Source organism: Euleptes europaea, chromosome 3 (genome assembly GCF_029931775.1).
Source record: "Euleptes europaea isolate rEulEur1 chromosome 3, rEulEur1.hap1, whole genome shotgun sequence".
Taxonomy (NCBI): domain Eukaryota; kingdom Metazoa; phylum Chordata; class Lepidosauria; order Squamata; family Sphaerodactylidae; genus Euleptes; species Euleptes europaea.
Genome location: NC_079314.1, coordinates 67,170,961 through 67,243,049, shown reverse-complemented (window position 1 = coordinate 67,243,049; position 72,089 = coordinate 67,170,961). Strand labels below are relative to the sequence as shown.

The window sequence follows — 72,089 nt, the reverse complement described above, 5'->3', positions numbered from 1 at the left end:
GAGACCTCCAAGGAATACCAGGGTCCTGACGTGGAGGCAGGCAATGGCAAACCACCCCTGAACATCTCTTGCCTTGAAAACCTCACAGGGTCGTCATAAGTTGGCTGTGACATGATGGCAAAAGAAAAAGCTGCAACAAGGAATGTTACCTAATCTTTAAAACAACAACAATGAGGGACATGGTGTTATGCAGGGGGGAAAAACTCATGCCAGTCTAGAGTGGATCCCAGACTCCTCCAAGCTTTTCTCTCCTTCTCTCTGTGACTTCATGTTTATGCTCAGAAATAAGGATGGTGATTATACAGATGAGACTGTTTTAGTATCTCCTTTTGTTACTTTAAAATGCTCCCTTTCCCCTCCCTTCTGTTCAAAAGGTTATGCATTGGCCTCAATAAAGGTGATTTAAAAAAAATACAAATTTGCCCAGAGAAAAACATTTAAAGGGCAAAGTAATCTTCAGTTGACTCTGTGCTACATGATAGTCTTTCAATCCAATTTATTTAATGCTGTGAACCAAAAACATCAAGAAAATTAATGAGGCCTCTGATCTAGAGAGGAACGTGGTCTAAAGCCCAGGATTTGTGAAAGAATTTAAACATCCTAAATCTAAATCAAAGTAATAATATTATATTTTAAGTGTTTGAATGCAACACTGTTTATTTCATCTGCTGATACCCTACAGTAACTGTTTTCCAAGCCTCTAACCCTGTTTTAGTTTTTCCTTGTACAGGGGAAAATGTGATTTTCTATGTATAGTTTCAGTACTGTAATAGCCATTGCTGACTTGTTGGTAGCATATAATTTTAAAATGAATTAAAATTTACTACCGTATATACTCAAGTATAAGCCGAGTTTTTAAGCCATGATTTTTGGCTTAAAAAACTCACCTCGGCTTATACTCGGGTCAATACGGTAATTCGCCTGCCAGGCCCTCTCCCAGCGCGCTCCCACCGGCCAGCTGATGGGCGGGCTGTCCCGCCTTCTCCCCCCCACCCCACCCCGCCTGCTGGGCGGCAGCGGTTTCTTCCCACCCACCCACCCCCACCTCCCCACCCTCCCCCACCTCACCCGGGCCAGACCTCCCGCTTGCCAGCTGACCCTGCGGGGCCTCCTGCGCACAGGGAGGGGGCCGCCGCCACCGCCTGCCTGCGCGCCTGGAGCCCGGTCAGGTAAGCCTGCGGGGGGGAGGGGGTGCATTTCCCCCTCAGCTTATACGTGAGTGCCTAATTTTCCCCCAATTTGGGGTGAAATTAGGCACCTCGGCTTATACTCGGGTCAGCTTATACCCGAGTATATACGGTATCTCCATTTTTGCAATGTGAATCAAAGAAGTTAAGTTAAGACAAAATTAATTTTGATGACATGGACACAAATATTTCCAACATTTAGCACATTTTTATGATCAATACAGTGTTAATTGCCTTTTAGCATATCTCCTTTCATCCTCTCTGAGATCTTTTCCACACTTCCCTGTTTCACCTAAAGTTTCATGATGCGTTGGTTGTAACACCACAACCATTTCCCTTGTGATTAAATACATTGGTAATAGCTGCATGCTGGTATCCATTTGACAACATATGTAAGTATTGTGCAATCCAGTGAAACAAGTACAGTTGTAGTAAGTTCTCTCCATTTCTTAAATGGTATGTTGGGACCCTGTTTAAAAATCCTTGCTTGATATAAAGCAGTGGTCCCCAAGTTTTTTAATTTGTAGGCATTTTTGGGCCTGGCCTAAATGGCCCAGACTAGCCTGATCTTGTCAGGTCTCAGAACCCAAGCAGCGTTGGCCCTGGTTAGTACTTGGATGGGAGACCACCACAGAATACCAGTATCGGTATGCAGAGGAAGGCAATGGCAAACCACCTCTGTTAGTCTCTTGCCTTGAAAGCCATACTGGGTTGCCATAAGTTGGCTGCGACTTGATGACACTTTTCACACACAGGCATTTTTGAAATTTTCAGAACTGGTAATGGGAGCCACAACAAATAGCTGTTATGGGATGTGGGACCAATCACAAAGCGCTGGAAAGTTCCACAGAATATTGGGAGGTTCTAAGTCAAGCATCCTCCTACAATGAAAGCAGCTGTTTTCAGATTAGCAAAACCAGTATCTCCTGGGTTCTTCTAAAGCACCTACTATTCCAGTGAAGTAGAAGAAAGCCAATTGGCTCTTTGCTTTGGGCAAGAAGCAAGGAGGGGACCACAAAACAAATTGTTGGGTACTATGTTGGGGACCACTGCCTAGGCCTTAAGCAACAAGCCTGTGCTTGAAACACAACTGAGGAAACCCAAAGGAAGGTCATTCAGTTCTCATGAAGGTACAGGAGCAAGGGTCCAGTGCAGCTCTGGATGTCACCACTCCATTTAGGCTGCCCAAAGGCTGCTTCTTTCTTTGACTAACTCAGAAGAAGTATTAAGAAGGAAGAAAATGACCCAAAAAAGTTTCACGTTGACACTATTCCTCATTCCTGGTTACTGAGATGTCAAAGGAGAGCTTATAGTTATGTTATTTGCCCAATGCTAAGCTCTGAATCAGTGAGAACTGAATAAAATTTTATGATCTGTTTATTAAGCTGGTACCAAAATAAATTTCAATTGAGATAAATGTAAAGTTCTGCATTTGGGTAGGAAAAAATCAAATGCACAATTATAGGATAGGGGAGACTTGTCTTGGCAGTAGTGTGTGTGAAAAAGATCTAGCGGTCTTAGTAGACCATACACTGGTAAGCAGTGTGATGCAGTAGCTAAAAAGGCAAATGCGATCTTGAGCTGAATCAAGTATCGTGTCCAGATCATGAAGTGACGGTATCACTTTACTCTGCTCTAGTTAGACCTCACCTAGAGTATTGTTTTCTGTTTTGGGCACCACAATTTAAGAAGGATGTAGACAAGCTGGAACGTGTCCAGAGGAGGGCAATAAAGATGGTGAGGGGTCTGGAAACCAAGTCCTATGAAGAAAGGTTGAAGAAGCTTGGTATGTTTAGCCTGGAGAGGAGACGACTGAGAGGTGATATGATAACCATCTTCAAGTACTTGAAGGGCTGTTATATAGAGTATGGTGCCGAGTTGTTTTCTGTTGCCCCAGAAGGTCAGACCAGAACCAACAGGTTGAAATTAAATCAAAAGAGTTTCCAGCTAAACATTAGAACTTTCTGACAGTGGAACAAACTTCCTTGGGAAGCGGTGGGCTTTCCTTCTTTGGAGGTTTTTAAGCAGAGGCTAGATTGCCATCTGTCAGCAATGCTGATTCTGTGAACTGTCAGATCATGAAAGTGAGGGCAGGAAGGGTTGCATCAGTGTATGGTTCTCTTTGCCCTTCCTTGCACTCCCAGGGAAATGCCAATTGCCACTTTGGGGTCAGGAAGTAATTTTCCTACAGGCCAGACTGGCCACGGATCATGGAGGTTTGTAGGGGTTTTTTGCCATCTTCAGGGCATGGAGTAGAGGGTTGGGGGGGGAGTTACTTGTGAATATCCTGCATTGTGCAGGGAGTTGGACTAGATGACCCTAATGGTCCCTCCCAGTGCTATGATTCTGTGATTCAGACAACAATTGTTTCTAAACATGTGCAATGAGTTTTTCTCTCATCACAGCCAGAGTTGTGGAGGCTATTAAAAAAACATCATGTTTCCTATTCTTTTTCTTGTTAAGGGGGGAACCACTTATAATATGTTAATGATCCTATATCATATGCTTCTTTTGTCAATCTGCATTTCTTTACACACATAGGAAGTATTAATTAATCAACTAAAACCTTTATTAGCCACCTTTCTTCCTTATGGAACTCAAGGCAGCTACAACATCAATAAAATCATAAAACCCCAAGAAAACAACAGTTATGAAATTTAATGTGACTTTTTAATGAATACATTACTCATATTTTGAATCTATCAGCAGCCTAATAACAGAAGTACTCAGTTCCTTGCAGTGCAGTCCTAAGCAAAATTACACCCTTCTATACCCATTGACTAAACTCTGTTTAGGATGCACTGTTGATTTCTAGGAAAACATAGGTCAGGACTCAGATCTAAACCTGGAATCAGCACCTTCTGATCTGGAATTCCTTCTCGTGATGTGTGGAAACTCCCTCCACTTACTCAGTGGCATGAGAAATATACCTTGAAGACATTCAGGGGAACTTTCATATATTCTAACTTTATATGTCTTCATGGTTAAGCTTTGTCATTGAAAACAAGTGCCAGGGTTGATTTCAGGTACAAATTGAGCTCTGGAAATACTATGTTATTTGAAGTGTATTCCTGTAGTTATGTTTTTAAAGGGGTAACAGCCTTGGTAACAAACTCATAGAGCCCACTCTGTCCTATATGTTCTGTCTCTTAGTTGCTGCAGTTGGTCCCTCAGATGAGTCCCAGATATCCTGTCATTTTGTGTTTTTTCCTAACTGACTCTTCCTCTCTGTAGTGTCCCCATTCCACCAGAATTTATTCTTAAGTTTTTCCCCCCTGTTGTACTAGCATCAAATACACTGTCACTCTCTCCAAATGTTTGTAACCAAAAGAGAATAGGAAAGAGGGAGGGGAAATGCAAATACATACAGAAAGGCAGAGTCAGGAACAAAAGAGGGTGAAATGAAAGAGAAAGAAAAAATGGAAATATCTGGGAAAATAAGCAAGAAAAGTCAGGAAGCATTAAAAAATGGAGGTGCCTTGAAAATAATTATGGAAGGGAACATGTCCCCCAATTTAGCAATGAGATGATCTCCCTCTTCTTCCTCTTCCCCTTCCATTATAATTGTGGGGACTACAGTTTGTCCTCTGTGACAAAAAGGTTATTATCCCTGTAAAATACAGAGATGGGTCTTTCTATACATTGTTACAGTAGACTATGAATTAATGGAGGCTCTTCATAAAATGGTTGCTTAGAAGGTACGTTGTTGCCTGTAATAAGGAACTCATGATGCTGTCTGGAATAAGGTCCAGGGCACAAACGTAATATGCATACATTTGATTTTCCTGAAGGCTTTGTGCCTCTTGGCCTGCCTTGAAGTGTTCTGGGTCCAGCTGAGACTTTATCTCCATCCGGGAGTCCTCTTGAAGGTTGCCTGCTGAATTGCACCTTTCAGAAGTCTAGTAATGGGATGTGAGTCTTGGTTGGTTCACCCGGACAGGTGAAGGACAAGATTAATACTGGCAAATAGGAACAAAGTCCTGAGAATCCTGTGAATTGAAGGATGACACAACAAAAGGCTTGTCCTACATGGCAGCTGCTGTTAGAGTTGTGAGGAGGAGATGGATGGCTTGGAGAATGGAACCGGAAGGAGAAAAGAACTGGAAGGAGGGGTGTGTGGCCTGTGCTTTGCCAAGCAGCCTGCTAGAACAGTGGTCGGCAAACTCATTAGTCAAGAGAGCCAAATATCAACAGTACAACCATTGAGATTTCTTTTGAGAGCCAAATTTCTTAAACTATATAGGTAGGTACACTGTTTATTAACTGAATAAACTTTAAAGTTTTAAGTCTTAATTAAACTATAGGTACACTGAATAAAACTTGATATCATACTTAATAATCTTATTTATTGATAAAAATTAAATTGTAAGTAAGGTATCCATAAAATTAAATCATGACAATGACTGACAAACACTTAATGTGAACAATGGCCTTGCATCTCCTTGGAAAGTTTGGGTAAATCAGGTTTGTATGTTGTTGTTTTTAATTTTAGGCATGATTCCAGGTTCTCATCAATAAGACGACTTCTCAATTTACTCTTGATAAGGTTCATGCTTGAAAAAGATTGTTTGCATGAATATGTAGAACCAAAAAGGGAAAGAACAGCAAACGCTAGTAGAGGAAGGGAGGGGGGAGGAATGGAGAAAGGAAGGAAGGAACTGGGAAAGGAAAGGAAGAAAGAAGGGGGAAGGATGGAGAAAGAAAGAGGAAGGAAGGAAGGAAGGAACTAGGAAAGGAAAGAAGAAAGGAACTGGGGAAGAAAGGATGAAAGGGAGGAAGGATGGAAGGAAGAGTGGGGGAGGGACAGAAAGGAAGGAACTGGGAAAGGAAAGAGAAGGAAGGAACTGGGGAAGAAAGGATGAAAGGGAGGAAGGAAGGAAGAGTGGGGGAGGGACAGAGAGAAAGAAAGGAAGGAGGGGGAAAGGAAAGAGTAGGAAGGAACTGGGGAAGAAAGGATGAAAGGGAGGAAGGAAGGAACTGGGGAAGAAAGGATGGAAGGAAGGAAGGAAGAGTGGGGGAGGGACAGAGGAAGGAAGGGGAAAGGAAAGAAGGAAGGAACTGGGGAAGAAAGGATGAAAGGGAGGAAGGATGGAAGGAAGGAAGAGTGAGGGAGGGACAGAAAGAAAGGAAGGAACTGGGAAAGGAAAGTGAAGGAAGGAACTGGGGAAGAAAGGCAGCCTGGAGCTGGACTTTTGGGAGCCGCCTGAGGAGGACGAGGAGGAGGAAGGCGGCGAGGAGGAGAGTTTACCCCTTCCAAGTGGGCCGGTGATTAAGGCGCGAAATCTGCCCCCCGCCCTGGAAGTTCCCCCGCAAGATCCTGGCCGGGCAAGACACAGCCTGCGCGGGGGGCGGGAAGGCGATGCGTCGGACCAGCTCCAAACTCTCAGTCTGAGGCACGGGGAGGGCGAAGCGTGCTCAGTCCTGGCCCAGGAAGCATCGTCGCCTTCCCCGCCCGGGGCCAGGCGGAGCCAACAGGAGAAGGAGGAGGAGGAGGTGGGGGGTGAGAGGTCGCCCAGCTCCGGTCGCCCATAGAGACAGAGGAGGGAAGGCGGCAGCGGCCGAAACGAGGACCGGACAGCCACTCCTCACGGTGCAGAGGAGGGAGGGAGGAGCCCCCTCTCTGCCAAACCAAGGCGCGCAGCCGGGCGGCAAGAAAAGATGGGTGGTGGTGGCAGCTGAGGGGTTCTTGTCATTCTCCGGCCGCCGCCACAATGGTGGGAGGCGGGGACGGCGCTGGGGCAAGAAGGAGGAAGGGCCACTCCTTCCTCTCTCGAGACCCTCCCGCTGCTTCAGCTGGCCTAGGGCGCTGCTTCTGCACGTGGGAAGAGCCGCACTCAGGGGCCCAAAGAGCCACTTGCGGTTCGGGAGCCGCGCTTTTGTGATCCCTGTGCTAGAAGAAAGAGCACTCGCTATGTTCCCAGGCCCACCTTATGCTGAAAGGCTGAGTGAGGGGAAGTCAGTTTCAGTCTCCTTTATTGGCATGATGTGAGGGGAAGTCACTTCAAGGGCTGAGGAGAACAGTAGCTACTAGAGACAGAGTTTTGACACCCTCAGTTTAATAAAAGAAGCACAATCATCTAATATTTACTGTAGTTGTTTTGTACCTACCTACACTGTTTAAGTAGAGTTCGGTATAAGACAATAAATGCCTTTGACTAAGTTGTTAGTCCCATACTGCGAGTATCATGTTATGATGATTGAAAGGAAGCAGCATTCATCTTCCTTTTACATTTTTAATCTTTATTTTTATAAGTCCTTTTCATATTCTTATTTAATTTATTCATTTAAAAAATATTTTGGTTTTATCCCATCTGGCACAAACAGTTCTTTTGGTCTCTTCCCTGTTTTTCATTACGTTAAGTCCCAGGGCTTTCTAACCAACAGTAAATTTTCTGTTCTTCCAGTTGTGTCACTTGCGATAACTTCCTCTTTCACATTTATTTGTCTGAAAGGGAAACTTTGAGCTTTTCCACTAAAATCAATATTTTATATTCACAATTCCATGCTCGCTATTTTATTATTTATGTCTTGGCCTCTTTCTGGTCATAGTGCTCTTCAATTCAAGGAGTAGCCAAAGAGGAGGATGGGGGTGGCGGGCAACACAAAAGGGACACATATCACATCTCAAGTCTTTACATAAAGGAAGCAATTTACGTGAAACTCTAGCTCTAGTCACGAAGGCTTCACTACAGTGCATAAATGAGTTTCTGGCGAGATTATCCTATCTATAAACAGAACACTGAATCCAATTTCGACCTGCAAGCAAATGATCTTGAGTTCCACAACTGAAATGAGCATCTTCCAAAGCATAGCTAGAAATCTACCTACAGCCTAGTGGGAAAGTACCATATGCAAAGAGGAGTGACTGTTTTTTGAATACACAACACTGCTATGCTGCTTTCAGTTCCTGGCCTACATTTTTAATTGTTCTATGGCCAACCACTGAGAAAGCCCTGATCTCTGGTTGCAACCTGTTTCATCGTTGAAGGGGAAACAACAAGGAAGTTTGTTGTGGGGTGGGTTGCCCGAGTCACAGCTAGTAGCTGCCCCACATCACTCCATGGCTAAGAGCGGATATACATGTGAAACTGTCACGCCTCCATTGCCTACTGGTCAATCCTGCTGTGTTGATACCCTCCTTTCCCAAGGCTATCAGGTACCCTACTCCTCTCCTGCTCATGTCTTCAAGGCTCTGTGGCACAATCCTTTCCTCTCCATAGTATACTTACACATTCAGTGGGAACCTTAGAGACCTGCCCACATGGACTCTCATTGCTACCCCAGTCTGGTCACTTCTCCCAGAGACTTTTCAAGGTGCTGGTGGTCCTTCTCTGTCAGAATGGTAGGCACATCCATCCTTATACTGACAACTGTCTGGTTCATCTGCTTCCAGATTATGGTATTCAAAGACATTGTCACCTTAATTTATAGCCTAATAGCATGGGGGGGGGGAATTATCAAGAAAACTCTCTGAATTCTTCTCATTGGACTTCTTGTAAGTTGTATTTGGCAGGCTCCCTAGAGGGACAGCATGGAAATCTTCCAGATAGATAATAAATGTTATTCTATGGTCTGGTGGGCTTCTACCATAAATAATCTCTACCTGCCCACAGATAGAATATAAGATGACAAGTCAACCTCGTAGATCATCAGAGGATATAAGGTGGCCTGTGATTTCTTTGAAGACCGTCAAGGTATAATGGCAGCCTGCTATGCCTTCATGCTTGGATGACCTTGGCAGTGATGTGTCCTGCCTTAACAACAGGAGATCAGATGGAGATCTTCCCAGGCTCTATATTTTGTCTGCTTGTCAGCAGAACAGGAGATGATGATCCAAATGAGACAACCTCTCCAAGGGAACCTTCATATGTAGGTTCTAATGTAGATCACTACAGTTGCCAGCCTCTTGACCAGGTCAGGAGTTAATTTGTTTGGGCCAACACACCCAAGGGATCACAGGTCCTTGACCAGATGCAGAATGTCATCCTACTGGAGATCAGGCCTCTGCCTGGTTCTCTCCTTTTTCCTTGGCAGAACATTCCCATTGGCTGATCAGAACAGGCAATATTATGGGCAAGGCACTTTAAAGTAAAGTAGGGAGGGACCAAGTTGCCATCACACCAAGGAGAAACCTCTAATTCTGACTTGGCCAAAAAAAGAGCCTACTGTCTTTATGCGCAGACATACCTATTGCTAATAAAACCTACAGGCAGCTGGTGAACAGACAGACCATAATTCATAATGAGGAATGCTCAAGCCAAGGATTCTTGAGTAAGTATCCAGGAGGCTCAGCTCTTCTTGCTGGTTCTATTGCCTCTAATCTCAATTGGCCTGGTAGAATGGTTACTTTTCTGATCTTATACCCCTGTAGAAATACAGACTAATGAACTCACATTTTGGAGACCCAAGGGATGTATATATTTTATGCCCCTCTGCCTGTTCCCCTCATTCTAAATCTGATGAAGAAACTTGGGTCTGAGGAAGCTCCCCTGATCTCCAGGGTCCAAGGAAGTTCGCCTGATCTGCAAGGTCCATCTCAGCTGTTAAGACCATTGTGTTCTAGCCTGGTTGAGATGTTAATAGTGGATCATCCCAGTATCTCTGGACATGCTGGCATAAACCACATGCCTCTAGCCTATGTATTACTGATGGATGGAAAGTTGAGTGGCATAATTTCCTTAACTTAGGCTACTTCACTCCAATAAGCCACTATGCTGTCCTGTAAGACTAACTGCTCCTTTAGGATTCTGATGTCTTCTCTCAGACCTATGCTTTGTGGTACAGGTGGATACCCTTTGGTTCCTTACCTCTTATATACTCCAAGTTCTCTCCTCCCTGCAGGAGGCATCTGATTAAGCTAACAGCTGTGCTCAATGCAGACAGATGGTGAGTTGGTTGCCCATCCTGCATTCCATAAACAAGGTATCAGATAACTATTCATCTCCCATTTCATTTAAAAGTAATCCAAATAAATTATCTGGCCTTCCACAGATTATGTCATGAAGACTGCATATGATCCTGTCAGCTCCGGTGGTTCTGCCATTCAAATGCCATAGCAAAGTCCTTCTATACTATTGTCTTACATCTAGGAGGCCATATAGGCAAGACAAGCCCTTATATACTCCATTAGTACAGGTCATCCTTGCAACAGACTGATATTCCTACAATGTTAATTCTGGTTCTTGTAGCTCTTAAGGAAATTTCTTCCTTTCTCTCTTTGTATTACACCAGCAGGAAGGAGGGACTCATGTTTTTTTTTTTGCAAAAGATGCAAAGGTTGTCCCTCAGGAGAACAGTTTCATTTAGGAAATCTGGTTTTCTCGTCAGATCCTTCAGCTTCTCCATGATGGGTGAGAAGATGGAAGGATCTGAAGTGAAACCCAGATTTACTAAATGAACCTGGCCAATAAAATCCATAGGACAGCTGGCTGAGCAGACACTTAACTGTCAAACTGACAGACACACTGTCAGACACTAACCTCCAGCTCTGAAAGCAGCACAGCCTTTTCAGTCTGTAGGGAAGCAACTTCTGTAGTCTTTTTCAGCAGTGCCTCAGTTGAGGAAATTGGTAGAACTGCCACATGGGCATCTTCATCTAACATTGTTTGACTTAATTATAATACACGTTCACTGGCTTTTTGCAGCCTTGGCAGACCCTCCCACTAGCCACTTAGACTAAATATGTCAGCTTGTCACTCCCTGAGATGGGTACAACTGCTTGTGTACATCCCATGCTAAGAAGCCCTCCTCTGAGTGAGAAAGGAACATTGGATGTACCATGAAAGTTTCTTCTACTCTGATAAAGGGAATCTTATCCCTCCCTGGATTAAGGGGGGAAACTATTTGGGGTGACTATATTCTCTTTAAATTGTTAATTATCTTCCTGTCTTGTTTATTTATTTGATCATTTCCTGTTTGAGCCAAGCCAGTGTCTGTGAAACTCAAAGTTGCCAATCTCTGATGTGTCAATCAAAGCTACCTTCTGTATCCTATATAAATTAAGTAACTTTGCTTGCAGATTTTGCATTGTTGTGTTCTATTGAATTTCTGACACAAGAATATAAAGAAGATGGCTTGAAATGTGTTGAATCCATTGCAGAATTTCCACTTTTGTTAGAGCATGTGCTTAGGTGGAAACACTGACCCAAACTTATTGTATCTCCACTTGGCATTTCCACTTGCACAAGTGTCCAATATCTGGGTACTATTAATATATAAGGAGGAAAGGTGTTGCACAAAATCTTGTGCAAGTAGAACTGCACCAAGTCAATTTATGTTTCCTCTTGTGCATCATTGGATCCAATCCATAGTCTGGATTTTCCTACGTGGAAATAACGTTTGTGCCATAAAGTGCATGGAAGTTGGATAGTTTGGCCCATATCTTTTTAGTCATGGCACATGTACATCCCTCACAAAGGATAGGATCCACTTTTTCATTTAGTCTCTCCCAGTTTTCCTTCTGACTACAGCCCTTGTCCCATCATGACTTTTGACCATGCAGGTCCCATAACCCCAAGCATAGCCTTTTTGGGTGGCCAAAGGGGACCCCTCCTCTTTTTTTCACCAGCGCAATAGCTGGTTAAATCCCACCCAAAGACAAAAATGCAAACATCACACTCAGTGATTTCACATAACTTCCTATATTTTCTCATATATGTAAGTCTGTGAAAGCTGTAAAATTTATTCAATACAATAAAAAGATACACAATGAAGTGTTTTTCTGTGATGGAAAACTGCCATGCCTGTACAAGTCCACAGTTTGTTTTCTCCTCCTCCACCCAGAGCTGTTTTTTACTCCATAGCTTCAAGTGTGCACAAGGGTAGATAGAGTTTGAAGGTGTATCTCGTTTTAAGAATTATCTCTTATTTAAATGGCTGTCTTTTATTCCACAAGGTTATTTTTACTTCCATTCAAAAGCTCTTTCGCAAATCTGCAATGCCTTCCTTTCATCAGTCTGTTTGCTGATGTTAATGTTAGTGGTTTTTGATATGCGGTTTTAATCATTGAATAGGCGACTCTGAATGGAATTGAGTAGAAATGCCTTCTGGGAAGCATTTCTGTGAACATTTGTCTCTTCCAGTGTCTTTTGTCTATAAGCGGGTAGTATTGGGGTATAGATAGGTAGATAGAGAAATGGTTTATATAGAACTGTATGGAATTCTTTACCATCTTTATTTTTATAATTGCAATAATCCTGAAGTTCCAATTACTAGTATTCCCATGTAGCAGATGGAAAACTAATACTGAGAAAGATTAACTAGCCCAAGGCTGTGCATTCTTGAATTCCTGGTGCTATGTGTATTTCTTTCCCTCTTGCTTTGGGTTTGTTATCCTTGTTCCCTTTCACTTGCAGCAGATACCAGCGTGGTGGAGTGGTTAAGAGGAGTGGTTAAGAGGAGTGGTTAGGAGCGGTGGACTCTAATCTGGGGAACTGGGTTTGATTCCCCACTCCTCCACATGAGTGGCGGACATTAATTTGGTGAACTCCGCTCCTACACACAAAGCCAGCTGGGTGACCTTAGGCTAGTCACAGCTCTCTCAGAGCTCTCTCAGCCCCACCTACCTCAGTAGAATTTAACTTGTTTCTGTGGAGGTCACTGAGGGCACCTCAGTTTTCCTTCACTCTCCATATCATCATTTGTATTTCTTGTTCATTCTGTGTCAGATTAGTGATTACAATTCCTGGTGATCACAGTTCCTTACAATAATTCCAGGGGGAAAACATTACTTACAAATTAAACTACCAAGCTTGCTGGACATTGTACTGCTAACAGCATCCATTAATGCCATTAATTCTATGAAATAACTAATGTTTAGAAATGGGAAATCTTCCACCCTATATCTTGGGGTGGGTGGGTTGGAAAAGGTATTACATGACTGTTGATCATGGATTTGTAGAAGGTTACATTATAATACAGATTATACACAACAGAACATACCTGAATAGAAAATACAGGAAAACAGGTTTTAGTTTGTTATTTGAAACTCTATCAGCCTTTCTATACTGATTGCAGAAAGTTATAAATTTAGACCCTTCAGTTCAGTAGTCCAAGATAAGTTCCTGATTCCAAAATACTAATGATGGTTTTTTAAAAATTCTTGGTGGCCTTTAATTTTCTTCTAACACCCCACCCCCCAATCTTCCCCTTTTCAGTTTGTCCCTCACGTTGTGGCTATTGGAAATCCTCAAGGACCAAGCAAACTTCAGAAAGGGTTTCTTAAACCGAGATGCCATTCAAAACAGGACTAGAATTAACTGAGCTGCAGAACATGACGGTCCCGGAGGATGACAACGTCAGCAATGATTCTAATGATTTCACAGAAGTAGAAAATGGCCAGATGAATAGGTGAGTACTTTTCCATTGCTCAAGCTTTACCATGTGAAAACACACTGGGTTAAAAACAGCATTTCTGATTTGAAACATGACTGATACATTATTCATGACTGAGTCATGCCCCATTTAAAGATGTAATTTGGATTTCATACTTGTCCTCTGTTGGGCATCAGTGGTTATAGTGCAAGATGCATAGACTACTAATTTAAAAGCCAATATGCTACAAATTTACAAACATACCATGTAACCAAAAAGTCGGCATTTAAAAATGACTGGTCATTCAAAACACAAAGTCCAAATCAAATAATAACGTTAGACATGTGGAAAATATTTTGACCACAGAAAATTTCCACTGATGTAAGGGGAGAGATTTGTGCCAGTTTCCCTCTTCCCCTGTCGTGCTATTTCTAGGGGTCTTTGTCCCCTCCCCCTGGAACAATATTTCTGGGGGAATTTTGGGCTGCAGCAGGAGAGGAGAGCTGGAGATGTCCTGCTCCACTGGCAGCAGTTCCTTCTTTCAGATGAGATTTTGAACAGGATCCAACCCGTGATGTGAACGTTGATGCCTGAGGCATCTGAGGATGGGGTGGGGGAAACCCAGACATGCTTGGCTATCTAGCCACAGAGGGCTGGAGTGTTTGAATGCACTGCAATTACAAGTGTGGTGACAATGCGTTGGAAAACACAAATTCATCTGCAAGTGGGGCCACAATCTTCCAGCAGAAGGCTGTTCAGGAGAGCCATTTGTATCTGGGGAAGGCCCCTTTGGTCAGAGGAAAGTGCCACCTAGTGGAATGGATCTGTGGGATCCAGCTCTGCATTGCTTCTGAACTAGAAAAGATCTAAAATAGTTCTGCTAAAAAAATTTTTAGGGCTTTACTAGAAGTAAGACCAGGAGATTTGTTGATTTGTGCAGATAGCAGCCATGGTAATTCAAAATGAAGCAGCAGGAGGGGGCTAACCTATTTTTTCCCTTTACCATTTTTTACAGTCTCAGTTCCACCCCAGTTGTTTTTTTGACCAATGGAAAAAATACAAGAGCTGTAATGTTTCTTCTGTAAGGCAAATAGCAGAGGAGGGAGAAACTGAGATTAAGAAAACAGTGTGTGGGGGAGCGTGGTGTAATGGTTAATAGCTGTGGACTCTAATCTGGAAAACCAGGTTTGATTCCCTACTTCTCTACATGAGCAGCAGACTCTAATCTGATGAACCGGGTTGGTTTCCCCACTCCTCCACATGAAGCCTGCTGGGTGACCTTGAACCAGTCACAGTTCTCTCAGAACTCTCAACCCCACCTACCTCACAAGGTTTCAGTTTTGTGGAGAGGAAGGGAAGGTGATTGTAAGGCAGTCTGAGACTCCTTAGAGGTAGAGAAAAGCGGGGTATAAAAACCAACTCTTCTTCTTTCCCATACATGCCAAATGTGGGAACCCCACAGATGCTCCATTCACAGATATTCTGTTGTCCTATTGAAAGTCCTTCAGTTCAATGCATATAGAGAAGAATACAGCCAGGATTTATGTTGCACAGAATTTTAATTAAATTTATTTTTCATTAATACCTTACTTTTTCTCCCCAGTGGGGATCCAAAGTAGCTTAACATCATTCTCCCATTTTAACAGGTAGGTTAGGCTAAGAGTGAGTGATCTGCTGAAAGCTTGGCAGGAGATTGGAACTGAGGTCACCCAGATTCTTGTCTGATACTCAGAGCACTACACCACACCTGTTATACCTCCTGAAGCTGGTTATGCGGCGTTTTAATACCTTTAGTCTGCAACAGATTCATTAAACCCATTTTATACTACATTAAACCCATTTCATACTACACCAAGGCCAACTCCATTCCCTGCCTGATACCAAACTCTGCACACTCTTTTGGAGATCACCTTCTGTTCTGCAGCAGTAGTACATTAGAACCTCTGCATTCATGAAGAACATATCATACAGCCAGCCTAGGGTGGTGCCTCTTCAGAATATAAACATATGAAGCTATCGTATAGCCACTAAGACCATTGGACCATACAGCTTAGGACTGTCTGCTCTGATTGGCAGTGGCTTTCTGAGGTCTCACGCAGTAATAGGTCTTTCACAAACTAGTGGTTGAACTTGGGACCTTCTGCCTATGCTCTAATTCTGTCATGGTCCCTCCCCTGTTTTATTAGAAGAGGGGGCTGTATGTTTGAATGTTCCACCATGGCAAAAATTCTCTGCCTATAAAAAGTCAGAACATCAGAAAGAAGGGATAAAGCCAAGCCTTTTCTTTAATAAGCTAGTTTTCCGCACATAACCAGGCTATTAAAAAATAGAGAGGGGGCATTCAGCATCCATTCCTCCACCTGCAGGCTGGTGTGGGGTCCCAGGAGGTGTCATGCTATTTATTGCATTTGCGGCAAGCAAACTAAAAGCTAAATAGGTCAAATCTGTATTTGGTTCATCCTGAGTCAGAATAAAAAGCTCTCTTTTCAATACAGTCTACACTGTGTGTACATCTTGTGGTTTTACTGACTTTATTAATTGTGATGTACGATCTTTGTTTTTTAATTGCTAGAGTAAGGTCGTTACTGTAATCTCGGATAGAAAGTGTGCAGCTAACATCAGCGATATGAATACTTCTGTTTGTCTTAGTAGGGGGAGGGATTAAAGGCTTGGAAATGAAAATGTGTCTCATGCCATGAAAATGTACCTCATCATGCTATGGAATGTCCATAGCATTAGCAGTCTGAAGAATTCACTATTTTAAAAAGACTACGTTGGATCCCATGACTCGTTTCGGCTAAGTTGTATCCAGTGACTTCTTTCCACAAAAGGCCCTGAGCAGCCAACCCATCTATGCATTGACTCAGATTGGGGTGGAGGAAGCACAGGTATGTCTCCCTGTGAATGTAAAGTCACCTGCACAGTCTGGATGTGTGGAGAAAGTTCCTGTGCGTACACTCCCCTCCCCGTGATCAGCAGTGTTGCTTTCCTAATGTTGCAGATCACAGGGAGGGGGCATTTCTTCCATGCATTTGCACCATGCAGACAATCTCTCAGAGGTGGGGGGTGGGTCCAGCACACTTGCACTTGCTCTCCCTCCCCATGTGCTGAGTCAACACATAGACAGCTTGTGCCTACTGTGGTGTTTGACCCAGTCAGACTTAAGACTTGTCCCATTGGTTTCAATGAAGAAGCATTTGCTCTGACTAAAATAAAGCTTCCAAGTGCTTTGGTTTATTTTCCCTCTCTGTTTACTCAAACAAGGGGCTACCCAAAGAAATCTCGCCAAATCAGAAATTACTCAGGGAAGCCCTTTCTTGTATAACTGCAATGTGGGAGCTGGGTTCTTACAGTGGTGTAGTTGTGATCTGGTCCCACATATCTATTTCAGATGAGCATTTCTTTTGACCACATTTCTGTAGTCTTTTCTTGGGTGCCGTGTCCTGCCACATCTACATTATTTACATATATTCATTCTAGCTTCTTGTTCTGTATTGAGACAATATGCACTAATATGGAACTAGTGTAAAACTAAACTGAATAACAATTACAGGTCAAAAATAACATAAATGCTTTTTCTTGTTAAAATAAAAATTGTGCTGTGGTGTTTCTTTTCAGCAAGTTCATTTCTGACCGTGAAAGCAGAAGAAGCTTAACCAACAGCCATTTGGAGAAGAAGAAATGTGATGAATATGTAGGTTCTCCTCTTTTTATTTATTTATTCATGACCTACTTTTTTCTCCATTGGGGACCCAAAGTAGCTTAAAGAATACAAATGTACAGTCTTAATGGGCATACAATAGGGCAAAATGAATTTGTTGGCCTGATGCATTAACTGCCCCAGGTGATAGACCAAGAGCCGTTTTACTCTTGCTAAAGGCTCAGGTCTCTGGCTATGCCCTGGCTTTAATACCTGCATCAGGAAGGGAACCTAAAGGTCAGCCCAGATCTTACAGAGTTGGCAGATGTGTTCTCAAGATTCCCCTCTCTTCCTTCTCCTAAAGACAGTCTCCTTAATCTAGCTTTCATGTGGGAGCTGCAAGGCACCCTAGGGTCTTCTTTACAGGCAGGACATGCGGCATCCGCTTCAATTAGAAGGATATCATGCTTCACTTCTGCCACTGCTTTTTATCACCACAAAATAAAACCACATCAGAGTTAAAATGACATCAGAGAACAAACAGCAGGGAAAATGACCACCAACATATCCATAGAATATTTAAGTTACATTCTCCAAGGTCCTGCAGTATTCCACACTTGGAATACTGTGTGCAGTTCTGATCACCACACCTAAAAAAGGATATTGCAGAGCTTGAGAAGGTGCAGAAAAGAGCAACCAAAATAATCAGGGGGATAGAGCAACTGCCCTATGAGGAGCGGTTAAAACGCTTAGGGCTATTTAGCTTGGAAAGAAGGCGGTTAAGGGGAGACATGATAGAGGTGTATAAAATTATGCATGGTATGGAGAGAGTGCACAGGGAGAAGCTTTTCTCCCTCTCTCATAATACTAAAACGGTGGGTCATCTGCTGGAGCTGGAGGGTGAAAGATTCAAAACTGATAAAAGGAAGTATTTCTTCACACAACGCATAGTTAAATTGTAGAATAGTAGAACTCCCTGGTGATGGCTTCCAACTTGGAGGGCTTTAAGAGGGGAGTGGACATGTTCATGGAGGAGAGGGCTATCCATGGCTAGTCATGATGCATACCTATCCTCTCTAGTATCAAGAGGAGCATGCCTATTGTATTAGGTGCTGTGGGACAAGCAGGATAATGCTGCTGCAATTGTCTTGTTTGGGGGCTTCCTGGGGGCACCTGGTTGGCCACTGTGTGAACAGACTGCTGGAATTGATGGACTTTGGTCTGATCCAGCAGGGCTTTTCTTATGTTCTTACTTTAAATATGTCTTCATCTGTCTTGGAAATGAAACAAATCCAGAAGACAGATGAACCTCCTGGGGGGAGTGAGATGTACAACTTCAGGGCGGCCACTAAAAAGACCCTGATGCTGTCAACGGCAAGCCTAAATCTACCTGAAATGGTACCTTGGACAGAAAGTCAGTGTCAGATATTCATGAGTGGGAGGATCTGCATTTTTTAAAAAAAAAATCTGTGCACCTTTTTAAAAAGTGTGAACAGCCTAAAATCAAGCCAGCAGCAGCACGTCAGCCAATTCTCATGCAATAGGCAGTAGCAACAGTGAACGAAGAAAGTTTAAAAGAAGAAGCTCCTGTTCATAGAAAAGCTCTATGTGCACACAGAGCTTTGAGTTGTGCAATGGAGGCACAGATGAATGCTGTAAAAAAAGAAAGAAAGCCTGTCCAATTAAGTTGAACAAGAAAGGTTTAAATTCACCTGGAGTTCAACAGCAAAGTCTGTGCCAGTCCTTTCACTGTGTTTTTTTTTCCCCCTCAGCTGCCTAATACATAAAACCCAGTACACCCACAAGTGGTCCTTGTGAAGGTCCTTTTAAAAATATTAACAAGTGTCTGGCCTGTCCATAGGGGAATAAATCTTAAATCATTATCGATATTTGCCCTTTTCTGTTAGCATGCAGTTATGTTATTCTTCTACACTGTTACTGTGTTCTTGACTGTGATTGTGTTTTTTTAATTCTCCTACACTGCTATTATGTTCTTGACCATATTTCTGCTCCTCTCACTGAACTCCTGTGGGCAAATAATCAAATATCAGACTCCAAATGGATCTTGTGGATTGAACAAGTGAATGGAAAATAAGCGTTGGAATGCTTCTCAAAATGAGCATCAGATATAAAAACTGTCATTTAAAATAATATGGTGTAAGCTTATAAGAAGGATGATTTTTGTCAAATCTTTACAGATTCCAGGCACAACGTCATTGGGAATGTCTGTCTTCAATCTCAGCAATGCTATCATGGGCAGTGGGATATTAGGACTTGCCTTTGCCTTGGCCAACACAGGGATTGTGCTCTTTTTGTAAGTAGTCTTTGTGGATGGTGTCTCTTTCACTTTGACTAAAGCCCTGTTCACAAATTACAGTGAATGCATGTTCTATCTTTGTATAGTATACACTGGATTTTCCTTTACATTAGCGTCCAGCAATTCTCATGTTACATTCAATGCATGTACAGCTGAACTTGTGATTTACACCCCACATTATCCAGGTACTGAACTCCAGTTTCATTTGTAAAGTGAACACACACTGGCTCTTTCTTACGGAAAGATGCAGAATGTGTGCGCATTCATTGCAACTTGTCAGCCTTTGTCTTTCAAATGCTGAATTATTATAATTGTGAACAGCAATATAAGAAAGGTGATTAGCACATATGTCTGTTGAACAAATGGTTAGAAACATGCTATTAAATGACATGGTTCTGATCTAATCCCTGGCCATCTACCCTTAGAAAATGAGATTCATGTGATAATACTTTAAAGTACTCCATTTAAAAATAGGGCACTTCAAAGAATGAAATCCATAAAGTGGATTATCTAACTCTGAGCTAGTAGTTGTTTCAGGCTTGTGAATCCTAAGAAAAATAAGAGCTTCTACTTTATTTTACTTCTAAGAAAGTATGGTTAGGATACAAGCCTTTCACAGTTTGCAACACTGACATATGGAGTTGTATCCTACTACATTATTTAACCATTGTGTTTGATGGGACTTGTTTATTAAAACATATGGTTAATATAAACCTGTTGGAAGATTCTGTAGAATGCAGTGCACGAAAAACTGTAGCTTCCAGGGGTCAGAAAAGGGCCAAACTGAGGGATTCTCAGATTTTTGTAAGGGGATTTTGTCTTAGTGCAGGACCTACTAGTCGGTATTCCAGTTTGACCAGTAAATTACACATCTATTAGCCTTGACTGCTGTATTGTCCTCAGCATCCATTACTGACATTTTGGTTGCCCACCCATAAGAGTGCCAGAAGAGCTGGTATGTCCCAATTTGTTGTTTAAGAATCCCTGTCTAAACTGAAATATGTGGATTCTTCATCCATAGTCCTCTCCTTAACAGCAGAAGGTCACATTGCATGAAGGCACATTTATGATTAAATTTCTCTGTGTGTATTCAAAGCACTGATTGTTTCAGTATTTTGGAAGTGCTAAAGAGTGAAAAAGAACATGGCAGTGACTTCACAGTCTAAAAAAAAACTGTGAGGCACAGTTTTTTAGTGTCCCAGAAAAGGAGGTCTCTTGTAAACCAGACACATTTTATAGATTAAAAGTGGACCAGTGCCACACAAACACATGCAAAAATGCTTAAAAATAGCTGAAACTCCAGAAAGAGGTATTTCATATTTTTAATGGATGAGATTTTTAAAGCTGTTTACATTCCACATCACATGAATGTGATTGTACAGGGAGAAATAGAGGCTCTGCAATCTTCTGCACATTTATTTGTGAAGTTAAGTCCATTTGAACCTGGTGTAACTCACTGCTGAGTAAACTTATGTAATAGGAAGAGACAACATGGGGACCAACCACACTGAAATGCATCACTGTGCTTTTGTTCAATTTCCATTTTTACCAGTAGAACTTGTGCAGGAGAAACTTCTGGCCCATGCCTTACATGTAAAGCAAGTTAAACAATTGCACCAGTACAAGCTTGGCCTTGAATGGGGTACTCAATACATAGATTTGTTGCTAAGTATCTAATGAGAACTCTGAGTATCATGAAGGAACAACTGTGTGCTTCAGCCTCAAGGATAACCCTTCATACCCCTATGGAGGCTGGTGTGTGTGTGTTTTGTTTTGTTGTTTTACAATGTAACTAAAAATTGTTATTTCTCAAGTCTAGCTGTGGTTACACTGTTTGAATATTGCAGTGGATCCTGGATCTTACATGACCATAGTGGAAACGGAATGAAACTTTAAAAAACGCTTCTTAATCTGAGCTGTTAGCACTTCTGGAATCACAGAATAAGTCTGCACGATGTCCAGATCTAAAGGAGAATTTGGGGAGGGATTCTGAACTTAGTGCACTAAAGTACTGTGAATTCTTGGGCCTCTTTAAGATGTAGTGCGCTTCCCCCACCCCACCTCTCCCAGCTACTTTGAAGTTGTTTTCTGTTCTGAAGAAGTGTTCTTTAAAAAAAAAAAACAGGTTCTGTGTGGGTGAGCAACACTAATCCAAAACTAGTTTTGGTGGTAAGCCACTTGGATTGGGGCTGAGCTGAATCAAGTGCAAAACACCAGGAAGTTTATCCACTGCTTCTCTCCTAATTAAACTACTTAATTTCTCTGCTTCCCCCCCCATCATCTTCTTCTTGTCATTGCCTAAACGTAGATGGTGGGAGTGGGGGGCTTCCCGACGTTCTCCGGCATCATTTACTCCTGTTTTCTCTTTACCACACTCTTTCAGTCATGCCTGCCCAAAACCACTCAGCTGAGGGGAAGTGGGGAGAGCAAAGGCTGTTAGCAAGAAAAGTCGATGAAGGCTTTGGGTTTTTTTTTTTTAATAGTGGATTTTTACAGGCACTCTTTGTTTGCCTAGTTTAATATATGAAACCAGAGAACAGTTTTGGGCACTGCAGAATACACTCAGCTTCCCTGCATATGTTTTGAATTTGTAGAAAGCCAGTGGTGTTAATGTTTTCATACCACTCCATGGGATGGTACTGGCACTAGTCTGTCTGTCTGAGCCGCAATCCCTACAACAAGCAGTCTTTTCATGCCACTTTACTGGAAGCCATGGAAAAAGCCAGGTTTACACACAGCAATCTGTAAAAGCTTTAAGGGCAGGGAAGGACAGCAGATTAGAAAATTGTTCCTTTTTTCTTTTTCTTTTTTCCTTCTACAAGACCATCCATCATTTGCCAACTCTATGCACTTTGTTCCTGTCTCTTTTGCAGAAACTATTAATTGGGGCTGGCTAAGAGGCGTCTGTGATTAAATGCCGACCACTAGAGGTTTCTTCCTACTCAAACACTGGCTAAAGCCACTGCTGCTTGAACTGAAGCAAGTTCAGCAGTAGTTATAACTAGATTATTTTAAGAACTGCTGTGTGATCCTGCTCAACCATTAAGGAATGCCAAACAAATTCTCGAGATATACAGTATCTCAGTCTGGTTTTTCCCTCTATGCCAAATTGGTTGCAAGTGAGACTCAGTACTCATTATATACTCTTGGATCCACATTTTATGTGCAAAGGATGTTTTCTTTCTTCAAGGAGTCCCACAGGAATGATGTTTTTCCAAACAGCCCTTACAGCACCTGACAGATGTGCCAAGGACATTATTAATTTCCTTGTCAAAAACAAAGGACAATAGAATGAGTGGGGATTGTTACAGCAGCATAGAGTTCCTGATTGTGTTAAGAGTGTAAAATAGTTTCTTAATGACTCTGTTCAAACAAACTAAAAAGTCAATGTGCTGGTAATTGACTTTCATAGGCCTTTTATACACAGGTTGTTTCCATTGCATATGCTGCTCTCTCCATGCACTGTATTTGCAGTCGAATTCTCAAATCATTCTGCACAGGGGACTGAATCTGACCAACACTTGCTGTGAAACTGACCAAATAAGCAGCCTCATAGACCAAATAAGCAGCCTCTCCAGCTTCCAGGGGAGGGTTTGGATGAGGGGGAAAGACAAATGGGAGGGAGAAGTGAGAATGGGCATGGGGAGAGAGCCCCAAATTGACAAGTATGCACAGGACGAGCTTTCAATTTGGGATTGAAGCAGACATTAAACTCAGGGAAAAACAGCATCCACAAAACTTGGGGGAAACGCAAGGGGAGAGCAAGGTGACTTCTAAAGGTTGGAAAATACATGCATAATGAAAACAAAGTCTCAAAGGGCTTGACGGCGACAGGAAAAAAAAACCATGCATAAAAGGCCATACTGTATTAATGCTATTAGTAGATATTCTCTATCTCTGAAAGTGTACTCAAAAAACTGTACCCAGAGTAGTGTACTCAAAAAAAACTGTACCCATTATATAACAGCATTTTATCAACCTAAACAAAGGACTGTGAGCTACTGAATGTATTTACTTCAAATTGTTTATACTACTGCAGCAATTTGTATCGGTCAGATACATTAAAAATATATATTAGGATATGTCAGTGTAAATACCAAGAACCAAAAATCTATTTGGCCAAAATCTATTTATGGAAGGAATTTTTATAAAAGGCAATCAGCACATTTTAGGCAAACATGAACATTGGCCTATTGAGGCTTTTAAAAAATTGTAACCCAAAGGATTGGTTTGGAACATAGATGTTGTTCTAGGCAGATAAAACGTGAAATTCTGAATGTATAATTTGATCAGCCTGACTGACCTTCATAAACCTTTAGCCCAAGAGAAACCAAAACTGTAAAACAATCTCTATGTCCAGAACAGAGTCTTAAACTTTTTTTAGTATCTCAAGATTGATATTGTTCAGCAATTCTATGGATGGGAACATTTCAAAGCAGAGCTCTGCACAGCTTGTTAACATAACTAATGTATAAAGTAAGCATTTGGAAGGAGACTGATTTGGGGCATTTGCTGTAGCTTTAGTCAAACACATCAGGAATACTTTATGTATCTGCGTCCGACTATAAGGAAACCCATTTGCAGCTCATAACATTGCTGCTTCAGTAACCTTGAGTGGGTAGGGGAGCTGGGGGGGAAGAGAGATTAATTTTGTATAACTTGAAAGATTTCCAGTTCTTCCTTGCTCTACCACTCATCTCCATAGAAAATATGGATAATGACTTTCCCAACAAAGATTTTGATTTATCAGAACTAGCAAGTGGCGTTAAAAGTCTAGAATTGCATGAATGCTGCACTCCATAAACAGAATAAGGCACTCCATAAACAGAATGACCAGATATTGAAAGTTTTTTGTTCTGTTCAGTACTGCAGCCATTTGTACTTTGGCAAAGAGCAGTCCTTGGGCATTTAGAAAGGATGGAACTGATTACTATGAGCCAGTATGGGTATCTCAAGAATAAATCATGTCAGACGAATCTTTTTTTGAGAACGTTACTACCTTGCTGGATCAGGGAATGCTGTAGACATAGTTTATCTTGGTTTTTGTAAGGCTTTTGATAAGGTTCCACATAATATTCTTGTTGAGAAATTGAGAAAATATGGTTTAGATCCTATTACGGTTAGGTGGATCTGTAATTGGTTGACAGATCGCACCCAAAGAGTGCTTGTTAATGGTTCCTCATCCACTTGGAGAAGAGTGACTAATGGAGTGCCTCAGGGATCTGTCCTGGGCCCTGTGTTGTTCAACATCTTTATAAATGATTTGGATGAAGGAATAAAGGGGATGCTTATTACATTTTCAGACAATACTAAATTGGGAGGGGTAGCAAATATGGTAGAAAACAGAGCTAGGATACAGGTTGGAGAATTGGGCTAAAACTAATAAAATACATTTCAACAGAGATAAATGTAAAGTTCTGCATTTCGGTAGGAAAAATCAAATGCATAATTATAGGATGGGGGAGACTTGTCTTAGCAATAGTGTGTTCGAAAAGGATCTAGGGGTCTTAGTAGACCGAACACTGAACATGAGTCAGCAGTGTGATGTGGTAGCTAAAAAGGCAAATGCGATCTTGGGCTGTATCAACAGAAGTATCATGCCCAGATCATGTGAAGTGATTATATTGATTTACTCTGCTGTGGTTAGACCTCACCTAGAGTACTGCCTTCAGTTTTGGGCACTACAATTTAAGAAGGATGTAGACAAGCTGAAACGTGTCCAGAGGAGGGCAGCGAAGATTGTGAGGGGTCTGCAGACCAAGTCCTATGAGGAAAGGTTGAAGGAGCTGGGTATGTTTAGCCTGAAGAGGAGATAACTGAGAGGTGATATGATAACCATCTTCAAGTATTTGAAGGGCTGTCATAAAGAGGATGGTGCCGAGTTGTTTTCTGTTGCCCCAGAAGGTCGGACCAGAACCAACGGGTTGAAATTAAATCAAAAGAGTTTCTGGCTAAACCTTAGGAAGAACTTTTTAGCAGCTAGAGCAGTTCCTCAGCGGAACAAGCTTCATCGGGAGATGGTGGGTCTCCTTTCCTGGAGGTTTTTAAGCAGAGGTCAGAGGGCCATCTGTCAGCAATGCTGAGTCTGTCACCTTAGGCAGATCATGAAAGGGAGGGCAGGAAGGTTTGCATCAGTGTTTGGCTCTTGTGGCGCTTTCTTGCATGGCCAGGGTAGTGCCAATTTCCACTTTGGGGCCAGGAAGCAATTTTCCTCCAGGCCAAATTGGCCAGGGATCCTTGAGGGGTTTTTTTTTTTTTTTTTTTTTTTACATCTTCTGGGTGTGGAGTAGGGGTCACTGGGGTTGTGGGGGGGAGGTAGTTGTGAATTTCCTGCATTGTGCAGGGGGTTGGACTAGATGATCCTGGTGGTCCCTTCCAACACTATGATTCTGTGATTCTAAGAATACTAGTGCCTTTATTGTGCCCAAATAACTAATGGGACAGTCATGGCTCCTGTGTCAACATTGAGACTGATGTGAAGGGCAAACTAGAACTTTTTAGCTATCCAGCAGTGTTATTTATATACCAGTGTAAAAGTAAGCGTTGGTGGCTGTCCAGTAAAATCCCAGCTGCCATAAAGGGTTTATCTTGAGTGACTTCTATGGTAGCTGGGATTTTAATGGACAGCGCCAATACTGACTGACTCTGACTGTCTTGGTATCTAAAGTTTTTTTTAACCAATGATTGGAGTCTTGTGTCAATTCTGGTCTGCAATCATTTGACCCACAAGTGGTTCCCTATACACCAGATCAATGTCATTAAGCCATCAAAAGCAGTATAAATTTACTGCCTTGGGCTTATTGTATACATTGTTATTATACAAGACAAAGTTTTTTAAAAAACAAAACAAAAAAAACTTGATTGTGCTTTTCCCTTTGTAGAACCCAGCTGGTCATTCTGTGATAAATCTGATATTAATCTCAGTATTCCAACACACCAAATAAAAATATAGCATACATTTTATATGCTGCATTGGATAAGATGACTAATCTAAAAACATTCAGTTTTTCTGTCTTAATTGTGGACTAGAACAATAAACCTCACCCTCAGGGGAATAATATGCCAGTACTATTTATATAGATAAATAGTCAGGGGTCAAAAAGGGGATTCAACATTGAGAATTACATTTTTAAAGTTCCGCTGTCATCATATCCTTCCTGGCACTTTACAGTTTACTTCATTAACAGTGCCATCCTAAGTGGAGTTACATCCTTTTAAGCCATTGAAGTAAATGGTCTTAGAAAGGCATAACTCTGCATAGGAATGCTCTGTAATAGTGCTGTCTAATTCCGAATTACTCCAATCTAAATCCTTTGAAATGAATAGATCTCTGCATGGGATTGTACTGAATATCTCATACTGAGGAGCATGTTGTAGGAAATTGTTAGCCAAATATTATTCTCACAGTTCACTAAGCACCACTGGTGAATCTTGTGTCTAGTAGCCTACATGTCATCATTATTCTGCAGTTTGGCTTCCTTTTTTTCTTTAGCAGCCAGTTCTAGATCTGACCACAGCCGATGATGAAACACAGCTTTCTTCCTCCCAAGGAGTTTTTAACTTCCTGAACTAAAATTCTCTCATCTGTGGTTGTTACAAACCCTCTGAAGTCTGATGAATTTGGATTCGGGCATTTTCCTGCCCTGCGTTCTCCATCATCTCATCTTTTATGAATTTTGATGGATTTGTTTGAACTTTTTAAAATTTTTACTTCAATTATGTTTTGTTTTTGTAATGTATCAATGGATGCCATTGCAATATTGTTTCTTTTCTTAGACATTCTGACACTTTATTCAGTAAACTAGCATTTTTTTTAAGCTGGTTTGATTCTTGAGTAATGTAAATTTTCCCTTTGAAAATAATATTATTTTCTTGTGGGAATCCCATAAAATCAGATTTTCCCCCTGGATGTCTGAAATCTGTTCAATAGTATGGTTGACTTTAAAATAAGAGCTTATGCAGATGACGTCTTGTTAACAATTGCACATCCAGAAACTGGTATTAAAGAACTCATGAACGACATTCGATTATACGGCGATCTGGCGGGTTACAAACTTAACAAAACTAAAACAAAAATATTTTTGGAACATACTACCAAAGAAGAAGAATCAAATATAACTGCCATTTCAGGATGCACGATATCATCTAAACCAATTAAATATCTAGGAATACTCTTCCCAAAAGAAAATCAAGAGCTGTTTGCATTTAATTATCAAGCTGTGTGGAATAATATTGAACGTGATCTACAAAGTTGGACTAAATTAAAAGCTTCCTGGCTGAGAAAAATAGCTATAATTAAAATGAATGTTCTCCCAAGGTTAAACTTTTTGTTCCAAACGATACCCATCAAAATTCCGGACAAGATATTCACATCGTGGCAACGAAAAATTAATCAATTTATATGGGACAAAAAACGTCCACGGATAAAATTTAAAATAATGACAGTTGAGAAGAAAAGAGGGGGAATGTCACTTCCAAACTTAACAATATATCACAGAGCAGCAACGTTGGTTTGGCTCAAAGATTGGATCATGCAGACTAATGAAAGAAGTCTTAAATTGGAACTGGCAAATTTACAATGTTGAGTCCATTATCTGTTATGGGGGACGAACTGGAAAAAAAGCTTAGAAGAACTGGCAGGTCACCCAGTTATAGAAAATATGGTAACAATGTGGCAAAAACTTAAACCAAGACTGAGTTCCAATGGATCCTTGTTGATGGCACCTTTTAATATCTTTGGCTCAGCAATGGACAGGAAAAACTATGGAACAATACAATATCAAGACTTGGTGAAAATAGATGGATCATTGAAAACACTAGATGAGATACGAGATAGTCACCCACAGATGCCATGGCTAACTTATCATCAATTAGTCTCAAGATTCCAGGAAAACTGTCTAACCCGGGGGGTACTGAAAATAAAAACAGAATTTGAACAGTTGCTATGCAAACCAACGCAACACCTACTAGGTAAAATCTACAAATTATTGGTGATATATGATACAGAAGACGAGCAAGTGATGGCGTGCCAAATCAAATGGATGGAGAACCTGAATGAGATCATAACGGTTGGCGAATGGGAACAACTATTTTGTAAGAATCTCAAATTTACGTTATGTCAAGGGATCCATGAAAACTGGCTGAAAATGTTGCATAGGTGGTACCTGACGCCAAGTGACATTCAAATTATGAACACTCGGTCATCGGGCTTGTGTTGGAAATGTAATAAAACTAGGGGAACATTCTACCACTGTTGGTGGACATGCGAACTAGTTCAGAAATTTTGGAAGGGAATACATAAGAATTTAGAAGGTATCATCGGTCAAAGTCTACTATACGACCCCAAATTGTTTCTACTAAGTAAAACCCCGGATAACATTAACAAAGGTCAACAGAACATGCTGAAATATTTAATTACAGCGGCAAGAGTAGTGTTGGCATCCTTATGGAAAACAAACAAAATTCCTACCATAGAGACCTGGATGGATAAATCCTACGAATATATAACAATGGCACATCTGACCAAATCTTTGCAAATGAACAATCAAAAGCAAATTAGAGACAAATGGAAACCTTTCTATGACTACATGGCAACTAAAAAATAATAATAAACCTTCAAGAACCACAATAGATTCAAGGTGGAGTTCTAATCCACCCTATTAGAAAACAAGAGTCCAAACTTCTAGGGGATAGCGTAAAGCGTTATATCGTTAAATACTAAATGAATAATTTGTTGCTTTTTTTTCCCTATTCCCTTTTCCTTTCTGTACCCCTATTTATTGTTAAAAATCAATAAAAATATTTATTAAAAAAATAGTATGGTTGACTTCTTCCCTTAATTTTAGCCACAGACTTTGATACAGAGGTTACAGAAAATGATATCTTTTGTCTCAATAAAAATGTCCTATTTCAGTTCAGCTGGCTGTCACAAGGGCATCTGGTCTTTCAGTAGGTTGGATCTTAAGTTGCCATCCTATTGGTGTAATGGCTGTTCTACAAGTACAGTGGCATTTCCATGGTGGAGGACAAAGTGATTTGGGCTTATTCTTCACTCCCACTGTAGACTTTCTCTTAACACCCCCCACACACACACACTCACCTTGGGGATCCACTAACCCATGTGTGCCCAATTTGGAAGGCATGGAAGAATGCAGTGAATGAGGGGAGGCTGGATAGAGTTGCCTTCATTGAGAGCTTAAAACTACGTAATAGCCAAGCATGTATTTCCCACCTTGAAAGATTTACTCTTCCCAGACAAGTTTCCTAGGTGTTAACATTTGTACTCCTTTCCAAACTACCTGGCTTTACATTAAGGTCACAAAAAATGTCTTTTTCAATCCACCTTCCCTTCCCCACTAAAATGTCTGAGCCCTTGAAGAAAGCTCTTTGTGAGCTACATGTTGTGTTGGAGATCCATGGTGGACTCTCCTAATGTGCTTTGACCCTGAAAATCATCTGTGGAACATCTTCATTCATATTGGGTCTACAGCACTTGGCAAGAAAGGGTATAGCTCTTTTTCTGCCTCTTTTCTGCTCAAAATTAGCCCATCAGTAATTTGTAGGGAAAGAAGAGAGGTGTGTGCGTCTCTGTGTGTGTGTTTGATGGAGAAAATAAACCGAATCAAAATAGTGTGTATAAGGAGGGAGACCTCCCCCATTGCCAAGTGCCCTAGTTTCCATCTAAATCAGCTGTTTTGTAGGATCAAGAGACCCTCTGCAAGTTCTGTTCACAGAGCTCCAAGGTAATATGAACTATAAGTCTTGATGTCAGGAGATTCACAGATTTCGCTTACCAGACACTGGAGTTCACAACCTCCACGTTTTGTACATCGCCAAGCTCAAAGGTAAAGAGGACAGGAATCAATTTCCAAATCAGCAAGTGGCAAAGCAAGCAAATCTGAAAGAAACACAATATTCATCTTTGCAAAGTGTTTCAGAGTCAGTATCCAAGTTTTAGCATTCTGTTAATATTCCAGATTTGTTTGTTATAATGATCAGCGGCATGTTTTTTGTTTCTTCTTCCCTTTTTACAGGCTGCTTTTGATTTCAGTGACGCTGCTGTCTATTTATTCGATAAATCTTCTGTTAACATGTGCAAAGGAAACAGGTAATTCAAAAGAACTTTGTATTCAGTCAGTTGCAATGTGGAGGGCAGAGGTGAAGGATATGGAGAAATCATTCTGAGCAGTACCTTCCCCAAAGTGTGTATTAATGCAGGGGCGGCGGGAAGGAATGAGGGCAGTGGCCCTGAATCCAAATAATTCATGGTTTTAAATCCTCTTCCTTCACCAGTGTAATTGAAGCTAGACATTAGTTCATAGCTGTCTGTGAAATATAAGCTAAATCGTTGGTTCTTGTAGGTTATCTGGGCTGTGTAACCGTGGTCTTGGTATTTTCTTTCCTGACGTTTCGCCAGCAGCTGTGGCAGGCATCTTCAGAGGAGTAACACTGAAGAGACACTGTCCTTCAGTGTTACTCCTCTGAAGATGCCTGCCACAGCTGCTGGCGAAACGTCAGGAAAGAAAATACCAAGACCACGGTCACACAGCTCGGATAACCTACAAGAACCAATGAACTCTGACCGTGAAAGCTAAATCTTTTGGGTTTGAATTTGGATGCATGTTAAAGTGAAACTACTAAAAGAAGAGTGACAGCAGGTCTACATGGGTTGCATTCTCAAACTGCAGTTGTGAGTCCCATTAAGTGTTTCAGCTTAATCCACACTTTAGTTCAATTCAATTGAATGGGACAAGTTAGTCACAAATAAGCCCCATTGATATAAAATGTAACTCATTCTGAGCATAACTTAATTGGGGCTATTGTCTTCAGTAGGGCTGAGGCACATGCAAAATTGCAACCTGAATACATAAAACCTGCATCTCTTTGTCTATTTATCTATTTAACTTGTCATGAAACAGTTCAAGATTACTGTATATACTTGTGTATAAGCCGACCCGCATATAAGCCGAGGTGCCTAATTTCACCCCAAAAATGGGGAAAAATTAGGCACCCGAGGGTCGGCTTATACAATGGGTCGCCCTACCGCCCGGCCTCCCGGGCCCTCCAGACCCACCCCAGTGCCACCCCCTCCCGGGCCCTCCAGACCCATCCTGACCCCAGCGTCACCCTGGGGGGGGAGGGGGAAGAGCCCCTGAACCCCCTACTTACCGGGAGAGGTGGGAGGAGGAGGCCCGCTGATCAGCTGGAGGCGGCAGCGGAGCCCTCCCAGCGCTGGAGCCGGTGGCGGCGGGGCCCTGCCTGCGCACAGGCAGGCCCCGCTGGCTGCTTCCAGGCCGCCCAGAGGGCGCGTGAACCGGCAGTGGGGGCGGCGGCGGGGCCCTGCCTGCGAGCAGGCAGGCCCCGCTGGCCGCTTCCAGGCCACCCAGAGGGCGCACGAGCCGGCAGCAGGGGCGGCGGCGGGGCCCTGCCTGAGCGCAGGCAGGCCCCGCTGGCCGCTTCCAAACCACACAGAAGGCATGCGGGCCAGCGGCGGCGGTGGCGGCGGTAAGTTCCTCTTCCCTCCTTCCCTCCCTCCCCCTCCCTCCCCCCTACCGTATTGACCCGCGTATAAGCCGAGTTTGGTTTTTTCAGCCCTTTTTTTGGGCTGAAAAACTCGGCTTATACGCGAGTATATACGGCAATTGTAGTCTATGTAACAACTAGTGAGTTATCAGAAATAGGTATGAATTAGGCTGTAAGAGTAAAGGCATTCTTATGTTGTATTCATTAGTTTTTTTCAGTTCTGAGATAGAGATTTGAGGCCCGTGTACATTATTTAACAATACTGAGACTGATACTGAGTGCCTCTGTTGCTTTTTCACTGGATATAAAACCTAATGATAGATATTCCACTGTTGGCTTTTGTGCTCAGCCTCTTGAGCTCAGGGGGGGCCGGAAGTCTTGCCGATGCCATGATCAGGAGCTGCAAGGTTTGGTTTACCATTAGTAAGCATAGATTTGTGCCCAAGTCTCCGCTGTTTTAGTTACAGTTAGCCAAATATTATTCCTATTATAGGTGCTAATTATACAAGTCAAGGGGTAGGAAGACAAGGCAGTAGTTAAGCTAAGGAGTCCTAACTTTGTTCTGAACCATAACTTTCAAAATGAAAGTGACTGCGGACTTTTTGAAAATGCATAAGAAACATGTCCAAATAAGCTGGTTTGACAACCGATTGTCCCCTGACATGTGATGAATCAGTGAAGAGATGAAAAAGGATCTATGACTGGGGGAATTTTGTGAGGGTACAAACACTGTTAATAATGGTTCAACTTCACTGATCCTTGCCTACCAATTCATTTCTGGCTTTTTGTCACATTGGTGTTACCAGGCTGCATGGTTTACGAGAAGCTCGGTGAGCAAGTATTTGGGACTCCTGGAAAATTTATTGTTTTTGGATCAACCTCTCTTCAGAACACTGGAGGTAAATAACTGTTACAAGAGCAGAGAAAGTCAAGCAGACAGTCAATAAATGTAGAGACTTACTCTTTCTTTTTCTCCTGCCATCAAGTTGCAGCCGATTTATGGCAACCCTTAAGGTTTTAAAGGCAAGAGACATTCAGAGGTAGTTTGCCATTGCTTGTCTCCGTGTCACAATCCTGGACTTCCTTGGTGATCTTCCATCCAAGTACTAGCCTGGGCTGACTCTACATAGCTTCTGAGATCGGACAAGATCTGGCTAGCCTGGGTTATCCAGGTCTGGGCCCATTTACTATACTGCTACTTTTATACCGTATTTTTCGCTCCATAAGACACACCTGACCATAAGACGCACCTAGTTTTTAGAGGAGGAAAACAAGAAAAGTATTTGGTATTTGAGGATGCACAGAACAAAAGAAAGAATGAGTGATTAAAAAGTGGGTCAAAGAGTATAGTCTGTACCACAGTGAAGTCACATGCTCCAACTCAGAAGAAGAGTTGGTTTTTATACCCCGATTTTCCTCTAACTTTTTTTAAAGGTGTCTCAAAGCAGTTTACAATCTCCTTCTCTTACTCTCCCCACAACAGACACCCTGTGAGGTAGCTGGAGCTTAGAGAGTTCGAAGAGAACTGTGACTAGCCCAAGGTCACCAAGCAGGCTTCATGTGGAGGAGTGGGGAAACCAACCCGGTTCACCACATTAGAGTCCACCACTCATGTGGAGGAGCGGGGAATCAAACCTGGTTCTCCACATTAGAGTCTGCTGCTCTTAACCACTACACCATGCTGGCTCACCCTATTTACCAGACACAATCCTTATTTTCTGGTACAAATCAGGCTCTGTTTTGTTTTGATACATTTAAGCTTCAAGGGTTATTTGCATGTTTTTATTTGCTTCTTTGATATGCATTTTTTTTTTAAATTGTCATGAATTGCTAGACATGCCATTCTTCAGGGATTAGCTATCTTCCCCTGATCATGAATATTAAGGCATTATGGATGCATGTGCACCTTACTCATGCACACGCTTTGGCTTCTGAGATCTGTTTTGACCTGTAGGACAGTTGTGTATTTTCTAGTATAGATTTTACCCAACAAACGAACACTTTTGTGGCTTTTAAATTGGCAGAGGCAATTGCTCTGTTTTGTTTTGATACATTTAAGCTTCAAGGGTTGTTTTCATGTTTTTATTTGCATTTTTGATAAGTCTTTTTTTTCTTTTGATCGTATGAACACATGAACACATGAAGCTGCCTTATACTGAATCAGACCCTCCGTCCATCAAAGTCAGTATTGTCTAATCAGACTGGCAGTGGTTCTCCAGGGTCTCAGGCAGAGAAAGGTCTTTCACATCACCTACCTGCCTAGTCCTTTTAACTGGAGATGCTGGGGTTGAACTTGGGACCTTCTGCATGCCAAGCTGATGCTCTACCACTGAGCCATTACAAGACATGCCATTCTTCAGCGATTAACTCCCTTCCCCTGAGCATGAATATTAAGGCATTATGGACGCATGCACACCTTACTTGTGCACACACTTCGGCACCTGAGATGTTTTGACCTGTAAATAACCAATGGTCGGACAGCTGTGTATTTTCTAGTATTGATTTTACCTGACAAACAAACACCTTCATGGCTTTTAAATTGGCAGAGGAGAGGCAATTGCAGCGGAAATGAATGCAAGATGCTCAAGGAGGACTGGAGCCTTCAGCAATACCTAATAGTTAGTGGGGGAAATGGAGGAAGTGATCCTTGGTATTAGAACTGGGGTGTTAACAGCCAGTCTCTGTTTTTGTCGGTGAAATGTCGGAGCAGATGCAATTTAAAGTGGCAAACTGCACTAGATGTGTCTAACAGGCAACCACAGGCCGAGAGGGGAAACTGCAGCCCCCCCCCCGCAGGCTTACCTGACCAGGCTCCGCCGCCCGCACCAATGGCCAGCGGGCGGGGTGGGCCCCCTTGGCAGCTCCCGGGGGGCTTGGCGGGGAGGAAGGCCTTGGGCGAGGCGCTCCAGGCGCCGGCCGGTCAGCAGTTGCCAGAGGCCGCCCTGCCGCTGCGAGCCCAGCGTTGGGGGTATCGTCGGGCAGAGCAGGTCGCGCTGGCTGGGGAAGGTGTGCAGGTAGGCGGCGGCAGCATCCCCCTCACTGCGGGTGCGGCCACGTGCTGGGAGCAGGAGCTCCAAGCCCGAGCACGGCAGCTCCTGGCCCCGCTGCAGGCGGAAGCCGAAGCTCTTGCGCAGCACGCCCTAGTCCCGCTGCTGCCCCTCGCCGCCCCCAAACAGCGCCCACCACCGCTGGCTGCCCCACAGCCAGCCCCCCGCCGCCTCTGGCAAGAAGGCCACGCTGGCCAGCTGGGGCCCGACGGGGCGAGGGCGGCGCAGGAAGCCCAGCAGGCCACTCCTGGCCCGGGGATATGCCTCGCAATGGGCTTGAGGGAGCCGTTTACTATTATGGCTCATGTTATTTACCTCATGGGGGGGTGTCAGTTCGTTCATTTGTTGTTCTAGGTCTATCTTAAGGCCATGTTTGCTACATGAAATGCAGTCTGAAGGCCTCTTCGAATGAGATACTTTGTGCTTAATAATGATTCCCGCATTCATAGTCCATATGATACATTTCTCAATTTATAATGACTGCTCATGTATTTCTTTATTTCCTACCCCTTTAAAATATACAGAATCAGAGAGTAGAAGAGGATCAGGCTCCTGCTTGCATATATCTTAAAGGGATAGTTGGTTAAAAAGCCACTGTTCAAATTGAGATGTCCAAGTTACAGTTCAGGGTTAGCAAATGTGAGTATGGGTGGTATTGTGCCTGTTGGCCCTGGTGCACTCACTATGTGTGAATGAGAGGGCATCCTCATACGAGCATGCATGTGCAGGTTTTGCCCATGCCATCAGGAGCTATGGCAAAAGGAGAGCCCAGATCACATGTATGGGACATACACACGTGCAAGCTTATGTGTGTAGGCTCTTGTTCACAAGTTACAGTGAATGCACATTGGGGTGGGATCAGTGGGGTCTACCCTCCACTGTGTGCCTTCTCTGTCCCCAAATGGGAACCTGCAAGCTGTATGTATCATTTGAAGCAGCCCTAGAGATAATTAAGGAGAAAAACCAAATATGTTGGACTTTCTAACAAATCCATCTCTCCCTGCAGCAATGCTGAGCTACCTCTTCATAGTGAAAAATGAACTCCCCTCTGCCATCAAGTTCCTTATGGGACAAGAAGAAACATTTTCGTGAGTGTAATTTGTGTTTCTGCTCATTTCACTTGAAGTTTCACATGGATAAGGCAGGAATGAGGGCTTCTAAAAAGCATTCATCTCTAGAAGTTTTGTAGGCTGCTGTTTTCAGATATCTATATACTCCCAACTGGGCCCCCGCTCTGTGGATACTTAAATCCACAGATAGGGGATACTTAAATCCACAGATAGGGGACACACCCCAAGCAGATGTTTCTTCAAACTTTAAGTACTCCCCAAGTTTGCAGAAAAATCTGAAAAATAAACAAACGGGGGGGTGTGTTTACATCCCCCCAAATTAAATAAAGCCTTCTCTTTGCATGCACATAGAACACACCTACCTTTCGCGGCTGCCTGTGTCCCCCGCCGGCCCAACCGGGCATGAAGCACCTGCCTCCAGTCCTGCCAGCCCAGCTGGGCACAGGGTGCGCCGTTATGCTGTGGAGCCCAGGAGCTGCTCTGGGCCCATCCGTGGCAGCAGCAGAGCCCAGGGGCTGCTGGCAGGCCTGTCCGTGGCAGCACCAGAGCCTGGGAGCTGCTCTGGGCTCATTCACAGCGGTGGAAGAGCCAGGGAGCTGCCGGCAGGCCTGTCCGTGGTGATGACGGTGCCAGGGAGCCACTTGGGCCCGTCCACTGCAGCAGAGCCCTGCTACAGCTGGCCTGGAAGGTGATTGAGGGAAAGGGGAGAAGAGACCCCTCAAAAGTTTTTCAGGGCCCCACGTGTGTTATAATAATGTTAGGGTTGCCAGTTCCAGTTTGGAAAATACCTGGAGATTTGGGGGGTGGAGCCTGAGGAGGTGGGGTTTGGGAAGTGGAGGGGAAGGACTTCAGTGGGGTAAAATGCCATCGAGTCTGCCTTCCAAAGTGGCCATTTTTTCCAGGTGAACTGGTCTCTGTCACCTGGAGATCAGTTGTAATAGTGGGAGAGCTCCATCTACTACCTGGAGGTTGGCAACCATATGTAACACTAAGTTTGTACAATGCCCAATAAGTAAAGTCTCTTTTTCTGATATTTCTCATGGTACAAATAAAAGGGGAGAGGGAAGTTGTTGAGGTCATGTCTGCTGCTCCCAAGCCTCACATGTTCAGAAGTATGTTACATACAGCCAAATACATATACTGTACAAAACAAATATTGGTTGGCAGAGCTAACGGTGGCAGTCGCAATGAAGAGCTCTGCTGGATCAGACCAGTGGTCCAGCAACTTGTTTTCCACGGTGCAGGAAACACGTCACAGAGGCCAAGGTCTTGGCCTGATGTTAGGATTACCAACCTCCCCGTGGGGCCTGGAGATCTCCCAGAATTACAACTTATCTCCAAGCCACAGAGATAAGTTCTCCTGAAGAAAATGGTTGCTCAGGGTGTGGACTCTATGGCATTATATCTCACTGAGGTCCCTCCCCAAACCCTGCCCCACCCCAAGGCTTTACCCCCCAATCTCCAGGCTCTGGATGTGCATGTGTGCAGTTGCATGGCTGTATACACTCTGGAAAGAAGCATTAGTTCTCTGGACAGAAGTAGCTGGCTAGAAGTCTTGATCTGCTGAAAAAGCACGGTTGGGAATTGGTGCTGTAATTGGTAGATTTACTGTAACGTTAAACAGGCTTCTAAGTAAAGTGTAGCTCATGTCTCTAGGAGCACTTGATATTTCGTATGTGTACACTTAATATATGTGATCTTGCTGTCTGATGGCCAGTCATGGAAATCACTGTCTGCAGCACACTGTGTACTGCAATAACCACCTTCCTGGTTAAGCAATCCTTTCCTGTGTTGACAGCCTGAGTTGTGACTAATGCCAACTGGCATGTGTTTGCCCTCCACCCCTGGCACTCGGGTAACACTTTCCTCAGGATTTTTTAAAAAACATGATGTTTGCAGACTCCTGTGGCTGAGACTCAACAAAGAGCTGCTTTCAAGTGACAGCTAAGGGTTGGATCCTGACAAATGCAAGAGAAGGGAGGGTTTCCTTTTAACCAATGAAAAGGCTATGCCAGGGATTATAGGACTCACATGGATGAACGCCAAGAGGGACAGGGGCTGCAGGGAGGAGGAGTATTGGGCAGCGTCTAGTGCAGGGATGGGGAACCTCAGGCCCGGGGGCCGTATGCGGCCCCCGAGGACATTTTTTGTGGCCCTTGGGAGCTCCGGGGCCCCGCCGCGAAGGCGTGGCATAGGGCGGCCCTCCCTGAGGGTGTTCCTGGGGCCACGGCTTGCAGGGGTGCTGCGGCGCCCTTTGGACCTCCTCTCACCGACTGACGGCTGTTGGTCGGCAAGAGGAGGGAGAGGGACGCTTTCCCCCAAGGTTGCCTCCTATAGCCGCAGCATGCAGGAATGCCGGGGCACACTCTTGCTGCCTGTCGGCTGTTGAGCAGTGAGGGGGGGAAAACAGGCCCGCGGCTCCCGGCGGCAGAGCATGCGCGCAGGAGCCGATCGGGCTTCAGGGGGCCTTTTGTGGACTCTGGAGCAGGGAGGGCATGGAGCCTGGGGCCAGGTTGCGTGGGGCCGGCGGGTGTGTGTGGGGGGGAGGAAGGCTTCTCTCTCTCCCTCTCTTTCTGTCTCTTTCTCTGTCTCCCTCCGTCCTTTTCTTTCTCCCCCCTTTCCATTTCTTTTTCCCTCTCTCCCTTTCCCTCTTTCTCTGTTTTCCTTCCTTCCTCCCTTGCTGATTGACCGCGGGCTGCGCCTCCCTGGCGCCTCGTTTGCTTGGGCCCACTGCTGGCTGCCCTCCTGCCTGGAAGGGGTGGAGGACTGGGAGAGCCCTCTAGGCCTTCTCTGCGTGGCCTCCCCTGGGGTTGCCAACCTCCAGATGGTGGCTGGAGACCTGGCAACCCTAGCCCCTCCCCCCCACACACCGGGAGATCTACAACTGGTATGGCCCCCGAATGATGTTATAAATGTGCAAATGGCCCTTGGCAGGAAAAAGGTTCCCCACCCCTGGTCTAGTGGAACAGAAGGTAGGATCCAACCCTGAGTCTCTTTATTATGCCATCTAATACATACTCATATGGATTCCAGAGGACATTCAATCTCTGGAAACCTACAGTGTGGTCCTAAAAACACTTCTAGAGTGATGTAGTGGCTAAGAGCGATGGACTCTAATCTGGAGAACCGGGTTGGATTCCCCACTCCTCCTCATGAGCTACACACTCTAATCTGGTCGACCGGGTTGGTTTCCCCACTCCTCCACATGAAGCCAGCTGGGTGACCTTGGGCTAGTCACAGTTCTCTTAGAGCTCTCTCAGCCTCACCTAACTCACAAGGTATCTGTTGTGGGAAGAAAAAGGGAAGGAGATTGTAAGACAGTTTTATTCTCCCTTAAAAGAGAAAATTGGCATATAAAAACCAACTCTTCTTCTTCCCTAGAAATAAGAATACACCTGAATAGGATTCTGAGTAGATCTGATTAGGATCACTCTCATACAATGCCATCATAAGCAGGTCTACTTAGTGGGGCTTACTCCCGAGTGAAGTGTTATTAGGATTGCAATGGTAGGCCAATAATAATTACATTGAAAGTATGTTTTACAGTATGTGTGTGTGGTAATTCAATATTGGTGCATAATTTTGTGCCTGCACCTTTAAAAATGTCTTACAGAGCCTGGTATGTGGATGGGCGATTGCTTGTCATAACGGTGACGTTCTGTATAATCCTTCCTTTATGTCTTCTTAAGAATTTAGGTAAGGATACATTTGCCTTTTAAAAAAAGAAAGAAAGATGATTTATAGACACCTTTGGTACAGCATTCCAGGAATGGTCTGCTGTATTCTGTTTCACGTGCTCTCCTTGGCCTTGGAATAAACTTTGCATAGGGAACCATATAATAACGAAACCTACCTTACAATTTTGTACAGTCTGAATACAGTTGGCTGCCTGAACTTAAAACAAAGTGAAGCCTTTATTTGGTTTTTCTATTTTGGAACCTTGATTATGACCAACAAGATGTCTGCTCCCACTGTAAATAGAGTAGGCTGTGTGTGTGTGTGTGTGTGTGTGTGTGTGTGTGTGTAAAGCTATATATCTTTTATTCCAAAACTAAAAACAATATTTAAACCTCAGACTGGCAAACTCCTCAGGAATGTTTTATGCTTAAGATCATTTTAAAAAATGACTGTAACGCCACTCCTTAGCCTCAGGATTCTCTTGCCACACGATCCCCCCCATCCCACCCTTCAGCCACTCTCCAAACCCGTCTCTTGCTTCCCACCAGCTGCCAGCCATCTCCAGCGTTTAGCTACCCAATCCTGTCAAACCTTCACCGGCTTTATTCCTGAAAAGCCAGATTGTCTAATGACCTTTCCTGTCTCATTGTATACATGAGGTATTCTCTGTTCAGTAAAAGCTCTTGCTGTTCATTTGAAGACAGGAGAAGACTGTAATGAAAAAATTTGCCATTTACAGTCAAGTACCATCTTTGAAGCTTATTTACTTGGGTACCTACGCTATCTTCGCCACCCAAACCTCAAATTTTGATCAAGGATCAGTGTGTGCGTGTCTGTTTGATTTTCTACACATACATAGAGCTGTCAGAGCTACTGGTGGTATTCCTATTTCAGCATGGAGAACACCAGATATTGTTACCTTCCATGTACCTAAAATGGTTCCCTGAGGTAGAAAATCCAAGTGACAAACCGCTTAATAATTTGCTTTCTGTCAATGGATCTCCCCACGTATCCATTCCCTAAGGGTCAGGGAATGGTCAAGTTCTGTTATCCCAAATCAACCAGAACAAAACTTATAACAAGAAACTGGTTAAATCAGATCAGTGGTTCCTATAGTGACCAACCAGATGTCTCCAGTAGGCCTACAAGCAGAGTATGGAGACCAAAGCCTCCCCTCCCGCTCAATCAAGTTGTATTCAAATGTAAATTGCTTATGAACCTGAGAGTTCCATTTCTGCTTTTTCTGAAGTCCAGTGACTTATGTTAGTGAAAAAGGGAAATATGTATAACCCAGTACATTTTCCTGGAAGGCGTCCCATGCACTTAAAAACAGCTGTAAAGTTTACTCAATTAAGCAGATTGTGATGGCTGAATGAATTACTGAATAATTTTCACCTTTACATTTTCTTAGGGTATCTTGGCTACACCAGTGGCTTTTCTCTGACTTGCATGGTCTTTTTTCTCATTGTGGTAAGTGGTGTCACTTGCTTTATGTTTAACTGGGGTTTACATTAAGTTCTAAAGCAATACTATTTGCTTGAAATATACATTTGTGGCTCTTTGTTCCAGGTTATCTACAAGAAATTTCAACTTCCCTGTCCCTCACAGGAGACAAACGCAACCGCCTTTTCAAACTCTAGCTCTTCCTATGAGGAGATGTGCCAGCCCAAGTATGTTACCATTAATTCCAAGGTACAGTTCGTTTCATAATATGTGTCATTACATTCATAGACTCTGTTGCTTATTTAGACTCAGACTCTGTTGCTTATTTAGAGGGTTCTTTTTCCTCAGTGCCAAGACAATCATAGTTTTCTAGGCAGAAGAAATAGGCAGAAGAACCAGAAGCCTCCAGTAGCCCTACAAGCAGAGTATGGAGACCAAAGCCTCCCCTCCCCCCCACATCAACTTGTATTCAGATGTAAATTGCTTATGAACATTTTACCGATTTCCAAGATTGTTCAAAGAACTGGAAGGTTTTCACAAGTATTGAGTTAGCTGAATTTGAAATGAGAGGGACGTAGAGAAAAGTGAAGCTAAAAGGAGGAAGTAAGACTGTGAGGCAAATAAGAACAGCCTTGAGGAAGGGAAATGTGTGTATTTTATATTATGGTGATTTCCACACAAGGACGGGCTTGTGTGGTTTCCCCATTGCTGGTGGGGCTGCTGATAAAGCACAGTGGCAATGGGGTGTTAGCTGAAATGTGCTTTGATTGGGGAATTAGCGCGCAGATGGCAATTACAATATTTATATAGCGAGGTGCAACCAATGTATACCAGACCCCATATCTGTGACCTTAGAATAATGACAGAGGCAAAGGATTCCAAATTAAGAGAGTTTATGTAATTCAAGCATTCAGTGTAGCAATGCAAACATACACACACAGAGTCTAGGAACAAAATGTGGTAAAAAGAGACTTTAGCAAATGTGGCAGGCTTAAGATGGTGGGGAAATACTTCACATGTCTTGGAGCGGAGTTTTCCTAAATTCTGTACGCTAAAGGAGGAATAAAAAGGGGCAGGGGGGGGGTCCCCTGCGTGTTGGAGCATGGCTTGCTACTCTGACAGAGTGACAGTCAGTATGAAAGGGGAAGACCTAATGTAAGGTATGGACTTTCAGGAGACCTCAGTTATACCTTTCTCTGGGGGTGGGGTAATGAGATTACCCTGGTGGTTCCCGTGTGACAAAGGGTGTCAAAGACCCTAATGGTCGGCTCCTGGGGTGAGGCAATGGCAATTTACATAAACTATTCTTATTCCAGTGATTTGTGCAATACTGAAAGGGTCAAGAGTTGCTTGAAGATGGGATTAACGATCTTTGCATTGCTGGAGGAACGACTCATCGTTAGTATCAGGATGTCTTCTGATGGGCTAGCAATCATACTGATGAAGGAGGCGAGGGGGGGAAGGACTGCGTGCGTGCCTGGACATGCCTCGCAAAATGACAACCTTCTTGAGACTGGGTCAGAGGATATGGATTCCCTCTGGTTCTCTCCGAGAGGCTTCTCTACCCATGGTTCCTCCTTGTCAGTTTTTCACTGGCAGGCGTGGGAGCCTTCCCCATTGCATTTGGGGCTTGGCGCGCTTATGGAACAGTAGTGGCACGCATCTGTTTGGGTTGCCATGACCAGTCCAGGAGATTAGCAACCCGTTTCCTTACAGGGGCTTCCACATCGCATGTTTCCCTGCCTGATTTCCCAGCAGTGGCCAGCCCCCTTCCCTGGGCCACCTGGGCTTTTGAGTTCTTTTGTTTTTAATGGCAAAGATTTTAAAAGTCATTGTGAAGACATGCCATGTTTTTTCTTAAATGTCCATAAAGGAAAGGGCTAGAGATTTACTCTTTTTCTTTGAATTAAAGCTGAGAATTTAGAGAACCCTTTACATATGTTGTTACAATGGTATATTGATATGACAATATCCTGGTGCCAATATAAAAATAAAATAAAAGGCACCCTGGTGGCAGGGGAGAAAATGGCCGCTGCTGAGACAGTGTCGGGGGAAATGGCTGCCATGTAGGTGAGAAAACCCAAATTTTCCCACCCACGCAGCAGCTGTGCAGGCTTTGCTGTGATCTTTCATGATACTTTGGAATAAGTTTGAGAAAGGTTGAGGAAGAGCCAGGGAAATCCCAGGAGGTCCCCAAATGCACCACAATGTTGTGCAGAAGCAGAGGGGGGAAACCCTGCTTCCCAACAGAATAGAACCCTGGGCAGATAACCCTTGCAGAAATGGCCTGTGCAAGAAATTAAGGAAAATATGTATCTTTCCTGACTCTGTTTATTTATTTTTTTAAACAGACTGTGTACGCTTTACCCACCATTGCATTTGCGTTTGTGTGCCATCCTTCGGTGCTTCCAATCTACTGTGAACTAAAAGAGTAAGAGCATCTTTGTTTCGTTATTAAAAGAGAACCACTTTGTCTGCAGAAGGTCTGTGCCAAGTTTTACTTTTCACTCCTCCCTCTCCTCAGAGGAGGGGAACTTTAATTTGAGGAAGCAACAGGACTCTCCTGTCAGCGAGGAAAGGCTCAGCCCACCCAGGGTGCAGTTTGAGGGGGTATCATAACAATGGTGGGGCTTTCTTCAGATCTACACAGCAATTACAGAGACACACAGTGTCTAACAACCGTTTGGCTGGAGGGGATTTTATACTGCAGCTAATAACCACTGTCTGTCTCAAAGACAGCTAAATGTGACGAAGCAGCAAGCTGTGTTGTTTTATCTGTGAGCTTTCGAAGTACAGATGTTTTCTCTTAGGTGCCATCTTCAAAAAATCTTTTTTTAAACAAGAGGCACTATAAGCAGTAAGTGGCTACATATTACTAACAAAAACAGACTGTGTTATTCAGATCCCAAATCTTTTTTTAAACAAGAGGCACTATAAGCAGTAAGTGGCTACATATTACTAACAAAAACATTGGAAGGGCAGAGTTAGTTGAATTCTGAATTAGGGATGTGCACCATGAAAATATTGGTATTTTTAAGATCTGGATATCAGGGAGCCAAAAAATATTGGCATTCCTGGTTATTCAGATCCCAAATACCAGTGTGATATTCAGATCCAGGTGTTTTTTTTTGGTTGTGATATTATTTGGCTTCATTATTCCCTACAGGGAATCTTCTGGAGGGGCTGTTTTTTAAGCAAATGGCACCAAAATTTCAGCATAGCTGATGGTGACTGCCCATTAAGTAACGCCCAAGTTTAAAGTTAATTGGACCAAGAGGTCCAATTCTGTGGGCCCCTGAACAAGGTTCCCCAAGCCATCCTCCAGTGTTTCCTATGGGGGAGGGAGGAATTCCATGCTTTCTCCAAGACAAAGAATAGCCAAAGACTCAAGAGCAAGCAAAGCAACCACCGACTAAAAGCCTCCCAGTGCAAACAAAGCCAGCAAGCCCAATAGAACCAATGCAGAACCAGGGAATCCCATCAGAATCACAGAGCAATGTGGCAAGCTTAACACAACCAATGTCAAAGTAGAGAATCCAAGCCAAACCAATTTAACAAAGAGGGATGGACTGAAATGAATGACAAGATGACAGTGTTCGGGACAATGGGAGATGCAGGAGTGCCCGCTGGATATAATGGGAGTAGTTCTGGGACTGGAATGACAGCCCTCAGTGTGGAATGATGCCCCCCGAGAGTAGGATAAGTGTTCTGGGACTGGAAAGATCCCAGACTGGAATGAAGATCCCTGGAACCAGAAAAACTGTTCTGGAACTGGAATGACAGCCCCCAGAGTAGAATGATGGACCTGGGACTAGAATCTGTGCTCTTGGAGTGGAAGGACAGCCCCCAGAGTGGAATGACGCCCCCTGGGAATAGGAAGAATGTTCTGACAATGGAAAGACCCCAGAGTGAAATGAGGATTCCTGGAACCAGATAAACTGCTCTGAGCCTGGAAGGACAGCTCCCATAGTGGAATGACAGCCCCTGGAAGTAGCAGAACTGTTCCAAGAAAAAGAGCAAGAGTCCAATAGCACCTTAAATACTAACAACATTTCTGGCAGGGTAAGAGCTTTTGTGAGCCACAGCTCACTTCTTCAGATCATGTTCCAGGAAAGACAGTCTTCCAGAGGCCTACAGCTTCTGCATACTTTAAGGACCACCTATTCCCTTATGAAACTACCTGACCGCTAAGGTTATCTTCTGAGACCCTTCTTCGGGTGCCCCCACCTTCTGAGATTAGGTGGGTAGCAATCCAAGTAAGTGCCTTCTCAGCTGTGGCACTGAAATCATGGAACTCTCTCTCCAGGGATGTTCATCTGGCCCTATCTGTCACTGTCTTCCTCCAGCGGGTGAAGACTTCTTTGTTTCACCTGGCATTCCCTCAATGATACCGCCTTTCTGCCCTATGTTTTAATTACTGTTTTATCTGCTTTCCTGATGTAATTGTGTTTTAGTTGAAATGGTTTTGGTGATATGTTGTTATAATATTATATTTTAATTGTTAGCCACCTTGTTGGGCCATGTTGGGCAGAAAGGCCGGATGCAATTTTTGTAAATGCATAAATAAACAGAAACTGCTGTGATGCCACAGTTGAATAAGAAATGTTAGTGTTAACCAGGCTGTACATGGAGACTGCCAGCACCTGCACCAGTCATTGAAATTACAGGAATTGTGGAGGCTGTACCTGTGCATCACCCAGACTCACAACTAGCAGTTCCCCAACTTGACTCTGGGCCCCCACGTGGCCAAGGAGCAGCCAGGTTGGCTTACATACAATGGAAGTCACCTGTATGAACAAGCCCTTAATTATTACAATTGGGAGGAGGGATGGAAGCAACTTAAATTTCTTTCTGGTATTGCTGTATTGGCAGGTTAAAGCTGATGATGTAAAATACCACTTTAGCCACCTTACTGCTGCTTTGTACTAGCCCTTACTGGCTTTCTTTCACCCTTCATCTGGAGTTATTAAGAGTACAATTGCATGTTATGTGTAATTCTCTTAACCTATTAACAGACCATTTTTCTTCCACCAAATGCAGTTTCAAAAAGACACAAGGGGATCTGTCACCCTTTCCCCTGGTGCCATTTGTTGGCCAGAATTTGCCACCAACTGCTGGGTAAAACATACCAGTGCCTGTATCTTTCCCATAGTGGAGGGTAAAAGAAGGTTAAGAGCTGATGGGTTTTGCTAAAAAAATAATAATAGCATGGTAGTAAGGGCCTAGAAGCTCTTCCACTTGTGCCAGTCTGTGTCTTAAAATGGCAGTCATAGTGGGTGCAATTGCTGAAAGAAAAAATGTTTGTTAAAGTAGTTCCACCCTGAAAAGCAGGCAAGGGACTTCGGAGTCATTCTCTGTCATCCCTCCTCCTAGAGATGACGACAGTCTTTTCAGACTTACTCAAAAATACACTTATGTCAAAGACTATATTCTATGTACATAAATATAACACAACTATTCATTTACTGTTGCTGTTTTGTTTTTTGCAGTCGTTCGCAGAAAAGAATGCAGATGGTTTCAAATATCTCATTTTTTGCCATGTTCGTTATGTACTTCTTGACGGCCATTTTTGGCTATTTGACATTTTATGGTATGTAACCAATTTTAACCAGTGTGCATGACATTCTAGGTTTCATTGAAGTTTCTAAACAAAATTAAAACAGAGACGGGGTGTTTAAAATTCCAACATTATCTGCCTTATGCTTTTTGTTAAATGGACAGAGTGCTTCCCTCTCTGTCTCTTTCTCACACAAACATGCACAGACACACCATGAATAAAAGGTAATATCCAAGCTAGGAATTGGCTCCAGCCAGCTTTGTCACCTAGTCTTACCTAGCTCTTTCACATACCACAGCCCCCAGCCCACATGGCTTTTCTTCATGCATTTCCCATGATTCTAGGCATAGTCTTTTTGAGTGGTCAAAAATGACATCTCTTTCCTCATCCAGTGGCAGAAAAGCTGGCTGAATCCCAGTCTAGGCGATCTGGAGGTTATCTGAGCATGGGGTTTTCCTTACCCTGGATGTTGCACTTGGTTTGTCCCATGTGTGAGCAGAAGAGTAAGCAGGAAGTATATACCCTAGAAAACCACCCGCAGTCACAGCATATACTGCTAAGAAGGCTTCAGTGAATGCCAGCTAGGGAAAGTTTCGGTGTGCTTTCTCGTGGGATTCTCTGACACCCACTCTAAGAACTGGCCTTCCTGCATTAGGCAAGGGACACAGCGCTTCAAAGCCAGAGGCCCACAGCTTGAACACATGAAGCTGCCTTCTACTGAATCAGACCATCAAAGTCAGTATTGTCTACTCAGACCGGTAGCGGCTCTCCAGGGTCTCAGGCAGGGGTCTTTCACATCACCTACTTGCCTAGTCCCTTTAACTGGAGATGCCGGGGATTGAACCTGGGACCTTCTGCATGCCAAGAAGTTGCTCTACCACTGAGCCACAGCCCCTCCCCTTTAGCTTCTGCTAAAGGACATCTGTTCATGAAGGACATCTCCCCGGTAGTGCCTGTTTGGTGCCCATTCATGTCCCTGAGGTGGCAGGTTTTGTAACTTCAGGATATCATAGGGGGGAAAGTACTGTATAGGCCCTCAGACAATGATATGATATGAGCAGGAGAGTCCCATTCTTTCCCCTTCTCCAAAGTTGTATTCAGACTTTACAGCAATGGGGCAACAAAGTCTTCAGCTCTAGTACCAATCTGTGTCTCTGCCAAAATGTTTATGTACTGATTGATTCATTCGTTTGTATCCTCCACTTCCTCCAAGGAACTCAGAACAGCATGCACTAGGGGGACTCTCATCCAGGTGCTGTTGGGCTGGCCATTTTTGAAAAGGCCTCTTGCGGAAGAGGAAAGGGTAACCAGAACTTTATGGTTCAAGAATAGATTTTTCCCCTCCTTCTTACTATTGGGGTTTCATTGTTTAGAATAAACAACTACCTTCTTATAATTTAGAATATAATCAGAAAGACATATGTTATGCTATGTGTTTTTAAACAATTAAAGAATCCAAAATGATAATAGCATCATACATTTATTTTTAAAATGTCAGTATTTGTGTATTGTTTAATAGTGATCCATTGGGTTTAATTGGAACAGAGATTATTGCTTTTATTTGGACTTTCTTTCATGATTCTGAGCCAAATAGATTAGCAGCTCATTCCTATGCAGGTTTCCTCAGAAGTATGCACCACTAAATTCAATGGGGCTTGCTTCCAACCAGCAGTGCATTCCTTAACAATGTTACACCCTTCTAAGTTCATTGGAGTCAATGGCATTAGAGAATGTAAGTCCACTTAGGGGGTAACTCTGTATGAGGGCATCACATTGCCCCTGAATTTGGAGGGTCAGGTTGAAAATGTTGTTTTTGACCCAGCTTCTTCCATTACTGGCCCTGGTGGGTTCCAGATTAATCCCTTGGTTGAGAAGTTGCTTGCTAAGTGACAACATCTGTAAATTTGGCCCAACCGCTGTAACAGTCCTCTCTTTGTCGTTCCTGCAGAAAATGTGCAGTCAGATCTTCTCCACAAGTACCAGAGCAAAGATGACATCCTCGTCTTGACGGTCCGTGTGGCCGTCATTGTTGCTGTCATCCTTACTGTCCCGGTATTGTTTTTCACTGTAAGTTGGATTCCATTTGAAAATAGGTTTCCAGTTCCTAGTAACATTCTGTTTGCTTATGAGCAGCAGCAGTCATATCTGACCCATAACGTCTCCAGTGGAAAATTCTAGATTTGTCCAATGTAGTAAATCAAGTTTATCACGACATACTCCCTAAAAAAAGACTGTTATTACAGCAGTGTATAAATTTGGCAGGACTCAAGTCCTCAAAATTACAAAATAAAAGATGCTGCTGGACTCAAATCTAGCTGTTTGTATAGAAAAATACTCAAATCCTCATGCAGGCCTATTGAGAGTTAATGGGCACCAATGGTATAATGTTGAGTACTAAAATTTTTGGGTGGGCAGGCTCTGTGGGGCTCCTCAAATGAAATGCCAGCATTATAGTGCCATCCTAAGCAGAACTATATCCTTCTAGTCTATTGACCTTAATGGAATTAGAAGGGTGTACAACTGCTTAGGATGGCACTGTAAGCTTCTATGCATTCCTAGCTAATTTCACCCATCAAAGGCCTCATTCCATGCTACAGTATGGACTGGAATAACTGTCATCAAGCAGAACCATTATGTATTTGAGTGCAGGAAAATTTCCTCCCCTTTTTGTTTGATTCCTCACAGGAAGTCTGACTTGCTAAGATCTTTGAGGGGAAGGATGAATTTCAGCCTAGCGGGAGTAATTAATTTAGACACTAGAACAAACAATGATAATAAAATGCCTGCTGCTGAAATAAAAAGCATCTGGAGGAAATGCAGAGAGCAAGCCAGGACACACACACACACACACACACAGAGAGAGAGAGAGAGAGAGATGGTTCCCTCATGCAGATTTCACCTGAGAGTAATTTCTCTTTCTTTTACAGGTTCGCTCTTCTTTATTTGAACTGGCAAGGAAAACCAAATTTCACTTATGCCGTCACATTGTGGTCACTTTGGTCCTATTGGTGATCATCAACCTGTTAGTTATTTTCATACCCTCCATGAAGGATATTTTTGGAGTTGTAGGTACAGTATTCGAATTAAACTTGATTAGGAAGCACCTTCTCTTGTGATCACTCTTGAATTGTCAGTTTTAATACTTGTGTTTTGTCGCTACAGGGGTAACTTCTGCCAATATGCTGATTTTTATTCTTCCATCATCACTGTATCTAAAAATCACATACCAGGATGGATCAAAACTGACTCAGAGGATTTGGGTAAGTTTTCTTATAAATCAAAGGGTTTTCTTTTCATTTTTTGTCTTAATAATTCTTTTTAGACAAAGACTAGTAATGCAGTCCTAAAGAATCAGTGGGCTTGCAAGGAAGTAATTCTACATTCAGTTTCACTATTAAAAAATTAGGACCCTCCAAAGTGTAACAAAGGAAAAACACAGATTCCAGCCCCCTCCCCCGCCATCAAAACAGCAGGCCAAACATCAGTTGTCCCATGTGTGTGTTTGCTCCTCAGGGAGTGGTTATTGTAAGTAACTACTAGCAACTTGCTTTAGGCCAGTGGTCACCACACTTCTTTGGGCCACCAACATCTTTGTTCTCTAAACTCCTCCTCAGTGCCCCCCTACCCTACCCTGTCCTATAAAAAGCAATATTCAGAAAAGCAATTTGTACAACCCACTAAGGAAAATAATAACAATAAACTTCTAAACAGTAAATGTTAACTGCACATCTATTCAAAATCCAATTGAAACTTTTTAGTTTAATTTCTTCAACTCTTCTACAACCATTGAAGTCAACAGGTTAGATGAGTGTAACTGCTTAGATAACACTGTCAGTTGTGTTAAAACTCCATGCTGAGTCATGTTGATACGTCACCCATATTTATCTAGTCTTGGTTTCATTGTAGTTAGGATTTAAATTTTTTTATCTAGGGGCTTTTTCTTTACCGTTTATATCTTTGTGCTGAGTGTTGAATCTCATTGTCAGTTGGTTAATCTCTTTGTGAAAGTGAGTTCTATCAGCTGAAGTCTTTTCCCGTTTTGGTTGCAGGCTTCTCTCTTTTTGGCACTAGGAATCTTGTTTTCATTGGTGAGCATCCCTCTAGTCATCTACGATTGGGTGCATTCAGGAGACACTGCTGAAGGCCACTGAAGTCAGTTGGACATTGAGAAGAATCCATCTCCATTTTGCTACTCACCGAAATCTCCTTTTAGTCCATGTGTCCCATTCTTCATGAATTTCCTACATTTCATTCAAGAAGACAGTAATTTTACTTTTTACAAAAGTGTTATTTTTACACATCCCCACAAGCTACTTCATCAGTATTAAGTTTATGATGATGGTCTGATTTGACCGTTGGCTGTAGATATTCTGTATGTGGTAACTGACAGTAAAATAACTGAAGGATGTTCTGTTCTTGGGTAATATATTTGCAAGTTAATATCCCAATTTTTAAAAGTTTTTACTCAAAAGGAAGGTAACACTGAATGTAAAATGAGTCCCCTAAAATGTTATACATGAAAAGGTTCTTACTGGACATACTTGTAATTTATATGTGAATGTAAGATGACCCCCACATTTTTTGGGTGGCATACCTGGGGAAAAACCTAGCCTTGCATTGGAGTAAATATTGTAAGAAGGTTTAACCAGCCTCTCTGGAGATAATTTTGCATCTGCTTGTCTATACTAATGTGTGTAGCTAACATATAGCCCAGCCCTGATTCACAGAATAACAATAGTGTTCCAGCTTTCTAAACCCACTGACTTCAATGGACTTAGAAGGGTGTAATGTCACTGTGAGGTCTTTGGAATCAGTAAACAGAACTCATATGGTTCAGCCTCAGTAGCTGTCTACATCAGAATTGTCTTTGTACATCCAATTTTATTTTGTTATAACTCCAAGCAGTTCCATATGTACTCTTTTTACAGCCCATTCCTGAGCTCTTGGTGGGAAAGAGCACAGGAGGAGAGCAAGTGCCCGGGCTGGAATCTGGACTGCTTGCACTGGCGCCCAGGCCACTTGCACCACCGTGAGAGGCAGGGACGCCAGCATTGGGCCATTCACACTGGCCTCCCTGTGCTTCCATTGCAGTTCGGCCTAGGGATGCCAGCTTGGCCTCCTGCCGGCATCCCACCAGCGCAAAGCCCCGCACTGGCATCCCAAGGGGCATTCCCGGGGCGTCCCAGAGGGTGGAGCTGCCAGTAGGCAGCTTTCTGGCCCCTTTCGCCCCAGGCACGCTGTCTACACCAACAGCATTGCTGCAACTTTTTGCTGACACAGCCTCGTTTTCAATGGGGCAAAATGCCCCCATTTTCAAACAACAACAAAAAACATTTAAAAGGCTTTTTAAAGCCTTACAGTGGCCAGGGAACACCTTTGGAGGCACCGCGGCCTTGCCGTCCCCAGCCACTGAAGGCTCAGGATTGGGCTGTTAAAGTCTTTGTACATCCAATTTTGATGTACATGAAGGGATTGAAAAGGTAGATTCCTGGCAATTATAGAATGGTAATCTCCAGCTTGGAGATGCAGAATTGATGACTGCGAAGGGAGCCTTCAGTCTGGCTAGCAGCTGGAAACAACTACTGGAAAAACAGAATATTTGCCTAGTTGGTGGCCACTGCAGTTAAAAAGTATAATCTCCCAGTCACAAATGAATATAGAACTGTACAAGCACAGAAGAAATGTAGCACTTGTCTCAGCCAGAAAGGAAGGCCAGGGTAGTTCCAAAGATGCTTTCTGCTTTTTTCACCCAAAAAAGCTGTGCAGAAAGTTCTGGAGGTTAGCCTAAAATCAAAAGCAATCCATCCATCTAGAAAGTGGACCCTGTTCCTTTAGAAAGGTGAAATTTGTTATGTCAGTCTCGGAAGAAATATGAAGCAATCTTGCAGAAGAAACAGATAGGTATAGTAGATACCATTCCCTTGATGCCATCTTCACAATGTATAAGCATTTTTATGTTGGAAATAATTGTCTGTTTGAGATTGTGATGTGTGTGTGACACACACAACACTGCTGTTGTGAATTACTGGGGCCAAAATATTGTCGAAGGCTTTCACGGTCAGAGTTCATTGGTTCTCGTAGGTTATCCGGGCTGTGTAACCGTGGTCTTGGTATTTTCTTTCCTGACGTTCTGCCAGCAGCTGTGGCCGGCATCTTCAGAGGAGTAACACTTCAGTGTTACTCCTCTGAAGATGCCGGCCACAGCTGCTGGCGAAACGTCAGGAAAGAAAATACCAAGACCACGGGTACACAGCCCAGATAACCTACGAGAACTACTGGGCCCAAGTTTCACAGCATTGCAAAGCTCCCTATTCCTTACCTCCTTTTGTACCTGAGAGCAGGTGCAGAGAGAAAAGAGCCTTATAGATGAGGGGACTCTCAGGGAGGCAGAAGGGCTATAGTGAAGGAAAACAACTAAATTTAGTAAAGGGGGTTCTGCTGTGCGCTAAGACCTACCTAGGCAGCCACTTACTAGATGGAGATTTAGCACTGCTTGGTAAGCATAAGGAGAAAGTACCGTCCATCAAATACAGACATGCATAAGGATGTCTGGTGAGTTTTCACCTCTATGAGCCTCCATTTTGATCTCTGGAACTTAGATTACTACAGGAGATTGTCCATGAAGACAGAATACCATTACCCAAATATTGACCAGACAGTGTAATCAAGTAACCAATATATCTAACTCTCCTGAGTCCCAGAGGCATAAAGCCCTGTTCTGTCTATTCTGGATCCTAGGTTATTTTCTGCTAAGAAAATTGAACAAATAAATAAATAAGAACCTTAGAATGACCTCCACTGGTAACATTACCTGTGTGTGTGTGTTAAGTGCCGACAAGTCATCTCTGACTCATGGCAACCCTGCACATTACCTGTACCCTCTGACATTTTCAGAGACTGGTGAAGATATTTTCACTTTGCCAGTCATGAGGGCAAGGTCAGGGGGTAGACATTTGAAAGGAGAGTCTTGTGGTGATGCTTTTTTTAAAGGTTAATTTTGTTTTATGGGAAGATTGCTTTGTGGGTTGTTTTTTTTAGATGTTTAATGGCTGATAACAGCCTTAACTGTTTTTGAGACTGTTTAAAGATAAAAGTGATCCGTACAAGCAGTAAATACATGAGGAGAGAGTTCAGAGTGGGACCAGTTTCATTGGCCAAGAACCTAAGTAACTCTAACACAGGAGTCCCTAGCAAGTTTTGAGATTATTTCAATACCTTAGCCAGGAGCAAAGTTATACATATTGAACTTCTCTCTATAGCTAGTCAGTGTTGCAACTCTGTGGTCATTGTTTTTCAGATTCCCCTTCTTATTTTTTTCATTTAGTACAAACATTTTTCACACCTTTCCTCCAAGGATCTTGGGATGTTATACATCAGTCTCCCCTCCTCCATTTTATGTTCATAACAACCCTGTGACAGAGGTTAGGCTGAGACTCGCCCAGTAAACTTCCTGAGAGGAGTTTTGAACTTCGAGATCCTAATCCAGCCAATACCCCATGCATTCCCAACACTCAGGCCTGAGTGATAAAAACATGGAAATCTGTTGAACTCTGATTCCCTTTACAGTGTAGTGTGTTATTTCCCTTTCATTATATTTCATTGAAGTCAGTTGTACAATGTTGTCTGTTTCCTCAATCTTACTTTACATACAAAAATTAAAATCTTTATGGATTTTCAAGTTTAATTTCCAGGGAATTACACTGCATCCCATACTCTGAGAAAGTATACTTGAATGGAGGCACTGAGGGACCAAGATATAAGAAGCCCAAGTTCAGACTTGAGACGTGTGAGGCAGATAAATCAGTGCCAAGATGACATTTGTAAATTCCAGTTTTAATTTGTTCTAGTGTTGTACATTGGAAACCTCCTGATTAAGAGGATCTCTACCTCAAATCTTTGGATTACAATTTAAAAATGGTTACAAGAACACAAAAAAGGCAAAACAAGGAAAGGATTAGTTAGCATGGACAGATCAACCAATAGAAGAGTTAACAGATCAACCAAAATCAGTTTTAATTCCCATCTGAGTGCCATGCAGGCAAACACATTTCAAATGTTATTTAGAGCAAATGTATGGAATATGATAATACAGAAATAGGAGGAGTGTCATTCGACACCAAGTATCCAGGCTGCAAAGATTAGATATGCAACAAATTTAAGAGAACGTTCTAACTGAACTGAGGTTTCAGTCAAAAGGGTTATGGGGTAATCTGTGTGCATGCACAGGCCTTCTGAGACCCCTCACCCCCAATCACTGGTCATGTCACTCCCACAAGACACCAGCTTCCAATGCAGCGGAAGAGTCTTATGTTCCATTAAAAAATGGAAGCAGGATTCTGTTGCATGTATGAAAGCACTTATATGTACTCTTTGGGTTGTAGCCTGAGTTATTTCAGTGCCTGCTATCAAGTATAGATGCCTATATTTGATTATTTTTAATTATCCCCCTCACATTGTTTTGTGAGGAGGATTTGTGAACCACAATCCTTTGCCCTAAGGATCAACCAGTGTTTGTTTTATCCAGTTTAATCTCTGGAGCAGTTGACCTACTGATATTCAGACACCTGTACATTTTTAACCAAAAACTCAAATGATAACATTGTACATAGTTAATCTGTATGGTTTTCATAACTGCTATTGTAAATATTTTGCCTCTTTTTAGTATATGTAGAACCTTAAAATGTCTTATTATTTATCACTGCTGTAGCTTTTTAAAGTGCTTTGCAAGTATTATCCTCATTCATCTTCACAATCGCATTGTATGGTAGGCCAATAATAGTCCTGTTGTATAGATGGGGAAACTAAGGCCAAGAGAGAGATTGTATTGTTCATAGCTGAACAAGGATTTGAACCTAGGTCTTCAGTCCAAGGCCAAAATTTTATTCACCAGACCATTTTGAAAGGTAGTACAAAAAGTTATTAATTCCTGGACCTGAACTAACTTAGAAAGCTTAGTACTAGATTCCTGTCTCAAAACAAACAAACAAATACCCTGACATGATAGCATAAGTCAGTGATGGCAGGTTTCTTGGAATAATATTGGCATGTATCCAACTTTATCTTCCTCCAGTCTAAGAACCAGAACAAAGCAATCATGGGGTCCTAAAACTGGACTGAGGAAGATTGTTGATTCAACTGATGGTTAATTCTCTGTGTTTGAAAATCACTGTTTTATTTATTAAAAATACTAAAGAATACTTCACACCACCAGGTAAAGCTACTGCATCTAATATCTTAATTTTTATTTATATTTTTTGGCCGCCAGGTCACAGTCAACTTATGGTGATCCCATAGGGTTTTCAAAGCAAGAGATGTTTAGAGGTGGTTTGCCATTGCCTGCCTATGCTAGCAACCCTGGACCTTCTTGGTCTCCCGTGAAAGTACTAATCAGGGCTGACCCTGCTTAGATGCCATGACCTGTCAAGACTGGGCTGGCCTAGATTATCCAAGTGAAGACAATGACTTAATCAGCAGGCTGTAATTAATTTTTAATTCTTGATTAAAGTTACGGGAAGATTTAAAAGAAAGTAAGTTAAAATCCCAGCTTTCTTCATTTCCTTACCAACCTCAATTTAAAACTTTATCTATTTTTCCTCTCCCCCTCCCCTGCCTTGTATATTTTGATATTGGCTACAATCTAGGTTCCTATTGGCTTAAATGGCTTTAACAGGATTAGATAAATTCATGGAGATGGATGGTTCAGTGGCTATTTGCCATGATTTACAATGAAATCCCCATCAGAATCAGTGCCACATTGCTGAAATAGTGGGAAGGGATTTCTTAGAAACATCTAGCTAGCCTCTGTAGGGAACAAGATAGGGCCCTGATCCAGCAGGGCTCCTGTGCTGTAGGAGGCGGAGCTTGATTGTAAAGGCCTTTACAAACTATAAACTTACAGCACAAAGTGAAGTCTTTCCTCACATGTATCATGTCTGTTGCAGGAAAAGCATATTTTCCTAGTATTCAGACCACAATAAATTGTCCCTGGGAAAGGGGAGGGAGAGAAAAAGCAATACTGCTCCCCATTCCTACATATTGATCCTATATTGCACTATTGCTTGAAAACCAAATACAATCTGGGTAAAATGGGGGGGGGGTCTAATTTTTTTTTTGCCTTTCTCCCATAAACCCTGTTCCTGATGTAATTTTGACAAAATTGCAACAGAATGTATTCATTTTTCCTGAGGAAACCAGGGAGAAAAGACTTTCAGATCTCTGACCACCAATTGCATTTAGAAATGAGCATTTTTGAGAGGAAAATATCTTCATATTTGATTTTTTTTTAGCTGAATGTGTCTATTGTTTCTCAGTGTAAGGCCTTCTATTATCAAATGTGAAGATGATAACATTGAATGACTTTGTTAAATACTGGACTGGTGGGACCTTGAGTACTCTCACACGCTGTACACATCTCTGAGTGTAATTTTTTCTTTTTTTAAAAAAAGAATCTATGCAGTTGTGTTGCATTGTAGGAAATGTTTCTGTTGTGTATGTATATATATATATTGTAAATAAATAGGATGCTTTCTATTTTTGCAGTCATGTACTCCATAAAATGAAAGTGTTGAGGTAGTCCATTCATATGAATATAACAGTATTTGTAACCAAATCTGAATAGTAGCATCGAAGCCTTAGCTTATCACTTAGTTAACTTTGCCCCTTCCAATCTGTCCTATCTCATTCTACCTTGTAACTAAGTTGCCTAAAGCAAAACTTGTATAATTGCATTGTTTACTGTTGCACATCTCTAAGAGCACAATCCAGTGAACTGCCAGAGATTATTCCTTATTGCTGTATATTTCTGTGATCTGAGTTATTAAAACAAAAGCAACACTTTTGAAGTGTTCGTTAATGTTCTGTGTTGTGATTCAGAGTTTTTTTGCGTGGCTCAGAAATACATATAAACAATGACCCTGTCTTATACATTTAGACCATTGGCTCAAGTGCTGTCTCTCCAAAATCTCAGGTCTCTCCCAGTTAGTTGGGCTCTTTTTATTGGAAGTGCTGAAGACTGAACCTGGGCCCTTGTGCTCCACCCATAGGTTTTGGTCCTCCCCATACGTATTTATGTGCTGTGGCCCTGGGCCTACAGCAGATCTCCAGACCAGGATGCTTGAGTGCCATCCACCAACTGCTGGTGCTGTCCAGAGTTCATTTTGAAAGGGATTTACCCTAAAGTCCTTTGTGTATGCCACTCAATTGAATGACAGAAATATAACACTACTGCCAGAGGAGCTGCATCTCTGTGACTGTGAGGAGTTAGGGATGTGGTGGACGAACAAATGCAAATGTTGCATAGATGAAGGATCAGCTCCATTTTCTATGAGGCGCTGCCATTGGTGACCATAGGGCCATGAGAGATCTAGTGTTTTTAAATGCCTTTTCAAAGTTTCAGGATTCTAAGATGTATGGAAAGATGAAACCACCACCACCCATTTCCCAATCTGTCTGTGTCTGTACATACACAGAATGTCATTCTGACCCTATGTTCTACATACTTATTTTGGGTACAAAGGAAGTGAACAAAAATGAGCAGTAGAAACTGATAGAAACTTGGCTGATAATATCATTGCTCCCCCCCCTTCTATCAGTTAGATGTGATGATTACTCACCAGTTATATGAATTAAGTGTTCCATTCTCTTGAGTGCTTCATCTATACAATAGAATTGTTGGTATGGAATGTTACCCCAAACAAAAATGGGCATTTTCTGGTGGCCCAAACTGCTGGAGTCCTGTGGAGCTTTGGATCACAGCCTGCTGTAACATACACGGTATTGTTACTGCCAAAAATACTTCTGAATATAGAGCCCATGGATATGCTGTCATGTTTAAAAAAAAAAAAAAAAAAAGACCAAAAACCTATAGGGCACTTTGTTTATTGCTCAGGTTGTTTGGTTTGTTTCTTAGAATGTAATGTAGAATGTAGACGGAACTGGATCGTGCTGTTATAATAGTACAGAAAATGCCTTGCTATGCTCTCTTCACAGAGATGAATCTGAATTTCTTCTTCATTTTTAAAGAAGTGATTACAAATATCTTATGTAACATACTTAAAACCTGTGAAGTATGTTATTCAGTATATCAATGACATCCTAATGATTTCAAATAAATTCTTGATCATGGCCCAGGCTTGTTTTGAAGGAGGGCAGGCCCTTATGGTTTTAAACATGAGCACACCTTTCAATGGAAAGATTTCTAAGTGGTTGCATTTCAAATTACTGGGTCTCTTTTCCCCTTTGGCACTGCAGATACTCAAACAATCTCTTTAGGAAAGGAAAGAAAGTATTTTTCCACCCCCCAAAAAATATAAATTTAGATTGTGTATATTAGAGCTGCTTTCTGAAATCCTAAACTATGTTTGGGTTTGAATGATATCTAGTTGGTTATTAAAATGTGCTGAAAGTATCACTTTTGCTCTGGCCTGTGTCATCGTTCTCTGTATTGTTCATATTTAACGATGTTCATGTAAATTATGCTGTGTGTAAATAAAAGAATGTAATCAGTTCTGAAATCTCTGTTATGCCGTTGTCCCCTGTGCTTTTTAAACATCTCCACGAAACCGCTCACCAAGGTAACCAATATGTGGGTGACACTCTCAGCTCTATCTTACACTTCCAGCAGACCCCAGGGAGGCTATAAACCCTGAAGTGGTGCCTGGAGACAGTTTTAGAGTGGATGCAGGTGAATAAACTGAAGCTTAATCCTGACAAGACTGAAGTGCTACTAGTGACCGGAAGGTCTTACCAAGGACTTAAGGTGTCACCTGTTCGGGATGAGGTTTCACTCCCCTTGAAGCAACAGGTCTGTAGTCTGGGGATGCCCTTGGGCCTAGGCCTACTGCTGGATAAACAGGTGGCAGCTGTGGCCAGGAATGCCCTTTGCCAGCTTTGACTAGTTAGGCAGCTGCAGCCTTTCCTGAGTAGAAAATATCTGGCCACTGTAGCACATGCACCACTTACACCCAGTCTAGATTGCTGCGGTGCACTCTGGTTGGGGCTGCCCTTGAGAAGTGTTTGGAAATTTCAGTTGGTGGAGAATGCTGCAGTCAGGATATTTGAGATGGATAGCCATACCATGACGCCTTAGAACTGACTATTCTGGTCTTAAAAGTTCCCATTGAACGTGACAGCCTTGCTCAGCATTCCAGAGAATACAGATTGTAGAATCTCTAGAGGTCACATTGTCTCTGTCTGAAGGATCTTATCTTGCCTGCTGAAATTGTTTGTGCCAATGGAGTCACAACATCCTAGCATGTCGCTCTGAGAAGCTTCGAGGAAAGTTTCATAAACTTTTAGCTTAAAAGAGAAGGTGGAATCAACTAGAGAGAGAGAGAGAGACGGAAACGATGGCAAAAAGACTGCTATACTTTTTATCCATGCACCCAGGAGGGGTGCATGCTGAAAATGCGTGCCAAATGTTTGTGTTCATTTCAGCTATGTCCTGCAGCTAAGGTTGCCAGGTACCTTCCCCACTGGCTGGCCAAACAGCTCTGGGAGGCGGAGCTCTAAAGTGGGGGATCCATTTGGATTGGGACCATTGTGCAAGAAAAGGAGGAATCCCTATCTTCTCCCTTCTGCTGTAGACATGACAGAGGATTTAAAATTATAGTGTCATGAAGAAAGTGGATAGATTTTTCCCCCTCTTGCTTCCAAGAGACTAGAACTTAGGGCACCCAGTAAAGCTGTAGATTCAGTACAGACAAAAGAAATTATTTTTTCATACATTGTGTAACAAACTTGTGGAGCTTGCTAACGTGGTGATGGCAGTCCACTTAGATCACTGGTTCCCAACCGGGGGTCCGTGGACTCCCAGGGGTCCGCGAGAACTAAATTAAGGTCCGCGAAACAAAGTTATAAACCCATAATAAATTAATATTTTCAATTAAAAGTTATCTATTATAAAATATATATATTCAAATATTATTCTAAGTTTAATGTTTAACAGTTATGATTAAAGTTTATTTTCAAATTCTCGGAGTTTTTATTTTGAACCTTGGGGTCCCTGCACCGAACAAAAAAAGTCCTAGTGGTCCCTGGTCAAAAAAAGGTTGGGAACCACTGACTTAGATGGTTTTGAAAAAGTTATCAGTCACATTAATGGAGGACAGGTCCATCAGCAGGGGACAGACTTTACCCTCTTGGGTCCAGATATGGACCTTCCACATCATCTGGCTGGCCACTGTGGGAAACAGGATACTGGATTAGATGGACCATTACTCTGATCTAGCAAGGGCCTTATATTCTTACACATTGGTTTTCTCATACCTCATATCATGTTAAATGTTTTTGCCAGCGGTTATGTCCTGTGGAAATAAATGTTCCTTCCAGCAAAGTTATATATGAGTGTGTGAGATCGTGTTGAATGCAGAATTTAAAAGGAATCTTGTGAATCGGTTCAACTGTTCCAAAATGGAAGCTAAACTAAGTGGTGATAACAGGCAATGATGTATGATAACTCACCCTGTGCTGTTTGATACTAGCATTTGGAATGTATCAACTCTCCCTTAGAAGTCGAAAGAAGCTCAGAGCTAGGACTGAGATATGGCAATAATTCATTTACACATACATTTCTCAAAAGCAATAAACACAGCAATGCTCATATGTTGTCAAAGTCTTCTAAATCCGACTGCCACAAGATTAAACCATAAAATCAGTCCACACACGACTGCAACGTGTTTCAACCATTTGCTGCCCTCAGCAGTTTGTGTGGAACACTGCATGGCCAAATATACAACACACTTGGAAATCTTCCCTGGCACAAAACCCAGGATGATTTAGAGGACTGACTCTAAATAGGGTTTGGACATTGACAGGATTTTCTGAATGTATGTTTGCATGACTTTCTCCCTTTACAGGTCTTTTTAAAAACAACCTTCTGGCAGATCTTCATGGAAGACAACTTTGTAAACAGGTCCAGTGGCTTTTTTCATTCCAACATTAACAGAGGGCTTAAAAATGTATGCCGTTGGGTGGTGTGTATAGTGCATGTTGAACCTCATCATAGAACTCCATTGTAGACAGATCTCCATATGATCACTTTGTAGTTGGGAGAAAAAGTCAAATCTCATTAAATTTAATAAAGGTATGCCACAGGTCTGCCTATTTGTAGACTTGCTTTCAGCTCTTGTCTGGTGCAGTCCTATGATTCAGTAGGCAGCCACCTGAGCATGTATGTAATAATTTGACGTCTTTTTAAACCCCTGAAAGGAAGCAGTTAAAATTAGCAGGATGCTATAGAATTTACAGAAACTGTCCTAAAATAACACTCAGGTGTGTAATGTACAGTTAAATGGTAACAAGAATCAGTGTGGTGCAGTTATTAGAATGTCAGATTAGGATCTGGGAGACCCAGGTTCAAATCCCAACTCTACCATGGAAGCTCACTGGGTGACCTTGGGCACTCTCTGCCTAATATACCTCCCAGGACTATTGTGAGCATAAAACAGAAGGGATGAGAATAACGTAAGCCACTTTATGTCCCCACTGCGAAGAAAAGTAGGGTATAAACGAAGTAAATAAATAAATGTGGCCTTCTTGGTTTTCAGATAGATATAAAGTCTCCAATCTGTGTATTTATGTTGAGTTTAATTTTTAATCAATACAGCAGATACCACTTCTTCTGTAAGTAAAATAATTATACACACCACCTATCTTGACATGTTTTCATGACCTAATTCAGTGCTTCAGTGGGGCTAGTCCAAACTCCATCTAGCACAGCAATCTGATTGGAACATTTGGATGCTTAAAGCAGCGGGGTCCCACAAAGATTGGAACTGGAGCCAGCACTACTTAATTTGCTCATAAATGATCTGCAATAGGCGTGAGAAGTAGTGGCCAAGTCTGCAGATGACTCAAAATTATTCAAGATGGTGAAAACCAAGGCTGACTGAAAAGAGCTCCAGGAGGATCTCCACAAATTGGGAGAGTGGGCAACAATGTGAAGATGAACTGGTTTTTGTACCCTGGTTTTCTCTGCCTTTTTGAAGGAGACACAACCCGGCTTACAATTTCCCTCCCTTCCTCTCCCCACAACAGACACCTTGTGAGGTAGGCAGGGCTGAGAGAGTTCTGAGAGAACTGTGACTGGCCCAAGGTCACCCAGCAGACTGCATGTGGAGGAGTGGGGAATCAAACTTGGTTTTCCAGATTAGAGTCCACTGCTTTTAACCACTATACCACATGGCAAATGAAGTTCAATGTTGTTTAAGTGTATGGTGATGCAAACTGGAACAAAAAATCCCAACTTCAAGAATATGCTGATGGGGTTTGAATTCGTTGGGACTGACAGGGGGAAAGATCTTACGGTCATAGTAGATAGCTCAATGAAAGTGTCAACACAGTGTGCTGCAGCAGTTAAAAGGCAAACTCTGCGTTGTAGATTATTAGGAAAGGGATTGAAAACAAAACTGCCAATATTATAATGTCCTTGTATAGCTCTATGGTGCCGCCTCATTTGGAATACTGTGTACAGTTCTGGTCACTGTATCTTAAACAGAATATCATACAGCTGAAAAAAAAAGTAGAGAAGATTAGGTGGTTGGAGTACCTTCCTTTTGACAAAGGGTGAGAAGCCTAGGACTTTTCAGTTTACGAAAGAAATGACTAAAGAGGGGACATGATAGAGATTTATAAAATTATGCATGGGGGGGAGCCTGGGAAAGGCATGGTTTGAGGAAAGGAGGGACCTCAGTGGAGTATAATGTCATAGAGACCCCAACAAAGCATCCACTTTGTCCAGGGGAACTGATGTCTGTTGCCTTGAGATTGGTTGTAATTCCAGGATATCTCCAGGCCCCACCCTCGGTGGAGAGAGTTGACAAAGAGAACTTTTTCTTCTTCTCCCAAAATACTAAAACTTGAAAGCAACCACTGAAGCTGATGGACAGTAGATTAAGGACAGACAAAAGGAAATACTTCTTTACACAACGAGTGATTAAAATGTGGAATTCGCTGCCAGAGAAGGTAGTGATGGCCATAGGCATAGATGGCTTTAAAAGGAGATTAGACAGATTTGTGGCTACTACCATGATGACTAAGGAAACCTGCACATTCAGAGTCCATAAACCTCATAATACTAGTGCCAGGAGGCAACATCAGCCTTTATGCCCTGTTGTTGGCCTACCAGAGTAACCGGTTGGCCACAGTGCAACAGGATGCTGGACTGGATGGACCACTGGTGTGAACCAGTATGACTCTTCTTATGTTCTTATCAGACATCCAACAAATAATGAAATGCGATTAGGAACACAAAAATTAGAAACAAAAATGAAACAAAACTTCTATTCAAATTCTAACAATGTATTGTAATAATTTTATTATTTATTAATTTAATTTATTTAAAATATTTCTATGCTGCCTTTCCACCCCATACAGGGCCCCCAAGGTGGTGAACATCAGAATATTTAAAACTTGAAAACATTCTAGACATTACAAACCTATTAAAATATGCAATGAATCTATATACTAATAGCCAAGTCAGCCAAATTTGAGGATACTTAAATCCAGCGACAGGAGCTGTACATGGGCAAGGCAGATTTGTCTACAAACCTGAACAATGTCCCAAGTTTGCAGAAAGATCTGAAATCTAAAACACACACACACACACACACATTGGGAAGCTTAAAAATCCCAAAATGATAAACAGAGTACCTGTAGCTTTAAGCAACGGATTCCCTCAGTGGCCGTTGCTAGGCTATCACAGTATTCCGAGCATGGTTCTATCAGTTAAAGGCAGGGGCAGGGCCCATTTCCAAGCTATTTTGGCCTTTGAGGGATGACATTGGGGCCAGGCCTGGATAGGGTTGCCAGCTCCAGGTTCTGGAATTCTTGGAAACTTTTGGGTGGAGTCTAAGCATGGCAGCATTTGGGGAGGGGAGAAGTCTCAGTTGGATACAATGCCATATAGTCCACCCTCCTGGAGCAGTCATTTTCTCCAGAGGGGCAGATAAAGGGAGGTTGGCTGTTGGGTGGGAAGGAGACAGGGTTGACAACTCCAGGTTAGAAAATTCCTGGAGATTTGGAGGGTGGAGCCTGTGTTACGGGGAATGCTGGGGTCTCCAACTTTTAATGGGGGAATTAGTCAGTTTGGAGACAAATTTAGAGCACTAACTTTAGCGGGGCCTATTCCTGTGTCTACACAAGGTGAGCAAAACCAGTAACGAACAAATGGCTCAAGAGACTGAATGCAGTCAAAACAGGATGTACTTTATTTAGGGGGAAAGGGGGTACCAATCATACAAGCGCAATTGCACACAATATTCACACACACACACACACACACACACACACACACAAGAGTTCTTTAAGGGATAGCAGTAAAGAGAGTCAATAGCTACCTGTCCTGTGAGGTTCCAAGGAGGGAAGCTGTTGAGGGGGGCTATTACACGAACCAGCGTGTTATAGCCAGGAAGCCGGGCAGAGACACGGGGCGCTCTTTTTGATCTGAAGGAGAAGGCACGGACATGTGCCAGGGCTCTCTGCTTTATAGTAAAATTCTACCCTCCAGGGCAGACTGACTCACAGCGCAAGTGAACAGTGGGGCACAAAGGTAACATTGCTTTAAAATTAGAGAAAGATTGAGTGGTGAAAAGGTGTGGGCCAGGGTGATCAGAATATGAGGGGATTATTGATTACTGTCAATCACTCAGCGATTGTGTTATTGACAGCTGGCAGGAACTGGGAGCAGGGAGGGGAAGGAGAAGATGGGATTAACCTGCCCTGAGAAGGAATGTAAGGTGTGGAAGGGGAAAACGCTATTGTTCTGAGTCTGAAGTCGTCAGGCAGATCTTGATATGCCGGCCGTGTCTTTGATTATGCAGAGGTGTCCAGGAAGGCAGCTGTTCCAGGGGCGAGTCTCTGGCAGAGAGGCTCAGGAGCAGATTTTGGAGTTCTCTGTTCTGCTCTGCATTCAGATCCAAGATGGAGTTCATGTCCCCTTCCCTTCTCCGGGTCTAGGTGCTGTGTGCCATTTGCAGGTCCCTGCTGGCTCCATACAGTGATGTCCGGTGGGGTGTCTGGGATGCTCCTGTGTCTTGGAGTGTGGTGCTGTCTCTCTCCATGCCTCCCCTGCCATTCAGCAACAGTCCCAATGTACAGACACGAGAGTCCAAGGGTGTCCATATTTCAGGGGGTATAGAAGGGTATCGTTACACCTTGGGAGAGTTGGGTTTGAGGAGGGGAAGGACTTCAGAGGGGTATACTGCCATAGACTCCACCCTCCAAAGCAGCCATTTCCTCCAGGGGACCTAGGGTTGCCAACCTCCAAGTGGGGGTTGGAGATCACCCAGAATTACAACTGCTCTCCAGGTTACAGAGGTCAGTTTCTCTGGAGAAAATGGCTGGTTTGGAGGGTGGAGTGTATGGAATTATGCCCTGCTGAGGTTTCTTCCCTCTTCAAACCTCACCCTCCCAAGGCCCTACTCCGAAATCTCCAGAAATTTCCCAAACTGGAGCTGACAATCCTAAAGAGGAACTGATCTCTGTAGTTGGGGGATCTATTGTGATTCCAATGAGATCTCCAGGCCCCACCTGGAGGTCGGCAATCCTAGAAGGAAGCAGGTAAAGGGGAAAGGCTATGGGGGCCTTTATCAAAGGAAAAGAGGAAATAATTGGAAAGGGGGAAATGAGATGTGGGACTTGCAGGTTCCCACTTAGAATTCTGTGTTAGGGATATCACTAAAAAATTGTCAGTTTTCAGAATTTTTGTCAATTTGTAATTTTAAATGTATTTATTCAATACTATACATTTGTATAAGAAACTGAAGAATAGTTTCATGAATATGCAGACAATTGCTACATCTCCATGCTGTGGGGTCAAATGCCTTTCATATTTGTGTCATCTATTGTTGTTTGTTCCTCAGTAGGTAGATATACTGCCTCTGGACATGGAGGTTCTCATGCTAATTTATTCTATAACTTTTTTAAAATTAGTTTTTCTCACCAAGTATTTATTTGCTGAGAAACAACATTCTAGGGTTAACCACAAGAGCAATTCACAGTCACGACAGTCACGCCAATTGGTTAAAGTCTTAAGAAATCTGAAATTCACCCTGTGTAGGTTTTTAGGAAAAAATAGTATAAATGATCTTATTGTTTGTATTTAAATATCTATACCCTGCCTTTCTCCCAAAAGGGACCCAATAGGGCTGCCAGCTCTATTGAGAAATCCCTGAGAAATTCCTTGAGATTTTGGTGGTGTAACCTAGAGAGAGTGGCATTTGGGGAGGGGAGGGAATTTAGCAGGGTATAATGCCATAGAGACCAACTTCCAAAACAGCCATTTTCTCCAGGAGAGCTGATTCTGACGGCTGGAGACCAGTTGCACTTCTGGGAGATCACCAGCCACCACCTAGAGGTTGGCTAACATAGACCCAAAGCAGCTTACAACAGAAAAAAACCTATATAAATGGACCAGTAAAGAACAGACAACCAAACCACATTTAGATCTGGACAGTTTCTGAACATGTGATGTACTGCCATCTTGTGGCAAAATCGTTGATATTCTGCATCATGAAAATCATGCAAGGAATTTCATTGAACCAGGACCATTAAAATATAGGGGGATGTATACCAATAGCAAAAGTCCGAAACCAATGTTAATTGCATTTCAGTGAAGCAAAAATATTTTGAGGAGTACTAAAATGACATATTTTTATCATCACGGTCACATTTTGTATCACATTCACACCTATTTTCTAGGATTATTTAAAATGATCTTGCAACTGCACAAATTAACACCCATGTAATAATCTGAATGATTTTATAACTAGGAAAATAAATGTTATAACATAGTTTCATCTTTTCTATTTTGCTCATTTAGTGGTATTATATCGTAGGTTTTCTTTCTCCTATCTTTATCATCCCAAGGAATGTAGTGGGACTGTGGGCTTTATCCTTTCTACATAACTACACCATCACAGTATTCCCTAACCTCTCCTGACTATTCCTGTTCTTCCTTTGAAATACATTCTATTACATCTTTAATATCACAGGTTGTCCTGCCAGTTATCCTGCCCAAGTTCAACATATGGAAGAATGAATTTACCTTTCCACCCTCTTATCTTCTTGGCATTTCTATTGTCAAGGCTGAAGAACAATCCATTAACTCCCCTTTCACTCTACTACAGGGTACAGAAGAAAACATGAGCTGGAGGCCTCCATATGCCGCCGCCACCACCCCATGCTGTCAGTTAACAACACTGTGTATTGAAATGAATGGCATAGCGGCATAATAAATTCATGATATAGCTTAGAAAGTTGTATATGACGATAAACTAATTGTTAAAAATAGCACCAGGCAAAAGTGCTTTTAAACTCTTCCAAACATTTGTAGATTGGGGATGGGGGGGGCTTCTATCACTGGTAATTTTATATGAAGTTGTTTGAGATCTCTGGTCTTAACTGAATGGTTGACTGCTGGCTCGAGCTTAATTTTATTTTATTGCTGCCTATGGAAAGTAAGGAGGCCTGGTCAGAAACAGCACAGGAGTACTATCACTTAGTGTAGTTGTAGGCAGAGTTGCACCCTTCTGAAAACTCTGCTTAAGATTCCATTGTTGGAGAGCAATCCTAAGGAGCTCTCCTTGGAAGTAAGTCCCAAAATGGAAATAGTTCTTAAGGGCCAGGAAAAAATCATGTGCAGGCAACATATCACAACAATGCTCTTTCCAGTCCCTCTTGCCATAGGCCACAGTGCTCTTGCAGCTTCTTCTGCTGCTGTCTGTGCTGCTGCACCGTGTGTGGCTGGGGGCTCTCTTCTTCTGGCAGCTGTGATTTCTGTCACATTGTGGAGAACAGTGCCTTCAGAAGGATTAATACACATCCCATTTGTTCTAAGTGAGACCATATGGCCGCACACCTAGAATAAACTATAGATAGTTATTTCCTATTCTGTGTTTTCCTGTTACTCTGAATTGTGGCCCTGGCATATGTTTGTGTGATGGTGGGGTTTTTTTTGAAAATTTCCCACATGCTGTTTTCCTGATCATAAGTGAGCTAATGAGAGGGGAAATGCATTGAGGGGAGGAAAGTTTATGCTCCCTTTTGTATTAGAATTCCCCACCCAATGACTTGTTTCCCTTTAACCCAATCAGTAGGAATTGTTTCCCATTAACCCAATCATTAGGAATTGTTTCCCATTAACACAATCAGTAGGAATTGTTTCCCTTTAAACCAATCAGTAGGAATTGTTTTCCTTTAACTCAATCAGTACATACACAACAAGGATGTTTTGGAGGACACTGATTCATAGGATCGCTATGAGTTGGAAGTGACTTGATGGCACTTCACACACACACTAAACTATTCTCTGGAGAGCCAGTGTGGTGTAGTGGTTAAAGTGTTGGACTAGGATCTGGGAAACCCAAGTTTGAATCCCCTCTCACGCCATGGAAGCTTCCTGGGTGACCTTGGGCCAGTCACACTCATTCAGCCTCGACCCTGACCCTTAAAAGAATTTGGATGGGAGACCTCTAAGGAATACCAGGGGCATGACATGGAGCAGACAGCGGCAAACCACCTCTGAACGTCTTTTGCCTTGAAAACTCTATGCGGTCTCCATAAGTCAGCTGTGACTTGATGGCAAACCTCACCCTATTTTATCAATATTCCATGTATTTTAATATGGTATGTCATCTACTAACATCATTGGGGGAGGTGGTCCCAAAACCTTAAGCCCTGGATTGCTCTCTGTGACTTTGGAAATTTGCAAAACACATTATTAGACAAAAATGCATTTATTTATTCACTTCGTTTGGGGATCCAACGCAGTTTACATCATTTTCCTCTCCTCCATAGGCCAGTATGTGAGAAAAATATATGGACATAATTTGGCATTAAAAATAGCAGTATTCAGAAACCTGTGAGATAACATTTTCTATATATAGCAACCGCTACCACTCTCTGTCTGATGAAGTGTGCTCTGCTCTATGGAAGTCTTTGTCACAATAAATCAGTGCACCTTTAAGGTGCCACAAAATCCCCTGGTGTGCCTGCGCTTGCTGCCTCAGACTAACACACTCTGAAATCTGTGCATTAAGACGAATGTCCCCGCCGACTAATTATAAGAAGGGCAGAGTAGGGGTCGAGCTAACGGGCCCCAAGCCCATCTGCCTCCTCTTTCCTGGCCTGGATCAGCGTCAGCAATGAAGCGTCTTGCAGCGGTTTCAAAGCAGGCATATCTTAACATAAGAGGTCCTACAGCCCACTTCCGGAGAAACACCCCCCCCCACTACTCCGACTTGCGTTAACGCCGCCGCACACTCCTGCTTCGGGGGGGGGGGGGCTTTCAGTGCGCTTGCGCACGGCCCTCCACTCACATCCAGTCCTCCCCTCCGGCTGGGCACAGGGAGGGCCGTCCCAGAATGCCCTTGGATAGCCGCGGAACCGCTCTCCCGCGTCTCTCTGGCAGGTAGCGCCGCTCCCCCACCTGGCCCTCACGCTCGCGCTCGGCCGCAAAAGGCGACCGGGTGGCGCCGCCGCGCGGCCTTTCCGTCTGCGGAAGAGGCGCGCGCGCGCTCTCTCGGCTCTACCGTTGCTGCGAAGGGACATGTGACCGGGGAGCAGGCTCGGAACGGAACGCGCGCACGGGGCGGGGGGCGGGGGAAGCGGCCTACTTCCTCCTCCTCGTCCTGCCTCCGTCGCTGCCGCTCGAGGCTTCCGAGGAGGACGCACCCGACGCGCCGCTAAGGCGCCGCAGGCCCGAGAGCCTCCATGTTGAGGCAGCACTAACGGAGCCTCCGCCTAAAGCCGTTCGTTCTGAAGGGGCCGCCAGGTAAGGAGGGCGGCCAGCGCCAAGGCAGGGAGAAGCCGGCTGTGGCGTGCGTGTGGGGGGAACAAAGGGAAGGCGCTCTTGTCGGAGGCCTGGAGGCAGCCAGTGGCCTCTCGGCGAGGCCCTGTGGGGCAAACGGGCCTCGAGGGCTTTCTCGGCCTCCTCGGCCGCTTCCTTGTCACGGCCGCGGAGGGGAGGAGGAGGAGGTGGCGCCGCGGCCAGACCGCCGCTGCCGTCTGCTCTCCTGGGCCGTGGGGGTGGGGAGATGAAGAGTCCTGTGAAAGTCGCCAAGTCTCTGTAAACACGCCGAGGGCGACAGCGAGGCCGTCGTGCAGCTTCGGGACCCGGCAGGGAAAGTTTCGTCCTCTGGGCCTGGGGATCGGCAACAAAAGTTACGAGCCGAGACAATTCCGGAAAGGGGCACGATTCAGTCCGGCTTTCTGACTGCTTTGATGCGCAGGAAGTAATTAGCTGGCCGTGAAGGGGCTAGGGGGAAATACTGACCCTGTCCTGGGCTTCCTTTGTCTTAATTGGTTCCCCATGCAGACCTCTGCTCGCTAGATGCCCTGGTTTTGCACCCCGTTTTTGGGCCTCTGGAAATTGGCTTTGTAGAGACACATCGGGAGGAATGTTAGCAGGTGGTTTAAGCAGTAGGTTCGGGGTGTATTTCTTTTTACAAAGAAGGGTTTATCAAGAAAACAAGTGCTTGTTCATCGTAGGGTTAAGTTCAGCACCAAATGTTTGTTGGGACATAGAGGGAAAGTTGCAGAAGATACTATCAAACATTTTCAACAAGAAGCTGTAAGGATAGTGTTTGTGTTATAGGTTCTAGTTCATTTAAGAACAAACAACAGGGTTTTTTTTCATTTAAGAACGGAGTAAGCAAACGAGTGGAAAGGCTGGTGTCCAATCTGTGTTATAATGGAAAATGTCTCATGGAGGAAACTTTCACTTTCTACTGCCTGAATTACAAGAATTAGCATACTGGCTCTCAGCAATTCACCCAAACGCAGGCAGTGTTGAGAACTAATTCTGAAGTAGTCAGCACTTGAAAACACCTTACCTGATATTGTTCACACATTGCTGTAACTAATCATTATTTTCTAATCTTTTAAGATTCATTGCTTTTTTATGGTGAATGCACTGGATATACCATTATAGTGGTGGCCTTCCCTTGTTCATTTACTGATCCAGTCAGGATGGATTTTTATTCCCATTTCTTATTTTCTGTCAGCAAGGTGTGGTTTGTTTGAAGTGTGTCAAAGCATCTTAACCCCTCTTTGCTTTCAACTGTTGTGAATCAGTTTTTGTTGTCAGGATATGGCTTGATGCTACATGTTTGCTTGCTTTTTTAAATTCTACTTTCTGAATCTCAGATTACTGTCTCTTTTTTGTGTGTCTTCTATCCTATTATGGGTGCCTTTATGTATGGATGCCACGTAGCACCTATGGCTGACTGAGAGTGGTCTAACATTAAAATATGCAGATGAGAAAAATCTTTAATCTTCTCTTGCTGCACTAGAATCATGTTATAAGCATTTAACAGTTA

The 72,089-nt window shown here is 43.0% G+C and overlaps 1 protein-coding gene across 2 annotated transcripts; it reads left to right on the top strand.

Annotated features, from left to right (window-relative positions):
* Positions 1-13,378: 13,378 nt before the first annotated feature.
* Positions 13,379-50,987, top strand: SLC38A1 (solute carrier family 38 member 1). 2 transcript variants are annotated; one of them, XM_056847659.1, is made up of 15 exons: positions 13,379-13,535; positions 17,118-17,193; positions 19,338-19,453; positions 30,490-30,563; positions 32,785-32,877; positions 36,032-36,113; positions 39,709-39,791; positions 41,185-41,243; positions 41,343-41,465; positions 43,568-43,647; positions 46,706-46,806; positions 48,722-48,840; positions 49,701-49,842; positions 49,936-50,033; positions 50,823-50,987. In XM_056847659.1, the coding sequence occupies exons 1-15, from the start codon at positions 13,417-13,419 to the stop codon at positions 50,922-50,924; spliced, it is 1,467 nt and encodes a 488-aa protein (XP_056703637.1). In that variant the 5' UTR covers positions 13,379-13,416; the 3' UTR covers positions 50,925-50,987. The 2 variants fall into 2 exon arrangements, with proteins under 2 accessions (XP_056703637.1, XP_056703639.1); XM_056847661.1 differs by lacking the exon at positions 50,823-50,987 and having other exon boundaries at positions 49,701-49,838; positions 49,936-50,034.
* Positions 50,988-72,089: the final 21,102 nt, after the last annotated feature.

Bases quoted from the DNA above. Each gene is read 5' to 3' on its own strand.
- SLC38A1 (XM_056847659.1), top strand. From the start codon at position 13,417: ATGCCATTCAAAACAGGACTAGAATTAACTGAGCTGCAGAACATGACG. The intron at 32,878-36,031 runs GTAAATAACTGT...CTCTCCCTGCAG, and splicing joins CTCTCTTCAGAACACTGGAG to CAATGCTGAGCTACCTCTTC. The intron at 41,244-41,342 runs GTAAGTGGTGTC...TCTTTGTTCCAG, and splicing joins TGGTCTTTTTTCTCATTGTG to GTTATCTACAAGAAATTTCA.